A 72,089-nucleotide genomic window follows, 5' to 3' on the forward strand; every position below is an offset into this window, starting at 1 on the left:
TGATTTCTTGTAAGAAAGGATTAAAAAGAAAAAAAGGGAGGGGAAAAGTGGTTCAGCAAAAACTAAGCAATATATCAACCAGGTTTGATGGTCTATGGAAGGCCATAGGTGGGGAACCTGTGGCCTTGAGGCCACATTGGCTAGGTCCTTGGCTATGGCCTTTTGACTGAGTTCAAATTTTATAGAACAAATCCTTTTATTAAGGGGATTGGTTCTGTGAAGTTTGGATTCGGTCAAAGAGCCACACTTGAGGACCTAGAGGGCCACATGTGGCCTTAAGGGGTCAGGTTCCCCACATCCATAGTATCCCATTTCTACAAGAAGGGTAGGAGGTGCAGTTTCTCTTCTCTGGTCCAAATTTAATTGTTACTATTACACAGTGTTCAATTTCATTCATTTGTTGTTGTTCTTTCCATTTGCACCATTGTGTCAATTATGTTTACTGCCTTTCTGGTACTGCTCACTTCACTTTGCATCAGTTCATAGAAACCTTCCCATACTTCTTTGTATTTCTCATAGTCATTGCTTCTTATAGCATAATACTCCATTACTTTCACAGATCCTATTTTTTGGCCATTCTCCATTTGATGCCTCGTACATAATATTGACAATATATAAACGCTTGTTTCTATAAAGCAAATCTCTCACTCTACCTACTGTGAGGTGGCAGTTCTGGTGACACCATCCCCATCTTATAAGTGAGAAAACTGAGACTCAGAGAGATGAAATAACTCTTTCGTACAAGTCACATAGCTAGTAAGGATCAGAGCCAAGGTTCAGACTCATGAGTTTCATGATTCCAAATCTACTACCATGTGTGACCTGGGCAAGTTCCCTAACCTTTCTGAGCCTCAGTTTCCTTATAAAACGAGAGATTTGGACTAGATGGCTTATGGAGTTCATTTTTGCTTCAAATCTATGATCCTGTGACCAGTTGACCTACACCAGGCCTTGAGCTACTTCCTGATATTTCTAAACACCTCCCAGATAATTGCAGACATTTTCTCCTCTGCACACTTTTATAATGCTTATCCAGCCCTACAGCATCACAAACTTCTGATGTAAACAGTGGAGCACATTCCTATGTTCTCTCTGGTATCATTCACACTTGTTTTGTGAGTTTATTGCTGTTGTTTCCCCATCCAAGGCACTGTTTTGTGAGGTTGGAAAACTCAGTTAACTTCTCCAAGCTCCAGTTACATCATATGTAAAATGGGAGGAAATAGGCTAACTGCCTGAAAGCATAGAGTTGGACTAAAAAAACTCCTTCATTTATTGTTTTGTTGATTATCTGCACTTAAGAAAGTGATGCTGAGGTCAATAAATAGATTAAATTTAAAAGCACCATCATGTAAGTTTTTTTTTTCTCAGAGAACCAGTTGTTAACCTTTACCAGCATACCTTTGAAGACAACCATGATCCAGATCGTGCCATACAGGGATCGATCAAAGGATGAAGGGTGTTTAGCCTTGAGAAGAGAAGACATGGGAGGAGAAGGAGAACCCAATATTTATTTTCAAATATCAGAAGGGCTGATCTGTGGAAAAGATGTGGACTTGGAGCAGCAGGTAGAAGTTACAAAGGGGCAAATTTAAGTTTGTTGTAAAGAAACAACTTCCTTACAGCTAGAAATATCTAAAAATTCAAGAGGTTGCCTTGGGAGGTAGTGGATTCCTCCTCACTAGAGGTCTTCAAGCAAAGGATAGACATCAGGTATGCTGTAAGGGGAATTTTTGTTTAGGTGTGAGTCAGATTAGTTAGCTTCTGAGGCCCCATCCATCTCTGAAATTCTGTGATTCTCTGTTCTCTTAGTCCAATTCTACTTCTAAATCCTATGATCTAACCATCAGGAAAGCAAGTGACCACATAATATCATTCAGCTGGAATAACAGTCATGCATAAGACCCTTTCCTAGGTACCATGGAAGGGAAAACTGGCCTGACTATTCCTAGGCAGCTAGGTGGCACGGTGGGTAGAGCCCTGAAGTCAGGAAGACTCATCTTCCTGAATTCAAATCTGACCTTAGACACTTATTAGCTATATGACCCTGGGCAAGTCATTTCACCCTATTTGCCTCAGTTCTTCATTTTAAAAATAAGCTGGAAAAGGAAATGGCAAACCACTCCAGTATCTTTCCCCAAAAAAACCCAAATGGGGTTCAGACAAAGAGTCCAACTCAACTGAACAACAACAACAAAGTATACCCAAACCCTTTCAGGTGCTTCAGATTTCCAACAAAGGAAATTCCACTCTCTGGCTTCCTGTGAGTCACGCTTTTGCTGCATTCCAATGCCAAGTTCTTCTCTGAAGTTTTGGCAAAGAGTCTTTGCCACTTTTGAATGATCTCAGCTGGAAGGGAAATGGCGTATTTGGTGTTTGTGAGGAGTACTTTGTTTTGAGTCAGTTTTGTACTCAAATAACTCAAAAGCATCTTTGTGCTACCACTTAGAAGTTGGCAGAGCCCAGGCTGTCACAAGTGGTGTGGACCCTGGGGAACTTGTCAAAAGCGCTTAAGGTGGTCTTTGTTCTCACTCTCTTGAATTGTAGATTTCTCCAGGCAAGGGTCACACTCCTGATTATGAATAATAATGGTCAAGGCCAGAATGCATAGGATTGAGCTAGTCCTGTGATTCATTCATGCTTATATTCATCCGTTCATTCAAACATTGATTAAACATTTACTGAATGGAAAGCCCTATACCAAGTCCTAGTTAGAAGGTGAAGGTGGCTGAGAGAGGGGAGAGAGATACAAAGTTTAAATCAGGAACAGTTCTTGCCCTCATGGAGCTTATAGTTTAATAGGGGAATAAGGCCCAAATAAAGAAAACTATAATATACACTAATAGATTATAAAGTACAAATCATGTTGTGTGTGAGGTCCAAGAGGGAGAGAGCCATCAGGGAAGGCTTCCCAGGCACACACACTCCTTTAGATTGTAAGCTCTGGAGGGCAAGGACTATCTTTTTTTGCTTGATTCTCAACTCGGCATATGAACAAGCATGTAATAAATGCTTATTGACTTGATTTGACTACTCTTTACTGTGCTCTCCCTTCTTTCTGTCCTCCCCCATCCCCCAAATATTCCTTATGCTCCCAACTCAAACGCCTCTCTGTTTGCCTTGGCAACCAGAAGTTTTCAAAATGAAATTCTCAATGTGGGATCATAGATTTCTACCAGGGAGGATCATTGAGTCCAACCCTCTCATTTTCACAGATGAGAAAATATCCATAGAGTGGTTAAGTGTGTGAGACAATATTAATGGATTAGACCATAAAGGTAAGATATTATTCTCGGAAGGCCTGTAATAAAATGCACAACAATTACTTAGGAGCTGGAGAGAAGACTCCCTAGTCTCCCCCACATCCATACTAAAAACAAACGTCTGTTAACATTTTTAAAAAATGAAATTGGAATATCTTATAAGTCTCTGCTTAAGTATTCCAGAATCTGGAATATATCTGTTCCTTTTCCAATTGAGAACCTTTTTGTTTGTATTTATGTTTTGATTTTCGTTTTGTTGTTTCTTACAAAAGGATAGGAAAACAACAAAGGAAAAAAGTTCTAAGGGAATCAGACTTTATTGTTATCATATTCTTCTGGTTTTTAATCTTTTGATTTATATATTTTGTTTTTATATCACTTTCATTTTGGAATGTCTTTTCCCCTTCTTTATTCCCCTCCCAAATCCCTTGTTACAATGAATAAAAAAGAAAGAAAGGAAAAAAAGAGTTCAGCAAAACCAACCAACACACCAATCATGTCTGACAGTATATGCAATATTACACACCCATGGTCTCCTACCCCTATAAAGACAGTAAGGAGGTACATTTTTTCAATGCATTGGAGCCAAGTTTCATCATTATAATTATATAGTGACATAGACTATTGCATAATTATAATTAATAGCATCAATATATAATTTGTAACATCAATAATTATATTAATATAATTTCCCCCCCTTTATACATTCTTGTAGTTGTGTATATCATTTTTTCCTTTTTGAAAAAATCAATCTTTTAATTTTATTAGTTTATAAAAGATTGTTGATTTGTATTATGCTGATGTTTATTGTTCTTTTGGCATTGCTCACTTCAGGGTAAAGTGGATAGAATGCAGGGCCTATAGTCAGGAAGACCTGAGCTCAAATCTGTCCTCAGACACTTAGCTATGTGACTCTGGGCAAGTCATTTCACCCTGTTTGCCTCTGTTTCCTCATTTATAAAATGAACTGGAGAAGGAAATGGCAAACCGCTCCAGTATCTCTGCCAAGAAAACCCCCCCAAAAGGGGTCACAAAGAGTTGGACACAACTGAATAACTAAATAATAACAACATTGCCCACTTCACTGTGCCTCACTTCATACAAGACTTTCCATGTCTCTTTGAAATCATCTATTTCTTTGGGCACAATAGTATCTAATCACATTCACTCAATATCATTTCATCAATTTTATTGATATTGATTGATATATTGATATTGGTAACTTCTAATAAAGAAACTATAAGGATAAGTGAACTATATATATATATACATATACATATATATACATATACATATATATATACAGCTAAGAAGTATTGGAGGTGAGATTTGAACCCACATCTTTCTCACTCCCTGTCTAGCTCCTGCTATGATTTACTGTCTCCTTAAGACTCAGCCCCAGAGCTTTGTGTTTTCTCGTCTTATTGAGAGACAAACTGATACCTTGGGCTTTTTTAGGAATGGCTCAGGAAACCCCCTTGATACTCTGTCATTCTAGGAACTACAATGCCATTCTGTTATCCCTAGGGCATTGTCCTTCCTTCCTCAATGAATTTAGTGCTTACAATCTTAAGAAGTCGTCCTTTCTTCCTACATGATGATGTTCCTATAGTCATGGATCACAATTTGTTTGATCATTCCCCAATTGATGGGTACCTACTTCTTCCCCCTCTGGTTCTTTGCTAATGTGTAAAGTCCTGGCATTCTTCCTAGTACAATGATTCCCAAACTCTTAAATTATGAAGAACCTTTCTTAATGTCATAGTTTTTAAAGATCCTCACATAATGGTAGTTGTACTTAAAAAATGTTAATTCATTATAATAGTCTCTTTTGCTTCTAACTAGCTGGGCATTCTACAGCACCACTATTGGTGTCATCGATGGCCTCGAGGATGTCTGCCATCAGTGTTGCAACCCACAGACTGGGCTGTTTTAAGTACCTCTTTAATGGTTTCATCTGTCAAGCAATGTCGATAATCTCATCAAGACTGATGTTTCCACTGTTGTTAATATTTTTCTGCTCTTTCTGTCCTGAGGAGGTTCCTCTAGGTCTTTGATGATCAAGGCTGAGGCAGAAGGCAAAACCTCAATCTGGGCTAGTCTGTTTTGAATGGTAAGTTTCACTGTGATCCTTAGCCCTTTTCAGTCACCATTGCTTTGACAATGTCATCACCAATCTTTTGGAGAGACAAACCTAAGGGACTAATTTTAGGGGTCAGAGCTGATGTGGCACCAACTTCACCACTAGTGTACCTTAAAAACACAACTTAAATTAAAGTCATTAGAGTCAAACTTGGACGGCATGGGGGATGAAGGTGGAGGCTCAGCCTGGACCCTGAAGGATGGCTGCCAGTGTTGAATGACCAAAAGAAGTTGCACCTTCACCACCCCATGAGCTGGGAATCAGAAGGGCAGTTGTACTTTTGATTGAGAAAATATACCATGACAAAAAGCTCCCAGCAATCAGTAATACCTTTAAATGTATTTATATTTTATTACTCATAACAGCATCTACATACATTTGAAAACTAGCAATATATATATGTGAGAGACATTCAGTCTCCAGAGGACATCTTCACTTATTTATGGATTTTACTACGTATTTGTGGACACCTTGAAATAACCGTCCAGTCTCCCATCGGTCTACAGCCTGAGGTCTCAGGGGATCTTTCACTTAGAACTGAAGTGGCCTCTTTTCATGAATGAGGAAACTGTGATCCACAGAGGTTAAGTTACTAGTTCAAGGTCACACAGTAACAGCTCAGGGAACCACTGTTTTCTTACATGAACAGAGATTCTCTCAATTAATTAATGAAGATTTGACTGTCAGAATCAGAAGACCTGAATACAAATCTCTCTTTTCTTATTATTAGCTCTTATAAGCCATTTACCCACCCCAGGGCCACATAGACCCTACCCTGGGTTTGGGCACTTCTGTTAGAGAGAAATCAAAAACTATACCTGGAGGAAGGAGGCTTGGTCTGCAAAGTAACTGCCTTTTTACTAATTGATCTGGAACAGGTCATTTAAGTTCTCCAGGCCTCAGTTGTCTCATTTTAAAATAAGGAGATCAGAGAAATAAGGATATAAGAGAAATAAGAAATAAAATAAGGATCAGAGAAAGAACTGATGGAGTCTGAATGCAGATTGAAGCATAGTTTTTAAATTTTATTTTTTTTGCCTTCATTTCCTTTTGCAACATGGCTAATATGGAAATGTCTTGTATGACTGCACGTGTATAATCTGTATCAAGTTGCTTGCCTTCTTGAGGAGAAGAAAAGGGGCAGGGAGGGAGAGAATATGGAATTCAAAATTAAAAAAAAGAATGTTAAATTTTTTTGTTTACATGTAATTGAGAAAAACTAAGCTAAAATAAGAATGTGGATATCTTTCTTGCCAGAAACAAGGAGTTTAAGGTCCCTTTTTAGTCCTAAGGTCTGTGACCTTACTTCTAACTTTGCCCCATTGTCTGTGAAGTGTTCCTTTGAGAAGCTGAAAAGAGATTAACCTTCTCACTCCAGCCTGCAGATTCATGGCTCCCTCATCCATGAGCCTCCTCATTAAGGAAAAAAAAAAAGAAGACCAAGGAAGCGTTTGGCTCACTAATGCTTGGGGAGAGGGAAAGGAAGAAACTCATCTGACAGGAAAAAAAAGGGTTGGTTCTTGTTGTCTTGTCTGCAGAGGCATAACCAGCAGAGGGCAGCGTTGGCCTGGGGAAAAATGCCTGATTGTAAACCACAGGTGTTACAGTGGCGAAAGGGAAAGCTTTCCGTGGATCACCATGGTCTGGGGAAGTTGGGTCAATGGGCAAGCTGATCCTCTAGGCTTTAGTTCCCTCTTCTGCAAAATAAGGGTATTGAAATAGTTGCTCTCTAAGGCCCCTTCCAGAACTGACCTTTTAAGTGTCTTCATTTGGGGTTATCTGTGCTGCTGCTTCCCCAACTTTAGTGTAAATAAACCAAGAATTGGCTGTATTTGATTAAGACTCCTCATTTATAGTCTGTCACTTGTAATTAGGGATTAGAAGTCTTTCCCCAATTGATATAGAATCAAAGGACCCTCCTTGCACGCACTGCAATCAAATGGGCAGTTCTCAAGTGAAGAAATCTAAGCTAGCTAGAGCCATGTTAAAAATGCCCCAAATCACTAATAATAATCGCTAATAATTAGAGAAATGCAAATGAAAGCAACTCTGAGGCTCTAGCTTGTACCCATAAGATTAGTAAAGATGACGAAAAAGGAAAATAACAGTTGTGGGAGGGGCTTGCAGAAGACAAGTACACAAATGTGTGGTTGGTGAAGCTGTGAATTGGTCCAGTCATTCTGAAAAGAAATTTGAAACTGCCCCAAAGTTACTGAACTGTACTACTTACTAGGCCTAAAAGACCCAAAGAGGTCAAGGAGGGAGGAAAAGGACCCAAATGCACAAAAATATTTATAGCAGCTCTTTTTTTTCCCCCAGCGGGCAGAAACTAGCAATTGAGTGGGATGCCCATCAGTTCAGGATTTGACATACTAATGTAATGGAATATTATTGTGTAAGATATAATAAAGACATGGGAAGAATTGTGTGAATTGATACAGAGTGAAGAAGTAAGCAGAGCCAGTAATGACAGCACTATAAAGACAAACAACTTCAAAAGACCTAAGAACTCTAATCTTAATGACCAACCATGATTTTTTTTTAAGGCAATTGGGGTTAAGTGACTTACCTGGGGTCACACAGATAGTAAGTGTCAAGTGTTTGGTCTGAGGTCAGATTTGAACTCAGGTCCTCCTGACTTCAGGGCCGGTGCTCTATCCACAGTGTCACCTAACTGCCCCACCAACCAAGATTTTTGAGTACCAATGATGAAGCATATTGTTTACCTCCTGACAGGGAGGTGGTAGACTTAAGGTACAGAATGAGATGTGATTTTTTGGGATATGGGCAATGTGGGAATTTGTTTTGTTTAGCTTTGATTGTTATAAAGTAAGCGTGCATGTGTGCATGCGTGCGAGCGTGTGTGTGTCTGTGTGTGTGTGTATGTGTGTAAGGGGAAGGTAAGAAGGAGAGAAAATAAATTTTTCTTATTTGATAAAATATAGTGAAATAAAAAAATTAGAGATGGATGAAGCAAAGAGGAAATTCTTCTCGTCTCTGGGCCTCAGTTTCCTGACATAAAAGGAAAGAATAAATACAGTGATCTCTGAAGGCCCTCAGCTCTGACATTCTATAGTTCCAGGAATCAGAGGCAGCATATTAAGGTGGAAAGAGCATTGGCTTTGCAGTGAGAGGACCTGAATTCAAATCCTGCCTTAGTCATCACTTACATGACCTTGGACAAGTGACTTAATCTCTTTTTTTATGTTCCAAATGTGATTAATTTATTTTACTCTGATGCAAAACCAAAGCTTTCTCTGTAGCACAGAGACCAGTTTGATAAAAGATCATGAAAAAGTGGTGTAGGAAATACAGGATGTGATGGACAAACTGGAGGATCAGGTCATTTCCTTTATAACACGACCCTACACTGTTGTTGAAGAACAAATTTAGAATAACACTGAGAAACTGAACTGTGGCACCAACATTACAACTTTCATGCATGCCTCCAAGTTTCTCTCTCTTATAATAGACTCAAAAACCTCTAGACTTCATCATGGTGGTGCTACAACAATTCTTTGGAAGAAGAAAAAGTTCACATTGTTGAAATTTCACAGAAGAATATTAAGGCCAAAACAGAGTGGGTTCATGTCTTCATTTCCAGGGATAGATCTGATACTTTATTTAAAAACTATATTAAGCTTCCAATTCAAATTCCAACCCAACCTTGTGACCTCCTGCATTGAAGTTTTTTCCATCAATTAAAGCTGAAAGCATCAATTTTACACCTGCTTGGAGTGTCTGAGTACAACCAAGTCCAATAAGGCTGGCATTATTCACTTTACCAGGTAGAGAAGTTTTGGGATCCAGCTTGTACTTAGCAGCAATGCCAAAACGGGTGTTGTTGCTGCCAGATGTCCAAGTAAGATTTATTGATGGTTCAATGTTCTCATTAAACTTTGGGTAGATCAACCCTCCAAATTCAGTGCCATCATTCACATATGTGTGCACCCTTATAACTCAGGGCAAAAATTATTCTGAGACAGTTTGGATTTGGCCATGTCAAAACTCATTTGATAGCAATCCATCCTGCATAAGCCAAGATAGCCCAGCCATAGATCCTTGGTCCAGAGAAATCAATGTCAACATTTCCACCAAAACTGAAAGAGTCCCTGCTTATAGAAGGCCTTTAATTTCCCACTCTTCTTTCCTGTATTTGGTTCAAATATGGTGTCAAGAGTCACCTTCAAACCTTCAGCCAATTTATCCTCCATGCCAATTTCTGTCCATTGGGTATTGTCTGTATTCCATTTTTGAATGAAGGTAAGCTCATAGTCATGGATCTTGTACTTCATTTCCAAATTACCTGAAGCTTTACCTGTGTCAGTGTATGAATGACCAGATGTAGAAAATTCTACTCCACTGTAAACTTGGTTCTAAGATCTATTTTAACCATACCAAACCCATATCCTTTGCTGAAGACATCTTTAGCGGCCTTTCCTAGGTCACAGTAAGTTGGTGTGTCACACATTTCTACGTGTACTTATGCTCGGGAAAGGTCCCTGACACACAGAGTAACTGCAGGGCTAGGAGAGCGAGGGAATTGACTCTAGAAAAGTACGACCATCCCTGAATGTCGTGACTTAACCTCTTGGCCTCCATTTCCCCATCTATAAAATGAAGGGGTTGGACTAGATGACCTCTAAAGTCCATTCCAGGAGCAGCTAGGTGGCACAGTGGATAGAGCACTGGCCCTGAAGTCAGGAGGACCTGAGTTCAAATCCGGCCTCAGACCAAATACTTGACACTTACTAGCTGTGGGACCCTGGGCAAGTCACTTAACCCCAATTGCCTAAAAGCAAAAAAACCAAACAAACATAAAGTCCATTCCAACTTTAGATCTAGGGTTATATGAATCTATGATTGCCCTAACTCTGAGCTTTCAGGAGTTCTCAAGCTATTGGACTGGCCCAGAATGGGTAGATGCCAACTACTGCTAAAAATGAGCTGAGGCCTTTTCCTTTTCAGAGCTGCCTTGGTAACTTATGTCTTCTGAATTAAAATCTTAGTAAGGATTTGGAGAATGAACGGGGTGAGCAAAGAAGCACCAAAGATAGATTTTGCCTTATTTTCAATTTGCTTCACGCAAAATCCCTGTTTTAAAGTATAACACCCACCCCCAGGCTACTTCCTGCAACTTATACTCTTAAGTTTTTGATTCCCAACGGGTACTCTCAGGACTCTGGAAGTATTCTGGGGGTGGGGAAGGTATATTGCTAATATGATTGCCCATGAGCCCCTACTGGTGTACTTTTCACAAACTGTCATCCAACACAACTAACTTTTAGAAAAGTATTTCAACAAAGCCACTTAGGATGGTATAATAAAAACAATTATTATTATTATTTTTTGGTCTAGACAGCGGGGTTAAGTGACTTGCCCAGGGTCACACAGCTAGTAAGTGTTATGCGTCTGCGGCTGGATTTGAACTCAGGTCCTCCTGAATCCAGGGCTGGTGTTCTATACAGTGCGCCACCTACCAGCCGCAGTAAAAATAATTATTATAAAAACATTGTGCTTCCCCACCCCTCACGTCTAGGATGCACTCTCCCACTGATACACGTACCATCCAAGAGGAGAACGGGCCCAAATTTAGCATACAATATAGTGGGAATGTGTAGTGAACATTCTATAGCAAAAGAGTAACTCAGGATTCCTGTCAACAAAATCAGATGAGAAAACATAATGTATAATGGTCCTTTTAGGAGTGCTGGCCTTAAAACTCTAGGTCTCCTTGCTTTTTTCCATTACCTACAGGTCTCAGAAAGGTAGGCATCCTCATTAGGCTGTTGACAACAACCAATATCTTCCTGACCTCAAGGTTCAACCATCCTACCTCCCTGATAGTGACAGCGGTTGTCTTATGTCCTTAACCTGACTGGGGACAGACCCTGTGTTTGGTTTCTCTTTATATTCCCCACCCCCCCCACCCCCTGCCACATGGTGTTCAGTATGCTGTTGACACGCAATAGCTATTCGGTGCATACTTAGTGAAGTGAATTTGTCCCCTGAGTAGTTCCAGTCCTAGAAATTATATCTTTTTATTTTTATTAAACCTGATTCCTTTGGATCCTAGTGCTTATGATTTTGTACCATTGCTGGTAGATTAGATTGCCCCCAGTGTTCTTCTCTAATAAGTCTTCATGTTGTCAGGTCATAGACACTGTTCAGTGTGTACAAGATGGACTCTTGTCTATTATGGGGAGAGAAGCTGAGAGAAAATCTTGAATGTCTGTTTTTGATCTGAGTGTTATTGTCCCAGTGTGAGATTGTGTTTGTGCATTGACAGGAGTTCCTGATAGATAGCAGCATTAATGTGCACGGGCTAGGGCACAGCACACGTGATATGAGCACGTCTGTGTGTAGGAGAAGGGTACACATGGGTTGGGGGAAGGGACTGTAAGCTAAAGCCAAGAAAAGGTTTGTTGCACTGGTGGTTCACAGAATTCATCATAGACTGGTGGCAGCACATTAAAGCCTATAAAAAAATGTCTACCAGTGGTGGCTGATTGCTTTGGGAAGGGCTACCAAAGAAGCTTCTCCCTGGGGCCCCCAGCTGTTTTGTTGAGGGGCACAGTCAAGGCACTCTAGGTCATCAACTCAATCTTGGACAATCTTATTCAGCTTGGTTTTAATTAAGTCAGCCTCAGAATGCCGTCTAACTGCCTCCATCATTCCATCCTGCTCAGGCATGAGGTTTTATTCTTTGGAAAGGAATGCCTGTCTCTCAAGTATGGCTGCTTTCTTGTCTCTATATTTGTTTATAGGGAAGGGAGAAGGGGAGGGAAGAAGAGCTATAATATCAAAGACTTTTCTCTATGGTCCATCACCTATAGCTATTTTCTACATTACCTCATGGGTCAGGAATTTACATGCCTCTTCTCTTTCCAAACCCTCCCTCCCCCCTTCTCTCCACATGCACTTTGGGTATCATCTCCCAGCTATGAGAGAGGCAAAGTGAAGGTCTTCACAGCCGTGCAGGAGGAAAGAGAAGGTTAAGAATACAGCCAGGGCTAAATGGAGACTCTACAGGGAGAAAGATGAACTAAGTTAGTTTTGCAGTCAGTAAGTATGGCATGCTAAGGGAGAATGGCATAGAGGTGGAGAGCTGGTCTTGAAGTCAAAAAGACCTGGGTTGAGGAAGGTAGGTCGTTTAGTAGATAGAGCACTGGTCCTGGAGTCAGGAGGGCCCAAGTTCAAATCCAGCCTCAAATACATACTAACTGTGTGACCCTGGGCAAATCACCTAATCCTGATTGCCTCCAAAAAAGAAGAAAAAGAAGAAGACTTGGGTTCAAGTGCTGCCTCTGACACAAACTGGGCAAGTTATGTAACTTCTGTTTTCTCACATCATAAAACGAGGGGGTTAGACCAATTGGCCTCTAAATTCCCTTCCAGCTCTTAATCTACAATCCTAGGAAATTGCAGAGAATGCACCAGCCTTCATTGGTAGAGGAAGTCTCCTTACGTAGAGGTCTCTGTATCAATGAAATCACAAGTCCCTTAAAAAAAAGCATAATGGAAAAGTCCTTCAATGAATCTTTTGCAGACTTGTCTTAATCCCAACCTTTGCCACTAGAGATGTATTTGGACTATATAATCCCTTTTATCCTTTCCAGTTTAGACCTGCTATGATTCTGTTTCATCTGCTCCTAAATGCCCATCATAAACTGGTCTCTCCCTCCATTAGGTTCCTATCACACAGAGAAAAGGAGATTAAAAAAATTCAATTTTGTGCAAATGTATCATAGGATCATAAATCTAGAGCTTAAAGGGAACTCAAAGGCCATTTAGTCTAATCCCTTCAGTTTACATACGAGGAAACTGAGGCCCAAAGAGGTTGTGATTTGCCCGTGGTCATATAAGTAATAAGTGTCAGAGGGAGAATTTGAACCCCAGCCATCTGATTTCAAAACTAATGCTCTTTTCTTCTGAATTATGCTGAATAAATGAATACATAAAATTTCCTATAGGGCTACTTCCTCACCCCCCATTCAAACTGTAAGACTTTTGCCCCAAAGGGTGGCTAATTACCTCTTCTGTTAGGGTCTTAGGGTAACCCTGAGGATCTGGGCATTTTTTTCTAGTACTGTTGCATGGACCCTTAACAGAAGCCATGCGCAGTAAATTAATTTTTAGTTAAAAGTATTTATTAAGGTAAAGAGTAAGATAAATTAGTACAGTAAGAACAGCTGGTATAAAAGCATTCTCCCAATAGTTTGGGGCACACTCTTCCACAAATGTAGACATCCAAAGGAGAGTGGATTCAAACTTAGAAAGCATCTATGCTGAAGGGGTAATACAGCTTCTGGTTGCAGGGAAATCCTTTTCTCTATTTGTGGAGTCCTCACAAAGTTCCCAGAGAGGTGTAAATAAGTCCTTGGTGGGCCCTGAGGGTCAGGGCCATTGCAGAAGAAAGATGCTGGCTGTTCTTAGAGTGTCTAATTTATCCTCTGTTCTTGATGCAAAGGCTGCAGTTCTAGGGATGCTGCTAATACAGCTGATGGGAAGTCCAACTCTTCCAACCTTTTGAAGGTCACAAAGTTTTGCTCTGATCAAGTGGGTGGACAGAAGACAGATACTCTTTCCTCTACCCCCCCTCCCCCAATCAATTCCCTTTCAGAGTCTTGGCTAAATCTACTCCACCACTAGGCTGGCCTGATATTGAAACAGTGGTTTCCAAAATGTTTTTCTCTTTCATACAAGCTCTACAGGGCATGAATGGGTCTCTTTCAATCCTAATATACTTCCTGTGGAGTTTCATATAATTTTGTCCAATGATTCAAAGTTCAGTCCTTCCAAATTAATTAAGGACTCTTTCTCATCTAGTTTATGCTTTTGATTGATTTAATAAAAGTGAACAATTGTCCATATCTGTTTTAAACCTTTGATTGATTCTGTAACTCATTTTGTTAGTTAAATCAGGGTGGGTCAATTTTAAAAATAGACTTTTATTAATATCTTTTGTTTTTACATTACCTAGATTTCCTCCTGTATCTCTCCCCCCTCAGAGCCATCCCTTATAAGAAATAGTATTTTTTTATGAAAGAAAAATAGGAAGACAAGGGGGAAAATTAGTAAACCTGATTAACAAATAAAAAAAATCTGATGTTAAATTCAATTAACCCTGTGGACCCTGACTCCTGCAAAGAAATAAGAGGAGGCATCTTTTCATATCTCTTCTTTGGAACCAAGCTTAAATCTTATAATGTCCCAACGTTCAGTTTCGATTGCTTTGTGATTGTTCTTTCTATTTACATTATTGTAGAAATTTATTTTTTATGACTATACACATTTGTAATGTATTTTATTTTTCTTGCCTTCTCAATGGTTGGGAGAAGGTGGGGGGGGAGGAGAGAATTTGGAGCTGAAAATAAGATAAAATTTGAAAAAAAAAATCCAGAAACAAATTGATAACTGATGTGTAGGGGGAGTGAGAGCCTTTCGTCATAAGATCATAGGTTCATAGATTTAGTGTTGGAAGGAATTTTAGCAGAAATCTAATCAAACCCTGTCATTTTACAAACGAGGAAACAAATTCCAAGGGGTTAAGCAGTTTCTGTGAGGTTACATAGGAAATTATTGGTCGAAATTTGGATTTGGGGAAGGAGGACCCTCAGGGAAAAAGCTGTACTAGGGATGCCTCCTTGTTCCTTCCACAGAGGGGAGAGGCAAAGGAGAGTGTTTGAGAGACAGGATTTTGTTGTCTTCTCTTCAATTAGAGCTTCTGGTGTCCAGACACATCACTTATTAAAAGAACAGCAGGAGAGAGACTGCTGTGCTGCCAGGCTCATAAGCAAGTCAAAAGCCAATTAAAGCAGTCCCTTTGCTCTCCACCGTCAGCTGAGGCAGACAGACAGGGTCTTTGGCAGCTTCCCTTGAAACAGCAGAGAACCCAGTCAGGGGGTGGGACACCTGGCACAGCACTTTGTACTAGTTGTAATGGATACTCAATATATGTGGGTGGGTTGGATTGGGTTGAAGTGGTGGGATCCCATTACTAGAGCAATGCCAGAAAAAAGGACCATGAGCTATGGGAAGTATAGATGTTTGCTGTCATTGTTTCTAAATATTTTGTGGTTCAGTGACAGGATGAGAATTTTACTACTCTCACCAAAAAGATGGATCTTAGGTGAGTATCAAAACTTCCTTAGAACTGGTCTGGGGGACCTTTGCCGTTAGCTGTAGCACTTTTGCCTTCCACTGTTTTCTTAGCTTTCTTAGATTTTTGAACTCCAAGTCTAGGATGCCAAGAGGCTTCTGGGAATGAAAGTGAGTCAAGGGTTTTGGAACCAGAATAGCAGATGTGACACACCTAGGTGAACTAAGCCTGGTTTTGGGAAAAGACATCATTCTTAACAATCTAGAGGGAATGAGGTTAGGTCAGGCTATTGACTAAATCTAGATAGACTAGCCTAAAAATTATACCAGGTGGTTCAAATGCTTTTGTGCAATTTTAAGCCACTAAAGTATTTGGATCACCTTGCATACTACTAAAGCTATTTAAGCTGTTAAAATTTAAAACTTGTGATGAATGAGTAACCAATTTCTGGGTAATTAATAATCAATTTATTAATTAGGCTAGCATTAATAATCAATAAATTGATGGTCAGTGATTTCTCTTGGTAACCAAAGGCAGAAACATGGAGAAGCTGAAAGACTTAATATACTTTTAGAAAATCAAGTCTGATTGGTGAACATTTAAATGAGGACGTGGGCTTGAAGTCTTCAGCTCCTCCTGTTGAGGGTGTGGCTTGATCATGAGACTCAGCTGCCTCCAGCAATCTGGACTGGGGAGGATCCATCTCCACTCAGACCACTCTGGTTGGTTTTCTCTTTCATATTCTGGGTCACCCTAAACTCCAATGGAGAGGTGCAAGGACAGGGCTGTTCACCTTGGGGTGAGAATTTGCCTAGATCAGATTCTGTTTACACTCTAAACAGAAGTAAGGTGTTCTAGTTGGGTGGGGTCAGCCCAAGATGGAGGAGCATATTCCTGGAAGGTTAAGGGACATCTCATCAATCGGCCATGTCCTACAGAGACTGACTGACTGACCTACAGAGGCTGATACCTAAATGAGGAAGTAAAGGAGAAAAAACCTTAATCCTAATTTAATAATTGGTTGTTAATATAATAGCAAAATGGTAATTTCTCATAAACTGCACCAAGATTTTTGAAATACCCTATGTATCTTCCTAGACAGGGACAAGGAAGCTGGTTTTTCACCCACACACGCACTATTACTTATAATTATGTTACTCTGTTGTGTTCTTTCTGAATTTGTGTTTGCTCTTTTCCTGTGTAAATGAACTATAGGAACCATACTTTAGTGATCTGGAGTATGTAGTAGAGGGGGTAAGAATAGAAGATTCTTTGGAACAAAAGACACCAAGATATATTAGCAGGGGAAAAAGAAGGGAGATGGATAAGTAGAGATTAAGTGTGATATATTTCTGAACTCTAGGAACAAAACAGGCCTGGGAAGATCAGGTGACTCAGTACCATATGGAAAAATGTTCTGTTTTTTTTAAATGTATAACACAGAGCTGACCTGCCTGTTCACCATTTGTGACTCAACGCTGAAGGACTCAAGAACTGGAGGATCCGTCTCCTGATGGTACACTCTGGTAGAAATCTCAGACTCTCAGCTGCATTTTGTGTGGTTATGGCCTGACTCCCTATGTGTCATCTTCACTGTTTCTATGAGTATTACCATGACTTTGAACCCATGGAGCCTATAGGATGAAGCATCTGCCTCCGTATTAGTATCCCTGGCCAAAACTGCATGCTGAACTCAGAATTGGCTAGTGCCTCAATCCATCTCTGCCAGTCAATATGCAATTTAGCCACTGTCAAAACATGTCAGTGGAGTTTTGTCCATTCAGACTTGAAACTGAGCTCCATACACATCATCTAGAACTGTCAGTAATAGCCCACTTCAAAGCAGGGCATGCCAATTTGTGTGTGGTATAGAAAGTGTTGTCATTGAGCCTTCTACTGAGAAAATCCAGTGACCACTGTTCTCCTGGCATAAATCTACCCTACAACCTTCTAAGCTGACATCAAGGGGTAACACAAATGCCTTACTTGGATCTGCATAAGCCAGGATTAATGCATCTATGAGGCAATTCAATTCAAGAAATATATGAGTGCCCACTACAAGCCAAGCGATGTGTATATGGTAGGAATAGAGACAAAAATAATTTTTTTTCTTCGGTATTTTTTGGGTCTCCTTTAGCAAGCTGTTGACTTGTTGTTCATGATTTTTTTTGCATAATTCTCATTTCTCTTCCCAGTTTTTCCTCCACTTCTCTTACTTGCTTCTCAAAATCCTTTTTGAGCTCTTTCATGGCCTAGAACCAATTCATATTTTTCCTGGAGGCTTTGGATGTAGGAGTTTTGACTTTGTTGTCTTCTTCTGGTTGTATATTTTGATCTTCTTTTTCACCAAAGAAAGATTCTATGATCTGACTCTTTTTGTGAAGTTTGCTCATGATCCCAGACAATTCCTTGAGTTATAAACTCTTTGTTAAAGTAGGGGTCTGCTTCCAGTGTGGAGAATGTACTGTCCCAAGCTTCAGGGGTTTTGTGCAGCTGTTTTCAGAGATACTTCTAGGGACCTGTAAATTTTCAGTTCTTCCAAGGTAGTATGATCAAGGGTGAGGTGTTTACTCCTTTCCTGGCCTGTGCTCTGGTCTATGAGTGACTACAGGCACTCTTTTCTGCCTTGAAACTGTGAGGAGGATTTTCTCTGTACCACTACTACAAGCTCCACCACACTAGTGCTCCTCCTTACCCCAGGACCAACACCCAGGACTGTGACCCAGATCCAAGCAGGGGCAAAGCAAGAGAATCCTGCACCAGCAAAGAGATCCCTGCAATCCCCCTCTGATCAGCCACTGGATTCCCCCTTAGTCTGTGGGCCAGAAGCTCTGGAAGCAGCCACCACCCCGGGGACAAGCTTAGGGACTGGGGCTGGGACTGACTGTGCTTCTCTCTCACCACTGCAGACACAAACTTTTCCTACTGACCTTCTAAGTTGTCTTTGACATTCATGGGTTGAAAGGTCTGGAAACCACCACAGCTGCCCATGATTCAGTCCTCTGAGGCCTGCTCCAGGTTCGCTGTGGCCTGCGCTCCCACGCCACACTGTGCTCCTCTATTGGCCCCGGCGCAATATACTTTTCTGATCAACCATCCAGGTTGTCTTGAGCTAGAAATTTGTTTCACTCTGTCTTTTTGTGGGTTCTGCTGCTTTAGAATTTGTTTAGAGCCATTTTGTGTAGGTATTTGGAGGGGTTTGGGGGAGAGCTCAAGCAAGTCACTGCTTTCACTCTGCCATCTTGGCTCTGCCCTTTCCAAAAAAACAGAAAGGCAGTGTGGAACAGTGAAAACTGTGCTGGATTTGGGGTCGGAGAACCTGACTTCAAATCCCAGTTCTGCCATTTACTAGCTTGGACAAAGTCACTTAACCCCTTTGAGTCTTGGCTTCCTCATCTGAAAAGTGAAGGATTGGCTTGCTACAACGTCTTCTAGCTCTAAATCTGTGATCTGGAATGGATGGGCATCTGCTTTTGGCTATGCCCTATTTCCCTTTCTGTCCACTCTTCCCTTCCACTCCACCTATCCAGGGGCTGGGCAGGGAGGATGACCCATCTCCACCCTCCCACCGACTGCAGCCTTCCAGAAATCAGTGTCATTCAAGGCTGTGACAGTAGATATCTCCTTAGAGGAGTGGGGGCACTTGGCCCCTTCTCAGAAGGAGCTGTGCCAGGAGGGGATACTTAAGAACCACAAGAACCTCATTTGCTTAGGCCTTGCAATTTTCAAGCCAGTTGGAGAAGGGGAAGCCCCTCGGATGTCCCCCAGGGCAGCTATGTAGGTACAGATTGAGCTAGATGGCCACCAAAGTCCCAGAGAATTCTACAGTTCCGTGATTATATGAGACCCTAAAACACAAACTGCTGGAGAAGAATTCAGGATATGATAAGAATGGCTGGGCAAACTGAAAAGCATTATGGTGGGACCTTTGATTAGACCAGCAACTCATACCATAGGAGCTCCAATTGGAAGAAAGGAACCAAAATATAAAAAGGTCACATACAAAAACTTAGAGACAAGGAGGGAAAGCTACCAACCCTACACAATGTTGCTTATGAGGATATAACCAAACCAATAATAGAGGCTTATTAAAAATGAACCAGAAATGGAAAATTTCCATCATAAAAATCTGAAAAGCTTTTACATGAAACAAATCAGTGTAGCTAGAATGAAAAGAGAAATAATAGAATGAGGAAGAGTCTTTTCCTGAGACATTTGTGATCTTTCATTAAAATGTAATTAACAATATTCAATTTATATTGGAAACTATCAACTAAGAGCCATTCACAGCAGATAAATGGTTAAAAGACACTAGTAAAGCATTTTCAAAAGAATTGCAAAGGAGGGTGATGGTTGTAGGAGAGGTGGCCAATCCCATCTGTCCAGTTCCTGTCTGCCTCACCTGGTGGCAACCTAACAGGAGAATCTTCATCTACCCAATGAGACATCAGCAGTGGCATCCAGTTTCAGTTCCAGATCAAGTTTCGTGTCAAGTTAGAGAAGTGGATTGACCAGCAACAGTTTGAAGAAGTGGTTTATATTCTAAATAACCTTTTTGAAGAAGCAGAAAAGGTTGGGAGCCAATCTAATCATATCTTAAAGGCTGTTTGGAGGCAGGAGGACCTGAGTTCAAATCTGGTCTCAGACACTTATTAGCTATGTGACCCTGGCAAGTCACTTCACTATTTGCCTCAGTTTCCTCATCTGTAAAATGACCTGGAGAAGGGAATGGCAAACCACTCCAGTACGTTTGCCAAGAAAACCCCAAATGGGCTCACAAAGAGTTGGACATGAATGAAATGACTGAAAAACAACAACACTTTCTTTGGGCATGGAAACATATTATGAGGATGTTCTCCAGAAAAATCACCAAATGCCTTTTTAAGCTTGATTAACTTTAACAGCGAATAGCTTAACAATGCATTAGAACTTTTGGGACACCCTATAGAGTCAGAAACAGAATGAGAAGATAGCCATTCCCAAGGGCTTCCTTATGACAGACATAATTGAGAAAGCATCACCAACTATTGAAATGCTTATGTACAAAGACAGAGATGTAAGCAGTGGAATACAAACCAAGGTGTGCATTTCAGAATGACTCTTCTCTGTCCATTGGCCGACTGTTCAATGTCCCCTTCTTTGTCTTTACTGCCAGATCGATAGTGCTATTTTGCTCCAAGAGAAGATTTCCTAAAATTAGGAGTGACAAAGTTGAATGCATTTTGTGTTTTCAAATCTTGTAAATCTCCAGTCTTTTTGGTCATTTTGGAGAAAATATAATGAAGCATTTTTCCTGTTTTGTTCAGAACAATTTAATAAAGTGAGCTGTGTAAATCAGCCCAGTGAAAAATTCATATTTTAGCAAGTCATATCCAAGTTTGGTCTCATTTCCCCTTGATTAAAAAATTATTGTTTCAGTCATGTTCAACTCTTTGTGACCCCATTTTGGGGTTTTCTTGACAAAGATACTGGAGTAGTTTGACGTGTCCTACTCCAGTTCATTTTACAGATGAGGAAACTGAGGCAAACAGGGTTAAGTGACTAACCCAGAGTCACACAGCTGGTAAGTGTCTGAGGCTGGATTTGAACTCAGGAAGATGAGTCTTCCTGATTCCAGGTCCATGCTCTATTCACTATGGTACCACCTAACTCATCTTTAAGAACATGACAGGGCTTCCCCAAAATCTGATTCTTCTGTTGAGTTTCTTGTACCAAAGCTCATTGGAAAGGGAATGTGTAACGCTCTCTTCTCTCCCCCTTCCTCCACCCCTACCGCCCCCCCCATACTATTTCTAAAGGAGCCTGTGTTTTATAAGCTTTCCAGTTACTTTAATTTTCCTTGGAGAATTTTCTATCCTTAACATATATATATATATATATATATATATATATATATGTATATATATATATATATGTATATATATATGTATATATATATACACATATACAAATGAGGAGGATATAGTGTATGTTGCTTGTTTTATTAGAACTACATAAGCACAATAAAATGGGTCTTGAGCCTCTGATTGACCCTTGAGCATCCCTGCTTTGTTTCTTGGCTTATAATAAGCCAGTGGAATGCAGATTGCCTTATGGCTTTATTATAAATATAACTTATGGGGAAAATAATTGGATAGGAATAATACTGGGTGTGATCATTTTAAAATCTTTATTCTGCTGACAAAACTTATGAATCGTAAGCCTTCCTTGTGTGCGTTATTAAGGATGCACATAACTCTCATAATTACTTTAAGTAAAATAACCTGAAAATGTTTCTCAAAAATAAATAAATCTATGATCGATCCCTCAAAGAGTTTGTATTTACAGTTGCCCAAGTTACCCAAAGCCTTTTTCTTTATCCCATAGCAACAACCTACACATAGAATCAGAGGGTTCAAGCCCAATGACCACTTTTTGCTCTTCTATTTCAAGTACTCTTTGACCGTATAACCATCAGTGAGATCACCAGGAGCTTTCACAGGAATAGCCCTATTCTTTGCAAATTTCTGATAGTTGCCACTAGAACCTAGAGAAGTGTTTAGCGATTGAAAATATTTGGATATGGCCCAGCACAAATGCTTCTGTCTTGTCAGAGTCCCTGCGGAGGCTATTTGTGACCCATGGTTTTAACATATCCTCTAGAGAACTGGTTCTTGTCAATTGACTGTATCTGACTATCCTCTTCCATCTCGTCTAACATTCTAACAAACACTTTATTGGCTTTTCCTTGTGTCCTTCCAATGTCTTTCCAAATATGAGATCATAAGTTACACAATATGTCTTCAAGTAGTTCATGTCACTAATTATCTTCTGAATAAGTTGTTCTGGGACCCCAGAAATCCCTTTAAACAGTCAATTAACAAGTATTTCTTATATGTCTACTATGGACCAGGCTCTGTGGCTTAGCATGACTTTGTAAATAGCAATTCTTTTCTGTTCCAGCCAAAAACTCTGAGGGTCTCCCAGACTGATATAACAACCTTGACGGTCTTCCCCTTTCGGCTTAATTTCTTTTTCTTATTAAAGGGGCCATTCCTTGACTCACTTCTTTTTTTAAAATTTTATTTATTTGTTTGTTTTTAGTTTTCAACATTCACTTCTATAAGATTTTGAGTTCTAAATTTTCTCCCCTTCCCCAAGACAGCATGCAATCTGATATAGGCTATACATGAATAATCATATTAAACATATTTCCACATTAGCCATGTTGTAAGGAAGAATTAGAACCAAAGGGAAAAACCATGAGAAAGAAGAAACAAAGAAAGAGAGAAAATAGTATTCTTCTATTTGCATTCAGACTCCATAGTTCTTTCTCTGTCTGTGGATAGCATTTTCCATCAAGAGTCTTTTGGAATTCCTTGACTCACTTCTTAAACAGGCCTAAGCATTGAATGGGCATTGCCTCATTCAAAGGGAAAACTTGGAAGACCTTAGCTTAAAAAGGCCAAAGTGTCTCACTGCATCCTGGCCATCTCCAGTTGTCCTGACCTATATCTGGCCACTGGACCCAGATGGCTTTGGAGGAGAAAGTGAGGTTGGTGACTTTGAACTGTCCTCCATCACTTAAATCCAGTTCAATTGCAAGTCATGGCATCATCTTCCTGAAGTCATGGTCCTCTTCAAGAACAAAGGACACAAACTTTGTGATGGTAAATTAGGCTATCTTTTGTCTGAATTCTTACTTAGCCCTTAGTCATTGAGTGGTGTGGCCTCAGGCAAACTGAGAGCTGGGAAAGACCTTAATTTGGAAAGGCCGAGGTCATCCATTACACCCCCAAATGGGGTAGCGGAAGGGTCAGACACAACTGAAAAGTGACTCAACATCAACAAAAATGTTCCTTTCATTGTACTGAGCTCTGGGGATTCAAAGAAAGGTAAAAACAACAAAAACCCCCAAAAAGCAAAAAGAGAAAAACACAGGTTTGAATCCTGTTTCAGATACTTACTATCTGTGTGACCCTGGGCAAGTCACCTATCCTCACCGTACCTCATTTGTTTCATCTGCAAAATGGGGGGGAGTAGATTTCATGCCTCTAAAGTCCCTCCCAATCTGATTCTATGATCCTCTTCATTTTTGAATTCCTAAAAGTCAGGTAGCCCTTTTTCTAATAGCTGTAGTACTCTAATTTAGTGACTTGTGCAGGATATTAGGGAGAAAATTAAGAAACTTATTAATTAATCATTGTCTTATTTTACTCCCATCCCTAGTAGATCCCTACTGTGACATCCTCACAAAGAAAAGACACTCTCTGGAGGCTGATAAATGAAGATGTTCTCAGTGAGGAAGCGACAGTTTGGATAATCCTTCCCTGGGAGCGATAAGGAACATTCTTCTCTAAAGAGTTAGAGGCCCACCTGACCCTTTTTGTTGGACGGGATTTACTGTTTGGAGTTTGTTTGTGCCAATGAGCTGATTTGGGTTGGCTCAGTGAGAAGAAGAATGGACCAAAGGAAGTATTCGGCTAAGACTGTAGTTCCTGTGTCCTTTGTTCTGATCAGGTCCTCACTTAGGGGCAGGGGGTTGTCCTGGATGCAATCCAGTCATGTAGCCACATTTAAAGTAGGTCATTAAAAAGCTGGAAAAAACCATTGAGGATGATCAATCAATCTATTAATTAATCAACAAGAATTTGTTAAGTGTTTATCCTGTGCCAGGCATTAAGTACTGGAGATTCCAAGAAAGGTATATGTTGCCCTCTAGAAGCTCATTCTTAATGGAGGAAACAATGTGTATAAAAATAGGTACATGCGAGATACACATAGAGCAGATACTCTAAGGTTACATCAGAAGGGAAGATTCTAGAAGCTGGGGGTGGAGGTGGGGTAGGAGGGAAGGAACCAGGAAAAACCTGCTGCAGAAGGTAGCTCTTGAGTTGAATCTTGACAGAAGCTAGGGATTCTAAGAGGCAGAGTTGAGGAAAGAGAGCATTTCAGGAATGAGGGATAGCTAGTGAAAAGATATGAAGATGGGAGATCGATGGTTCTGTGTGAGGAACAGGCAGTAGGCTGATGATAAGGAAGGGGATTCAATACCTTCCACTGGATACCATGTAAGGATGTATTGGAAAGAAATGGGAATGTTTAGCTTGGAGAAGAGAATACTCAGGGGAAACATGAGAGCTGCTTTTAAATATTTAAATCACGTGGAAGAATAAGTAGATTTTTCTGGTTTTCCCCAGGGAATAGTCCTAGGAACAATGAAAGTGGATAAGATGGAATTATAGGGAGGTAAATTTCTGAGGGAGGTAAGGAAAACACTTCCTAGCAGTCAGAGTGCTCCAAAATATAAATGGGCTGCCTTGCGGGATAACGAGGTCTCTAGGCAAAGATTGGACAGCTACTTTTCCGGATTATTGTGAAGAAGAGAAATCTCAGCTGGGTCAAATTAAAAGAATATGAGAATATGTAAAAGAACATTGATAAATTGTCAAAAGATGTGAACTGGCAGTTTTCAGATGAAGCAATCATTGGCTTCTATAGTCATAAGAAAAAATGTTCTATATCACTATTGATTAGAGAAATGCAACTTAAAATAACTCTGAGGTATCACCTCACACCTATCAGATTGCCTAACATGACAGAAAAGGAAAATGATAAATGTTGGAGATTTGGGAAAATAGGAACATTAATGTACTGTTGGTGGACTTGTGAAATGGTCCAACCATTCTGGAGAATAATCTGCCCGAAGGCATACTGTGCATACTCTTTGACCAGCAGTACCACTACTAGTTCTATATCGCAAAAAGACCAAAGAAAAGGGGAAAAGACCTATTTTTACAAAAATATATATAGCAGCTCTTTTTGTGGTGGCAAAGAATTAGAAATTGAGGGGATGCCCATTAACTGGGGAATGGTTGAACGAGTTGTGGTATGTGATTGTGATGGAATATTATTGTGCTATAAGAAATGATGAGCAGGATGCTCTCAGAAAAACTGGAAAGACTTACACGAACTGATGCAAAGTGAAGTGAACAGAACCTGGAGAGCATTGTACACAGTAACAGCAGTATTGGAAGATGATCAACTGTGGATGACTTACCTATTTTCAGAAAACAAAGATTTAATTCTGAAGGACTTATGATGAAAAATGCTATCCACCTCCAGAGAAAATTGATGGTGTCTGAATGTAGATCAAAGCATGCGTTTTAAAAAACTTTTTTTCGTGGTTTTTTTTTTGTCTATGTTTTCTCTCACAACTTGGCTAATATGGAAATGTTTTGCATGACTGCATATGTATAACCTATATTAAATTGCTTGTCATCTTAGGGAAGGGAGAGCAAAAGAGAGGGAGGGAGAGAATTTGGAACTGAAAATTTTTTAAAAAGAATGCTAAAATTGTTTTTGCATGTAATTGGAAACAAAGTATCTTTTCAGGGTGTGAGGCAATCGGGGTTAAGTGGGAAACAAAATATTTTTTTAAAAAGAAGAGTAATCTCAAGTCTAGATTGGACTAGATTACCTCTGAGCTCCTTCTTGTCCAACTGGATTCTGGTACATGGCATGTATATAGTGTAGATGCCACTGTGACACAGGGAAACTTACCTCCTAAAAGGAATCCAGGAATTCATATATAAGGGCATTTGATAAAGCTTAATCTAAGTAAATAGCTGAGAAGATTCAGATGTGACTACGGATAAGGAGGGATTAGTAGGGGGCTTGAGTTGACCCCCACAGTCTTATTATAGGATAGTTGTGAGCCTTTGGTTAAATGGCTCTTTCTCTCTGGGTCTCAGTTCTCTTAAATAAACTTTAAGGGACTACAATAGATGGTCTCCAAGGTCCTTTCAAGCTCTAAAAATTCTAAGATTTGAAGAAAAGAGTGGTTTAGAATGGGTCCATTTGGTAGATGGGGAGACTGAGGTTCAGAGAAGATACCTACTGGGTGTTCTCAATAGGCAGTGCCAAGCTTGGGAGGGGATCCAAGAGGCTACCCTAGTCCCCATCTTGTGCTCCTAGCCTGAGAGGTCAGACTAGGGCTGTCAGAGACAGATAATAACACATTTGTTGGGTTCAGCAGCAAGGAATTCATGTATCAGCCAGGGCACAGGAGGAAATACCTGAAACTTGAAATTTAATTCGGTTTAGTTCATTTCTATTTAGCAGAGATTTACAGAGCATTTGCTATGGGACCAGTGCTGTTCTGGGGAATGTTAGACAATGATAATTCATTGCATCTGCACAGAACTTTATATCATTAAGGGCATTCACGTCCAGGATCTCATTCGATCTTCCTAGAAACTCCGTGAGGTGGGCAGGGCTGGGATTATTGTAAATTGTGTAGATGGGGAAAAGGAAGTCTGAGAAAGTAGAGTGACTTTGTCCAGTGCCAGCTCAGTACTCCTGCTCCTGTTGTTCTGTTTTGCCTTTCACCTGGGAAAGGAGCCAGAGCCTGGAGGTCTTTTCCCCCTGGCCTGTGGGGCCTGCTTAAGGAAGCAGGTAGGAAGTGGTAGTGATGGGATGTGGACCCAGAGGCTTTTTTCTATTTCTAGTTCTGCAGGAAGAGGGAAAATACCTTTCCCTCTTTCCTCAATTAATTGGGACCTTCCACTAGATGTGAATTGTCTTGTGATCTCAAACAAATCAGATTCCCTCTCTCTGACTCAGTTTCCTCATCTGTAAAATGAGATCTAAGGCTCCTTCCAGCTCCACCATTCTGTAATTCTGTTATTCCCTGAGCTCATGGGATCATAGATTTAGAGCTGGCAGGGAGCTTAAAGCCCTTCTGATCCAACCCCCCTTTTTTTATACTTCAGGAACTGAAGCCAGGGAGAAATGAAGTGACTTGCCCAAGGTCACATAAGTAGCAAAGGATTCAAACCCAAGCCATACACCAAAGGATCCAGAATCTGGAGTTGGAAAGGATCTTAGAGGCCATCTTAATCCAACTCCCTGGGTTTACAATGAAGAAACTGAGGTCCATAGAGGTTCGATGACTTGCTCAAGGTCACACAGGCAGGATCGGAGCCCAGGTACTCTGTCTCCAGAGCCAATGTGCTTTTTACTCTACTAAGATGAACTATCTGATGTTCATGCTGTCTTCTGGATCTGGGCCCCAGGTACCTGCTTCTGTTCAGGTGAGCATTTCCAGAGCCTCCTGGGGCCTCCCATGAGACAAAGACTTGAAGAAGGAGCTTAGCTGAGGAGCTTGCCTTAAGAAGAGTCAGACAGACAAATTGACAGACCATGTAGTACAATGGGAAGAGCAGGGAATCTGAAGTCCAATGAGTCCTGGGTGCACATCCTGACTGTGATACCACCTGTATAACTTTAGGTGAGATACTTGACTTCTCTGGGTGCAGTTTCTGCATCGAGGGGCCACATCCAGTGGCCTCTTCCTAGAAATCCCACAAATTTGCTCTAACTCCTATAAAGCTGAGTCCTTGACTTAAGCAGACATTACAGGTAAGCTCCAGCACTAGCCTCACCTCCCTCTCAGCCTCATATCTCCCCTGAACTACTCAGTATTGGAAACAGAAAGGTTTGCCTATGTTCCAAAGGATGAAATAAACACAGCTATCCCTTTCATCTCTTGCATTTTGGTTTATCTCTGAACCATTTTCTCTAATGCCCCTGGAACAGTAGCACCCAAGTGTCCTGAGCATTTTCAAGAATTCTAAAGTCTTAGGGTTGCAAGAGGCATCTGAGGGAAATCATTTTTCTATTATGTTAATAACCAATCATTAAATTGTGATTGTGGCTTTTTCTATTTCCTCATTCAGGGATCAGCCCCTGTAGGTCAGTCAGCTAGTCTCTGAAGGATGTGGCTGATAGACGAGACTGGCCCAAATCCTCTGGGTACTTGTTCATAGGCCTTGGGCTTGACCCCATACAACTAGGACACCTTTCTTCTGTTTAGAATGTAAATAGAATCTAATCTAGGTGAATTCCAGACCCAAAGCATTAAGCCCAAATGCTTGCAACACTCTTCCCTGCCTCCCCCCTTCACCCTGCATTGGATTTTAGGGTAAACCAGCTCATGAAGGAGAAAACCAACCGGAGTGGTCTTACTAGAGAGATGGATTCCTTTGTCCGGATTTCTGGAGGAGGCTGAGTCTCATGATCAAGCCATATTCTCACCAGGAGGAGCTGAAAACTTTTAGCCCACCTCCTCATTTGAAAGTTTACCCACTTGTTAATTGTCCACCAATCAGGGTTGATTTCTCCTGTCAGGGTCACTCCCTTTTCCAAAGGTATTTAAGCATTCAGTGATCTCCATGGTTTTGTCGTTGGATACCAAGAGAAACCAGTGACCATCAATTTATTGATTATCAGCTAGCCTAATTAATAAATTGATTATTAATTACCCAGAAACTCTGTCCCTCAGACTTTTCCTTTATTCATATCCTTTGTATCATATACATTTGGATAAATGTCTAATGTTCCCCACCAAACTGTAAGCCCTTGGAGGGCAGGGGAGCAAATCTTGTTCATCTTTGTATCCCTAGAGATTAGCACAGATGTTCAATGAATGCTGGTTGAATGAGTGAATGAATGAAAGAGAATTGGCAGGGAGAGGGCAGTGTTTACCCCCTGAGAATATTTACCTTGCTTTCCCCCCTCTAATGCTAATGGTTTTCCTATGAGATTGTCTCCAATTTACTCTATATACATCTTGTTTGTACATAGCTGTTTGCATGTTGTATTCCCCCATTAGAATGTGAGTCTGTGGAGGGCAGAGACCATTTTTACTTTTTTTTGTCTGGTATCGTCAGCCCTTAGGAATTGCCTCCCATATCATAAACACTTAATAGGTTCTTGGTGCCTAAGAAAAGGAATATTGAGGAGGCGGAGCCAAAATGGCAGGTAAAAGTAGTGACTTGCTTGAGCTCTCCCCCAAACCCCTCCAAATACCTGTAAAAAATGGCTCTAAAAAATTCTGAAGCAGCAGAACCCACAAAAAGACAGAGTGAAACAAATTTCCAGCCCAAGACAACCAGGATGGTTGATCAGAAAAGTATATCATGGTGGGATGGGAGAGGAATGCAGTTCGGTATGGGCGCATAGGCCTCAGAGAACCTGGAGTAGGCCTCAGAGGACTGAATCATGGGCAGCTGTGGTGGTTTCCAGACTTCTTAACCCATGAACACCAAAGACAACTTGGAAGGTCAGTAGGAAAAGTAGTGGTGAGAGAGAAGTGCAGTTGGTCCCAGCCCCAGTCCCTGAGCTCGGCCCCAGTGCGGTAGCTGCTTCCAGAGCTTCTGGCCCACAGACTGAGGGGGAATCCAGTGGCTGATCAGAAGGGGGTTGCAGGGATCTCTTTTCTGGTGCAGGATTCTCTTGCTTTGCCCCTGCTTGGATCTAGGTCACAGTTCTGGCTGGTGGTCCTGGAATGAGGAGGAGCACTGGTGTGGTGGAGTTTGTAGTGGTGGTACAGAGAAAATCCTCCTCACAGTTCCAAGGCAGAAAAAGTGCTTGTGGTCACTCATAGACCAGAGCACAGGCCAGGAAAGGAGTAAACACCTCACCTTTGATCATAGCACCTTGGAAGAACTGAAAATTTACAGGTCCCTATAAGTATCTCTGAAAACAGCTGCACAAACCCCCAAACCTTGGGACAGTAAATTCTCCACATTGGAATCAGACCCCTACCTTAACAAAGCATTTATAAGTCAAATAATTGGCTGAGATCATGAGCAAGCAGTGCAAAAAGAGTCAGATCATAGAATCTTACTTTGGTGACAAAGAAGATCAAAACATACAACCAAAAGAAGACAACAAAGCTCCTACATCCAAAGCCTCCAAGAAAAATGTGAATTGGTCCCAGGCCATAGAAGAACTCAAAAAGGATTTTGAGAAGCAAGTAAGAGAAGTAGAGGAAAAACTGAGAGTGATGCAAGAAAATCATGAAAAACAAGTCAACGGCTTGCTAAAGGAGACCCAAAATAATACTGAAGAAAATAACACCTTAAAAAATAGCCTAACCCAAATGGCAAAAGAGGTCCAAAAAGCCAATGAGGAGAAGAATGCCTAAAAAGCAAAATTGGCCAAATGGAAAAGGAAGTCCAAAAGCTTACTGAAGAAAATACTTCCTTAAAAATTAGAATGGAGCAATTGGAAGCTAGTGACTTTATGAGAAATCAAGATACTGTAAAACAAATCCAAAAGAATGAAAAAATGGAAAACAATGTGAAATATCTCATTGGAAAAACAACTGACCTGGAAAATAGATCCAGGAGAGGGAATTTAAAAATTATTGGACTATCTGAAAGCCATGATCAAAAAAAGAGCCTAGACATCATCTTTCAAGAAATTATCAAGGAAAACTGCCCTGATATTTTAGAACCAGAGGCAAAATAGAAATTGAAAGAATCCACAGATCTCCTCCTGAAAGAGATCCCCAAAGGAAAACTCCTAGGAATATTGTAGCCAAATTCCAGAGTTCCCAGGTCAAGGAGAAAATATTGCAAGCAGCCAGAAAGAAACAATTCAAGTATTGTGGAAACACAATCAGGATAACACAAGATTTAGCAGCTTCTACATTAAGGGACTGGAGGGCATGGAATATAATATTCCAGAGGGCAAAGGAGATAGGATTACAACCAAGAATCACCTACCCAGCAAAACTGAGTATAATCCTTCAGGGGAAAAATGGTCATTCAGTGAAATAGGGGACTTTCAAGCATTCTTGATGAAAAGACCAGAGCTGAATAGAAAATTTGACTTTCAAATACAAGACTCAAGTGAACATGAAGAGGTAAACAGGAAAGAGAAATCATAAGAGACTTATTAAGGTTGAACTGTTTACATTCCTGCATGGAAAGATGATATTTGTAACTCATGAGACCTTTGTCAGTATTAGGGTAGTTGGAGGGAAAAAATTATATATATGTAGATAGATAGATAGATAGATAGATAGATAGATAGATAGATAGATAGATAGATAGATGGGACAGGGTGAGTTGAAGATGAAGGGGTGATATCTGGAGAATAAAATTAAGGAGTGAGAGAGGATTATACTGGAGAAGGAGAAAGGGAGAGGTAGAATGGGGTAAATTATCTCACATAATACAGACGAGAAAAGGCTTTTACAGTGAAGGGGAAACAGGGGAAGTTGAGAGGGAATGAGTGAATCTTATTCTCATTGGATTTGGCTTAAGGAGGGAATAACATACACACTCAATTGGGTATGGAAATCTATTTTACCCTACAGGAAAATAGTGGGGAAAGGGGACAAGAGAGCAGAGAGATGATAGAGGAGAGGGCAGATTTGGGGAGGGCGTAATCAGAAGCAAACTTTTCTGAGGAGAGGCAGGGTCAAAAGAGAGAACAGAATAAATGGAGGTCAGGATAGGATGAAGGGAAATATACTTAGTTTTTCACAACGAGACTACTATGAGGTGTTTTGCATAACTACACTTGTATAACCTGTATTGAGTTGCTTGCCTTATCAATAAGGGTGGGTGGGGAGGGAGGAAGGGAAAAAATTTGGAACCCAAAGTTTTAAAAACACATGTTTAAAAAAATTGTTTTCACATGCAACTGGGAAATAAGAAATACAGGAAATGAGGTATAAAAATCTATCTTGCCCTACAGGAAAATAGAAGGGGAAGGGGATAAGAGAAGGGGAGGAGAGACAGAAGGGAGGGCAGATGAGGGGAAGGAGTATTCGGAATGCATGCCATCTTGGGATGGGGGGAGGGATGAGATGGGGAGAAAATTTGGAACTCAAAATCTTGTGGAAGTGAATGTTGCAAACTAAAAATAAATAACAAATAACAAATAAAAAGAAATGGATTATTGATGGAATTTAAGGCTCAATGTCAGGTAGGTAGGTTGCAAGAAAAAAATTTGGCTGGGGTGGGGGGAGATGGCCTCAGATTACATCAAATAACCAATTGCTAATGATCAAAATTGCTGCTGGTCCCTGTGCCCCTGGAAGCACTTCTTCCAGTCTCTCCCCAAGTGCTTTTGGCTGTTACCCAGCTGGGACGAGACTTCTGAAGGGGGCTTCTGCCAGTCTCTGAGAACAGCCTGTACTGACTAGCTGAATCCCCTTCCTCAGGCTGTAAGGACACTCAATCACATATTCTTAATGAAATGAAACTGGAGATAAGAGCTTCTTCTCCTTCCTTGCCAGAAAGCTCCTCCTTACCTATTCCATGGAGAATCTCAAGATATTCTTATCCAGTCCCACAGGTTAGCTGCCCATCTGCCAGTGGGAGCCCATTTCTTGCAGGAAGTTCTAGAATAGTTGTCCATAGCTACTCTATTTGAAAGGTGAGGCAATGCCTGTTTTAAATGTGGAGGGACCAAGAGGAACAATGTTTGTCAGCCAGAAGGCTTGGCAAGTCTGGGGACCACGGGGATGCTAACGGGGGGGGGAGGAAGAGAGTACAGCTGTCCTGGATATTGGGCTCATAGACACATACACGCCTGATATTTTCATCCCTTGGTAAACATAGGGGAAGGTAAGGGTGTTAGTCAAAGAATAATGCATGATAAATGAAATCAACCAACAGACCAGTAGCTGATACTTGTTTAGCTCTTATGTTTTCACTGTGAATGGTACAAAACCTTTGAAAGATGTCTAATTATTCATGTCATAGATACCATGTAGAAAATGGCAGAGGTGGTCTATTTGGGGGGGGGGACTCTAAGGGGATGGGGGATTTGGATTCCAGAACCATGTCTACTACTACTTGGCTGTGGTCAAGTCACTTTCCCCTTCAGAGATTTAGCCTCTCTGTCTCTTAAATGTAGATAATAGCAATCCTGTGACATTGTACCTCTCAAGGTTCAAATTGTATTATGCATGTGAGTGAGAGTATTGTTTTAAAAATATCCGTAGCAAGATTTTTTGTGGTTATAAAGAACTTGAAAGAAACCAAATGTCCATTGATTGGGAAAATATTGTGTAGTACTTGCATGTAATGAAATACTACTGCAACACAGGAAATTATGTATACGAAGAATTCAGAGATGAATGAGGAGTCAGATATGAACGCAAACAGAAGAAATAACACAGAACAAGGAAAGCAATATACACAATCACTGCAACAGCAGAAAAAGAACAACAAAAGTCCCTCGGCACCCTGAAACGAGATGGTTGTGTTATTATAACGATCCAGCTTGGCCCTGAAGAAGAGATAAAGGCATGTACCTTCCTCTCTCTGTCCCTCCCAGGAGTAGGGGACTAGAGTCTGTAACTTTGCATATGCTGTCAAATTTGGTTGATATGTTGTTTAGTTTTCTGAGCTCCTTTTTAAACTTTTTTTTTTCTTTTTTGCTGAAAGGGAAGTCTCAGTGAGTAGGGGAGGAAGGAACCATATCTTTACAAATGAAGGTATTGAGCCTGGCGTAGTGGAATATGCCTGTGATCCCTGCTCCTGGCAAGGCTGAGGCTGGCAGATCTCTTGAGCTTGGAAGTTCTGAACTGCAGAGGGCTAGCTATGCTGGTTAGATACCCAAAATGAGTTTAGCATTAACATGATGGGTCCCCTGGGAGTGGGAGGCTACCAGGTTGCCTAAGAAGAGACAAACCGGCCAAGGATGGAAACAGAGCAGGTCAAAACAACTGAGCTGATCAGGATGGGACTCAGTCTGTGAATGGTCCCTGTACTTCCAGCCCTTAAAAAAAAAAAGGAAAGAAAAAAGAGAGAAAGAAAGAAGAAAGAAAAAAGGAAGGAAGAAAAGAAGAAAGGAAGAGAAATTATGATATGAACACAAAAGATAACAATAAAAAACTGAAACTACGACACATACTAAAAATTTTGAAGATGAAGAGGTTGAGAGCAGTTCCAAGTTTGGTTCCTGGAGGCTCCTGGGAGATAAGATGACTGTAATCAAAGCCTGACCAAGGCATCAGTATGCCCTAGGCAAGGTTGGAGAATTGACTGTCCCTCCAAAATGTGAACACAGTTTTACATTTAGACACAGTTTTAAATCATAAGAGAAAAGTTTATTTTAGTTTTGAGCTGGAGCAGAAGGACAACCACAGAGTCACTTGTACAGAGGCAACACTGCGCATTTCCTGGTGATCCCATCAGTCATTCTTATTTCTTTGGCTGCAGAGCCATTGATTACAGCCTCAAGATCAATGCACTGTACTTAACTCAGGCATTCTGCAGTCAGTACTTGCTGTTCTCCATTGGACTCTGCAGTTCTTCATACTCCCCCCCACCCCCAACACTGATAAGTACATCACCACAAAGCATAATTTACAGAAGGATACAAAGGACAAAGAGAATTCTTGATAGTCCATTTTCCTTGACTGTTGTGTCTGGGAGCACGTATTTTTATCTGCCAGAGGCTTGGAGCCTTTGCTGTAATACATGAAACATGACTGATCACAAAGTAAATACTGCCTGCCATGGAGAGTAGGATTGTCTAGCATTATGCATATGTACAAGATTCAGCATGGTGTAGTTGATAGTGAAGCAGCCTAAAGAACTGGGTTCAAATCCTGCCTCTGACATATGGTGGCTGTATGATACTGGGCAAGTCGCTTAACCCCTCTGTGCCCCAGGCTAAGCTGTGGAGCAGGTGTTGATTCCCTATACAGATGAAATCACAGGTCAGATTCTTTTTCTTAAAATGTGCATTTAAAAAAAGGAATATGAAAAAAATATCCCTCATTGGCATCTGTAGCACTTAGCAGAGGTCTTCATTGCCTAACTCCTAGTCCCAACGCTGACTTCAGGAGAAACGTCTTCTTTGTATGCAGTCGGTGATTCAACCATTGGTCATTTCAGAAGGAAACCTTGGAATAGAGTGAGACACAATTCAGGGAAGGCATTGGAGAGTTTGGCCTTTGGGTTATAGGATCCTGGGATTCAGAGTTGTAAGGCAGCAACACCCTCCTTTAATAGATGAAGCGAAGATAGAACCAGAATTAGATCTCAGGTCCTCTGGCTCCAAAGCCAGATATCCTTCTTCTTTGGTTTTTTTGTTTTTTGTTTTTTTGCTTTTAGGCAATTGGGGTTAAGTGACTTGCCCAAGGTCACACAGCTAGTAAGTGTCAAGTGTTTGGTCTGAGGCCAGATTTGAACTCAGGTCCTCCTGACTTCAGGGCTGGTGCTCTATCCACTGCGCCACCTAGCTGCCCCCTATCCTTCTTCTTTGCCCTACTATGTATTGCTTTTAGGTTTTGATGGGACTTACTCTCCTTTGTTCATGGAAATTAGAGAAGGTTCTGTGCTCAGGTAAGCAGGCAGGACAAGAGGTGGGGTCTGTTCATTGATAATTCACATTCATCCCTTTAAAATGAGGAGCAGAGTAGTATAGTAGTATAGTGGAGGGCAGGGAAGGTAAGTGGCTGAGGCTTGATGTTAGTGTGTGTGTGTGTGTGTGTGATCAATTGATAGCCTTCAATAGTCAATCTGGAGGGCAGATATGTGGTGAAGTGGTTGGAGCACAGGGCCTGGAGTCAAATCTGCCCTCAGACTAGCTGTGTGACCTTAGGCAAGTCATTAAACCCTGTTGGCCTCAGTGTCTTCATCTGTAAAATGAGCTAGAGAAGGATATGGCAAACCACTCCAGTATCTTTGCCAAGAGAACCCCAAATGGGGTCTGACATGACTGAAAAAAATTACTGAATGGCCAATCTGGGGCTCATTCACAACTGCCCTTATCTCCCAGTATTCTACTTCTCTGCCCTCTCCGTCTTCTGTGCAAGTCCCACCCTCCCCATTCTGGGCTGGGCTGGCCCCTCAGGGCTATGCCAGCACCCACAGCAGCAGCTGCAAAGATGCCATTGGGAGTTGGACTCAGTGATTCCCTAATGTCCCTTCCATCTCTAAATCTATGATCCTATGATTTGGTGATGACTGAATTTGGAGGAAATTCTGTTTTGCTGGCTTGGAGCTCGGTGTTATCAGTGAAAATCCTTGGAAAGTCTGGATGACCTGGAGAAGAGACTAGGGTGCATGGCCAGTCTGTGCTGGGAAAGAAGGCTTGGAGTTCTCCGAAACATGTCTTTGCACTGACAACTATATCTACCTCATCACCCAGCTCCTGCCTCTGAAAACCAGACAACTGAAGGAGAAATAGTCTTTTTTTTTTAAATGTAGTTTTTCCAATCCAGGAAAAAGTGTGGCTGTGTCTAAGTCTGAATTGCAATTTGATCTCAAACAGTGTTTAACAAGTTACTTGGTTAAGTAACTCTGGACTTCAGTTTTCTCATCTGTAAAAGAAGGCAATTGGACAAGGTGGTCTAAGATAATAACCACCTAAGTGACTCTGGGTAAATCTCTTACTCTCAGGCTTTGGTAGCCTAACTCTAAAATATGCGTATGTTAAGAATGAAAGAGGACTAGAAGATAGAAGGCCCCTTTCATCCCTAAAAGTTCTATGCGACCAAGATGCAGAGCATGAATTTTCTTAAAAATCCTTCACCCTGGTTCCCAAAAGGGATTAGATGCCCTCCAGGGTCCCTTATAACTCTAAAACATGATCCCATCAAGTTTAGGTGAGGAATAAGAATTTCTATGTGGCTATGAGTGAGCCATTGTTCTTCTTTGGGCCTCAGTTTCCCATATCTGTAAAATGATGCCTATAATGCACAGCCACTTAATGGTGGTTAAGATGATGAAGATGGTGACTAGAGTGCCAATTTACTAGACCAGGTGACTACAAAAGCCTCTGACAGATATTCAAGTATTGGTTAAAATAATCCATGTTGACACAGTGCTTCATTCTTTTCAAAGCACTTTTGGAAACCATGGTACTGCTGTGACCTCAACTGCCTAAAGCCAGAGAGTTGATGACAGACTAGGACTCCAGGTCAGAATGAGAAAATACTTCTTGTTTTTGGGAATCAGAACAGCTGATGATGCGAAGAAAAGAACTGGGAACCATGATGTCTTTTATTTGGGAAGAGGACTGGGTTTGAAACCTGAGGACTTGGATCTCAGCTCTGTATTTATGGGCTATGTGAATATGGGTGAGTTACTTCCCCTAGTCTGGGCCTCAGTTTCCTTCTCTGGAAAATGAGAGGTCAGATTAGGTGATTTTTAAAATCAGTTTATTTTGATTTATTAACAATCACTTCCATATGCTTTTGAGTTTAAAATTTTTCTCCCCCATCTTCCCCACCACCCTCCCCAAGATGGCAGACAATCTGATATAGGCTATACATATACACATTTTTATTAAACATATTTTCACATTAGTGATGTAAGGAAGAATTAGAACCAATAGAAGGAACCACCAGAAAGAGGAAGCAAAACTCTACAGAAGAGAAAAAAAAAGCCTAGCAAATAGTATGCTTCAATCTGTATTCAAATTCCATAGTTCTTTCTTTGGATGTGGATAGCATTTTCCAACAGATTAGGTGATTTTTAATAATAATTGTTCTAACAACTCATATTTGTATAAGTGTTTGAGAAATGAGGCCTTTATCAGAGAAACTTGCTTCAAAATTGTTTTCATAGTTACTATTGCTAAATGTATTTCCCTTGGGGGCAGCTAGGTGGTGCAGCGTATAGAGCACCAGCCCTGAAGTCAGGAGGACCTGAGTTCAAATTTGACCTCAGACCAAACCCATGGCACTTACTAGCTGTGTGATCCTGGGCAAGTCATTTAACCCCAATTGCCTAAAAAAAAAAAAGCTGAGAAAGGAAGAGGGAGAGAGACTGGGAGAAAGATGTGGGAGAGAGTTGAGGAAAGAGAGAAGGAAGAAAAGAGGCAAGTAGGAAAAGAGATAAAGGAGAAGTATATAAGGAAAGATAAGATGATGAGGAGGGATAGATAGAACTAAAGAGGGAGAGAGAAAAGAAAAAAGAGAAGAGATAGGAGGCTAGGAGAAAAGAATGGAGAGGAGGGATACAGGTATGGAGGAAGAGAAAGAGGATTAACATAGGGCTTTATAAAAGGAGGAAAGGATGGAGAAACAGAAGGGAAAGAGAAAGAGAGAATAACTTCTAGTGGATGGGGAAGGAGGAGATTTCAGGGGACTAGAAAGAAGGATAGGCCAAGAAAGAAAGCCATGAAATCTATGAGTGTCGGAGGACAAAGAGAGTAGAGAGGCCTCTGAAGAGAACAGGGAACTCCAGTGAGATGTCAGCTGTCTCCTTGTGAGGGTTAGAATAGAGAAGCAGGAAGGAATAAAAGGTGGGCTAGGACTGGAGAGTCCCCTTTCTTCCTTTGTATTTCGCAGCAGCACATCTTTGAGGGGCAGGGGAGGAGGGATTCTGCTTCTCCTTCACTTCCTACCCCATATACACAAAAGGTGCCTGACTGAAGTACAATGCTTTTTCCACTATACCCTACACCCTGCCCTTGACTTTGTGAATCTTGTAACCATAGATGAGAAGTGGAAATGGGTTACAGAATGTAGAGCTAGAAGGGACCTTAGAGCTCACCTAGTACAACTACTTCATTTTATATCTAAGAAAGAAGACCCTGAGAAGGGAAGTCCAAGGTTTCACCCACAGGTTGGAACAAAGACAGGGGTCATGCAGGGAGAGCAGGGAGTAGGACTGGGAGTCACAGAGTCTGAGGCAAGGCAGGGGTGTGAAAGAGGGTTGAATTTGGAGTCTGGGGGCCAGGGCTCTGCCACCTACATGGGCTTGGGCAACCCATTACTTGGGTGACTTTGAAGGTCCTTCCATTTGTAAATCTATTCTCCAGTCCTTACTCTTCCACTCATTGCTTCTGTAATTTTTTAAGATTCAAAACAACTCATTTTTGAACCTCAAAGGAGCTGGACTAGATCTCTAAGGTCACTTTGGACCCAGATCCTGGGCTTACAAAGGCAGCACTCTCTTCACTTCTTCACTCCGTAGTATTTTGTTGCCCCAGTTTTGACACCGTCTTTCCAAAACCAGAGAGGGCCTGGGAAGCAACAGGAACAGGTGAGCAGACTCCAGACTTCAGATGATGGTGGTGGTGGTGTAGCCGAGGTGGTTGGGGAGGGTGTCTTGGGGAAGAATGTGATGGGCTGCTCCTCCCTGGCTCTGGAGACGCGAGAGCGTAGAGTCCTGTCTCCTTCCCTTTTCTTCTCCATCTCTCACCTCCACCCGGGACTACCCTGAAGCTCACAGCCAGCTAATGATTGTGGCTTGTTGATACCTGCTAGGAGCACTGCAGGATTGCAAGGAGGTTGTCCTGGAAACCATTAACTGCTCTCCCACCCGGCAGCTTCTCTCTTGAGGGGTGGAGGACTGATGACAATAATTACAGTTCACATTTATGCAACATTTTTAAGGTTTACAAAGCTTCTTTCTCACAACCGCCCAGTATTCTTAGCCCTGCTTTTTACAGATGAGGAGAGATATGCTGAGAAGCTAGGAGAGACTCATCTGAGTGTCAGGAGTCAGCTAGTAATGGAACCTTAACTCAGGTCTCTCTCTAAGACTCCAAGACTCTTTCCATTATACCCAGCTACATCCAAACAGGCTGAGGCCAGAGACGTCTCTAGTTGCATGAAGTGGGTACAAGATCATTGCTTAAGGGTTTTTATGGCCACTCCCACCCCCACCCCAGCCACACACACACCCAGTCCTCTTGCTTTCACTCTGCTAAAATCTTTTTTCCTCATAGGTGATGTAGTGGCCCGTTAGTAGGAGACATGGGGCTGGTGATAGGTACATGAAATGGGTACAAGATCATTGCTTGAAGGTTTTTACGTTCCCCTCCCCCCACCACCACCACACACACGCACACAAGCAGTCATCTTTGCCTTCCCTCAGGTAGTGTCTTTTCTCCTCATAGATGATGCGGTGGCCCGTTAGTAAGAGACATGGGGCTGGCGATGGGAATGGGACGGTGGAGGAGACAGGTTAATTCCCAGTGGGGAAGAGAAGTAGTTCTAATGCTAACCCCTCCGATCCCGTTCACGGTGAGACTCATGTCAGCTAAATGCTGACTGACACGTGAGCGCACAAACACACACCACTGAGCTGCTGTAATGAGGACAAAGGATGGGGCAGGGAGGTGGAAGGCGGAGAGAGGAAAAAAACGAGAAAATAACAACAGGGAGAAGCAATTTGCAGGGAATCACAGCGGTTGAAATCGCTGTAGGCAAATGAACTACTTTGGCAAGTTGGGGTGAGTGTCTCAGTGGTCAAGGACTCTCACGCTGGCACTTCCAGCCCAGCCTTCTCTCCTGTGGCCCACTGAGTCACTTGGCTGGATGGGCAGCCAGCTGCACAAAAGCAGTCCATGAAGCTTGCTAAGAAGCCTCCCCGAGTTAGGACGTTAACTGATGGTGCATTTGAAAGAGTGGGGACTCTTTCCCAATTCCTAGACTGAATGTGTGTGTGTGTGTGTGTGTGTGTGTGTGTGTGTGTGTCTGTATGCATAACAACTTTTGCATTGAAAGAGAAAGGGCAGGACCTGTGGAAGGAAACTATGTGTGTAAGACTTAAAAATGAGTTCTCCTTGCTTTGAGCCTTTACTGTTAACACCTACTCTTTAACTAATAGCAAAATAAATCTCTTTGTTATGCAGAAATAGCATTTTCTAGAGTGGGCATTCATAAAAAGTCAGTCAGAAGCATTCTTCATTGTTTCCCCCTACACGTTGTCCCCTAGGAATCTGCTTACTTTGCCAACTCCTGCTCTTGGTTCTGGATAAAGGACACTTTCTCTGAAGGAGATTTATTGATTTATCCATCCATAGTGGGTTTTTCCCCAGGTATATACTAGGAGATTTGCAAATAAACTTCACTGGTCAAAATGGTGATGGATGAAGAAGTATGAATATAACTCAGACCTCAGTGTCTCCCCTCTTGATAAGGGATCAGGATGGAGTGACCTCTTCATGTATGAAGAATGGTATATTACATTACAAGGGATTCCAACTAGTGGTTTTTTTTTTCCCTCGGAGACCAAGGGTTAAGAGTGTGGAAGCAGTCTGGCAAGATTTCCTAGGAGCAAGAGGGAAGGGGGAGGGAGAGGGGGAAGAGGAGGAGGTAGTGGTGGTAGAAGGAACAGGCAAAAAGTTGAAAGGAAAAAGGAAGAAAGAAAATAGCAGAGCCTTGAGTCTTTGTTCTAAAAGTGTGTGTACTTAGGTGAGCCCCAAATGCATTTGGCTATACATGAAAATGATGAATAGAGATTTTGTATCTGCTCTCTCCCTCCTCCTCCTCCTCCAGCTCCTAGCAAAGCCATTTAAAAAATACTTGTGGAATTGATTGAATTTGAAAGGCTGGTAGTATAATGGAAATAGCCCTGGATTAGAAATCAGGAGAACTGGACTCTAGCCTTACATATACCACTAACTAGCTGTGAGACCTTAGGTTCCTTACTCCTTCCTAGATCTCCATGTCCTCTGTAAAATGCAAAAATTTGAATAGATCAAGATATCTTAACCAAGGGTCTGTGAACTTAGATTGGGGAAAAAATTTACACCTTTATTTTTACTAACATCCAACTGAAGTCCAGCATTTCCTTCAATTATGTTTTTTTTTTTAATTCTGAGAAGGGGTCCATAGGCTTCACCAAATAACCAAAGGGGTCCATGACACAAAAAAATTAAGAACCTCTTGGCTAGATGATCTCTAAGGCCTTTTCCAGCACTAATATCCTGGGCTACTACTAATTATGATTCATGTTAATATGACAGCAGGGTTTTGCAATCAACCTGAAAGGTTCTTGGAGCTGCCATGAGACTTTTTACAACTTGACAATGATTTAGGGACTAGATTAACAGGCATCTTGCAAAGAACAGCCTGCCCATCTCAGACAGTTCCTAAAGGACAACTGACCCCTTGGGTTTTGTTCTTAATAATGTTGATTCATGTTTCCCTAGAGACTTTACAAAGCATTCTCCCTGCAACAACACTGTGAGGTAGGCATTCTAATTTTTACAAATGAAGAAACTAAGGCCCAGAGAGGTGATTTGTTTAGAGTTAAGTGTTAGTAAATAGAAGTGTAGGGGCTTCACACCAACTTTTCTGAGACCTTTCATTGTGTCCCCTGCCATTGCTCTGCCCACCTCAACACATACTCCTAGAGGATAAAAGTGACCACTCCTGTGAGGCTCAGTAGGGTTGTTAGCCTTTACTTTGCTAGGTTCAGTAGTTGAGCAGAGAAGAGTACCTGATCACAAAGGACCTTTTATCAATGACTGCACCTTTGTTCTGGGATCACTAGGTCTCCAGTCTGTTTGGTGGGTTGATTATAGGGGACATTTCCTCCCTGCCAGCTTTCCCAAACCCTCTGGCTGACAGCAGCTTCATAAGAGATTTCTACCACAAGGGGGGAGACCATAAAGAGCCTAAGATTACTCTCCCAACTTCAATGTCACACTTTTCCCTTTCTATGGGTCTTAACCTCTCTGGGAACTACCTGAATGTCCTGGGATCAGAGGACCAGTCAAGCTAGGAGTGGAAGTAACATGGATTGGGTGGGAAGAGGCTCCAACTCTGTCCAAAATGGAAGGATTATAGACAGCTTTCCCATATTTTCTCAATCCCAGGACCCATCAGGCCTCACCTTCAACCAAATGTCACAATCCCTTGAAGCTCTGGTTAGATAAGGAGGAAATGAGTATGGACCTGGACACAGACTTGATTTACCAGATGGAAATGTGGCTGAAGGAGAGGAACTGGCCGACACAGTAGGAGGTTGTGGAGAGGGCATAACCTTGAGAGCAGCTCTCCTCCCGTTCACCTCCAGGCAGAGAAGAGAACTCTCCAAAATCAGCAGTCTCACTCCCTCTTCTAGTCCAAGGATTTGCCAGGAAAGGGGAACAGATGAAAGGGAACTTTCTCCGCCCTTCAGTCAACAGCCTCTTGCTGGGAAACCCAGGGGGAGGGAGTCACATCCTTGCCTTCTGCCTCGGTGCCCCATTCTCTCAAGGGAGTTCCCTCGGAGATGGAGGGTCGGAACAGGTAGCTGAGCCTCTAGCGATAGCGGTGCTTCACCTGGCGGGCGGTTCGCGCCAGACTCCCCACGAAGCAATAACAGAGTGGATTGAGGCTGGAGTTGGTGAGGCCCAGCCACTGGGCGAAGGGCCTCAGTTGCAGAACCCAGGCTGCAGTAGGCTTCCTGGGGGACCAGTCTGGGGTGTGGAAGTCGGGGGACCAGTCCGTCATGTGGAAGTCGATCCAGATGTCCAGCAGGTAGACTGGCAGCCAGGTGACAGCGAACAGGGTGACCAGAGCAATTACCATGTGAGCCACTCGCCTCCTCACCTTCAGCCTCGAAGTGGGCAGAGCCGGCGGTGATGGCCAAGGCCCTGCACCCTCCCTGGGGCGTCGAGCCCAGGGTCCCGGTGGATCCTGGAGTCTCCTCACAGTCAGCCAGCCCAAGCCCAGGTTGAAGAACACTGGCAGGCAGTAGAGCAACCCGAAGAGGAGGCAACTATAGGCCTGCTTCAGCCGCGCCCCAGGCCACACTTCACGGCAAATAGGGAAGGCCAGCGGCAGCCCCTCCACCGGCCCGATCTCAGTCCGCCTGTGGGCAAAGGCCAAGGGCAGGCAGATAGCCGCCGACACTGCCCAGACCGAAAGGATTGTGGCGAGGGCGCGGCCGCGGGTACAAGACGCCCGAGAGCGCAGGGGCCGCCGGACTCCGTAGTAACGGTGCAGACTGATGGCAGTGAGGCTCAGGGTGCTAGCGGCTACCGTTAGCGCTTGCACGAAGGGTGCAGCACGGCACAGGAAGTCCCCGAAGACCCAGGCCTTGTAGAGCACGTTGCCCACGGTCAGGGGCATGCAGATGCACACCACCAATAGGTCACACACCGCCAGGTTGGCCAGCAGGCGGCGAGTGGGACTGGGACCGTCCCGAGCCGTCCCAGAGCGTCCAGCCCTGCGCTTCTCCCCAGACAGCAGAACCCATAAGGACGCAGTGTTGCCAGCTAGGCCCACGAAAAAGGAGAGCAGGTAGAGAGCTGTGAGGCTGATGGCCACAGGCTCCCTGGCGAAAAGGAAGAACAGGTCTTCCAGCTCCTCCCAGCTCAGGTTTCCCAAACTGTGGTTGCCTGCAGTCACCTGCAGGGTAGTGTTCTCCCCTTTGGCGGGGGAGATCAGGTAGGTGGTGTCCATAATAAACTCGGTGAATTTAGGAGATCCAGGGTGTCTTCCAGGGCCCAGTGAAGTTCGGTTTGAGCCTAGGAAAGGATGAGGATCAGGAATCTGGCACCCTGGGAAACAGACCCTCCAAACTCATTCTGAATAGATTTTCTCTGGATTTTCTCGTCCCCACAATCCCTCTCACCAGATATCCCTTCCCTTAGCTCTTCTCTCTACTTCTGTTTGTGCTGGGGATCACCTATGGATCTGGAGATGGGTTGGGGAGGGCAGATATCCCATTTTAGACTACGAGAGAGGGGTGCACGGGACAGTTTTGCGGGCTCCTGAGGTGTGCTGGAGGCCGTGACCTGTGGAGGAAAGAGCCTCTCGGAACCCTGACACACTTAGGGTATGTATGTCTTCTGCCTCTCGCTTTTTCCTTTCTACTATGGACCAGTGATGCCCAGCTCCTGAAGAGGACGTAGGGAAGAGTTAGGATTTTTTAAAAAGAAATCTCTTCTCCCCTCCCACCTCTCTATTCCCAGCGTGGTGTTTTCTTCTCTCGCCTCGAAGGGTTTATTTTCCCATCCCTCCTTTTCATTCCTCATCCCAAATGGAAGTATCACCGGCTCTTCCTTCCTTCCTCATCACACCAAAAGGGTGTGTCTCCAGAGCCTTCTTTTTCCGTACTCGGGATAAGGAGTATCGTCCATTTCCATCGCCTACTACTGTCCTCATACTGTCCTCACTATGATATTTCCTCTCCCGGACTGCTGCGTCTCCGCCAACGCCCTCTCAGGCGTTGTCTTTTCCCCAGTCCTCCCAGACTGCAACCCTCTCGCGGACCTCCTAGAACACAGAGTTATTCTTTTATCTACCCCCTCTCCACCCCAGGTTTATCTGCTCACCTATTCATTCCGGTAGCCCCTGAGTGGGGATAACGCTTTGCCTCGGAAGGTGAAGCCTGGACTCCCGGCTGAAGGCAGAGCTTCTGATGTCTTTACCTTCCTTCTGGGAGAGTGGTAGGGTGGGGACAACTTTTATTGCAATGGCCCTAAGCTTTTATGGGTGGAGCCGCGTCTGAAGACATACTCACTGCCCCTCCACCTGCCAAAAAGGGGAGAGCAGGGGCTGCTTCGGGGGCTCCTATAATGTCCGGGGTTGAGGATAGTTTCTGTGTCTCTTCTCTCTCCACTGCCCGACACCCTCCCCGCGGCCCCGGCCCCCTCCCTCGGCAAAATCCACCGGCTGGGGCGGGTGTCGAACAGGAACAGCTAGTACTGAAGGGACAGCTCCCTCTTCCTTCTACGAAGGTGAGCGCTCTCCAACTCTGTCCCAGCCACTGTCCCAATAACCTCTACCTCAAGGGAGGAGCCTCGTTCCCTTCTCTTGAGAGCGCTCTGAAGAACATTCTAAGCCGATTTCTAGATTCTCCTCTTGATTGCAGGAAAGGCACCTGAAGCAATCCCTACCTCTCTCCCTGCTGCTTCTGCAGATACCCACAGCTGTGGTTGGGTAACTCCCCTTGTGCCCACCACCTCCAACCACAGCGTCTCTTTCCCACAAAAGAGGAAGAGAGACAGGTTTGGGAGGGGGAGGAGGAGAGATTCAATTTTGGACATGGTGGATTTGAAGTTGCGGGAGGGATGAGACTATCTAAATAACGATATCCTGTAGGCAATTGTGGGATTGGAGTTAGGGAGATTTTAAAACTCAGTACATAGATTTGGGAAGCATTTGCATAGAGGTGATAATTGAAGCCGTAGAAGTGGATGCTATTTTCAAAAGAGAGAATGTGGAGAGGGATTAGAAGAGGAGTACGAACCATCAGAGACTGAAAAAATGGTTATATAGGTAGGAATGAGAGTGAGAGGAGTCACAGAATCTCTGAGTTGGAAGGAACTTCAGGGTTCATCTAGTCCAACCAGTACTTAAACAAAGATTTCTTCTACAACATAACCAACGAGTGCTCATTCAGTCTTTACTCAAAGATCTCCAAACAAGAGGAATCAATCAACAAGTGTTTATCAAGTTCCTACCACATGTCAGTCACTGTTAGATATTGAGAATACAAAAATAAAAATAAAACATCCCTGCTCTCAAGGAGCTTATATTCCATCAGGGGGTTCTGCATATACATGCATACATGTGTCAAAGTATCTATCTATAATATATGTATATGTGTATATACACATACATACCCCCCCCACATATGTGTGTGTGTGTGTGTAGTAGTTGTAGGGTAGTTGAGAGATCAGGAAAGGCTTCATGTAGGGTATGGTGATGGACTTTGCCCTGAAAGAAGTGAGGGATACTATGAGGTGGAGGTCAGTAGGCAGTGCATTCCAGGCATGGGGAATTTGAAGCCAGTGCATAGTCAATAAGGTGGGAAATGGAGTGTTATGAGTGAAGAACAGAGGGAACGCTAGTTTTTCTAGACTGAAGAGTTTCGGGAAAGTGGTAAAATATAATGAAGCTGGAAAGATAGGTTGAGGGTGAGTTGGCTTTAGCATCCAAACAAAGGAAATTATATCTTAACCTAGAAGCAATAGTGGGCCATTGGAATGTATTGAGTAAGGGAAGGTTACATCTGTGCTTAAGATAAATCACTTTGGCAGCTTTGTGAAGGATGTATTGGAGTGTGGAGAGACTAGACTGGGAGACCAATTAAGAGGCCATTGTAATAATCCAGGTGATTAGGGCCTAAGGTGGTGAGAATAGAGGAGTCATATGTGAGAGATGTGAAGGTAGGAACATTGAAATTTGACTACTGATTGGATATATGGGGAAACCAATATCTTCCAAAATAGCCCCTACCACTTTGGTTTGCTCTGGGTTTTCACTTATATCGAGTCTAAATTTGTCTCTTTGCAGTTTCTATCCATTTTTTGTACCTACTTCTACCTTCTAGGACCAAGCAGCACAAATTTGATCTCTCTTCTACATGACTTCCAAGTGGATAAACCTCTGGACTTGGAGTTAAGAAGACATTACTTGGTTATTGTTACCAGACCAAGAAGTATGTGTACAGGGTTATTATGACTGGGAGATGGCCAGAGTGCCTCCTTGTAGATCCTGAGTCACTGAATCTGCTTGTCTTAGTTTCCTTAACTACAAAATGGGGATAATGAATATCATCTACTGTTGTTGTGAGGATTAAATGAGATAATTATTGTAAAGCTCTTAGCATAGTGTTTGGTAATAGTAAGTTCTAAGTAAAAGTTGTTATTATTAATTACATCTCCTCCTAAGTCTTCTCATCTTCAGTCTAAACAACCTCAGTCCCTCCAACCACTTTTCATATGGGTTGATCTCAAGGCTCTTTACCATCCTCTTTGCCCTCCACTGGACATTGTTCAACCTATTAATATTCTTCCTAAAATGTCCCTAGAGTGAAAAGAAAACTTCAGCTGTTATCTGATCTGGGTAGAGTATAATGGAACCACCACATCTCTTCTACTGGCCACTTGGTAGAGTGCCTAACGTCCAAGGGAGGAGAGGCTCTTTAGGAAGAAGGGCTAGTCACCAGTATCAATAAGGATAAAGGAGGATGAGAACTGAGAAAAGAGCATTAGATCTGACAACTTAAAAGTTATTGGTGCCCTTAGAGAGAGCTATTTCAATAGAATAATGGGGTCAGAAGCCAGTTTACAAAGGGATGAGTTAGTAGTAAGAAAATGGAGGCAGCATGTGTAGATGACTTTCCAAAAGTTTGGCATGAGCAGAGGTGGTGGGGGAGGAGGCACAAAGGATTATCATATGATAATTTGAGGGGATAGCAGGGTAGGGAAGTTTGATTTTTTGTAAGGGTAAAGCAGACCTGAACATGTTTGTAGTGAACAGGGAAAGAAGCAGTAGATAGGGAGAAGTTGATGATGAGAGAGAAGCAATGACTAATGAAACACATTCCTAAAGGAGATGGGAAGGTTAGTGATGCTAAGTTAATTAACCCAAGCTATGAGCTTTGGATAACAGTAATGGCCTTCACCTCCAGGACTCCCCCATATTAGAAGGTCCTTAGCCCTCCTGGCCAATGAAAAAAAGTAGGGTGTGGAAATCCCCTTCTGAATTTCTAGCTTTGAAGTTTCAGTGGAGGAGTTCAAATAATTGAGGACTGGGGGATGGAAGTGGTTATGTTGGGAGGGTGTAGGAAAGGGGAGTGAGTTAAAACCACCCAAAACAAATCTACCACTTGTCCTCTACAACCATTGTGTAGAAAGAAAATGGGGCTAAAGAAGGACTTTCAGTATCTGGAGCATTTCCTGGTGTTGTGCTCTTGTATGATAGGTAGAGTGTAAAATCCTTCAGGGTAAGGACTGATTCATTTTTGCATTTGTATCCCCAGTGCTTAGCACGATTCCAGGCACATAGAAAGCATTTAGTGAATTCTTGCTGAATTGACTTGGGTCCTTGATGGTCTTCTGTCAGGCATACCCCAAGTCTCTTTTTTTTTGTGTGTAGACAGAGTGGGACCAAAGGGCTACTGCCTAGGCTGGGTATCACCAGCTCTGACTTGGGAAACAGGATCCAAGAAACATCATGGTATATTGAAAACTGGAGTCCTAAGTTTGAATCTCAGACTTGCTACTTACAAGTGACCTTGGTGCATCACTTAACCTTCTTTGGCCTCAGTTTACTCATCTTTAAAATGATGAAGTTAGACTAGGTGATCTATAAAGACCTTTCCAGCTCTAGGGAGAGGATTCTATGATTTTAGATGAAGAGGTCAGGTGGACAGTCGTACTAGGCGTGGAGGGACCTCAGTATTAGAGGAGGCATTAGAATTATAAAAATGGAAGAGTTAAGAGGAATCCTAAAGATAATATTTTTTGGCAACCTCCTCATGGTACAGAGGAGGAAGATAACACTGATAAAAGTTAATTAATTTTCCCCAGATTATACAGCTAATTAATGATAGGACTAGGTCTGGAATCTAGATCTTCTGAATTTTGGTCCAATCATCTTCCCATTACATGCTATTAGTATTAGTGTTACCATTACCTACTACTTCATGACATTTATTGTGTGTTACTATTAAAAACATTACATACTATTAGTATTATTATCCTCATTTTATCAATAAGGCAATTGAAGCAAATGATGAAGTTAATTAATGACAGGGCCATCTCTGTAACCCCAATCTTCTTTCCAGTGCTCTTTCCACCCCTTTCACTGCTCCTTAGGCCATTGTTATGGTCCTTAGAGATTGTCAAAGAAAGATGTTCTTTAATATCAGACATCACTAAAATACAGTATTTTCTCATTTCTCTCTAACCTTGGGGGGAGGTGGAATGTTTTTATTCTGTATCAATGGGGAAAATTCCCCTTCTTTTTCCACTAAGAGGAATGAATCTGTAGTTATGGAACATGGAACCAGGAATCTTCCACCATAAGGAGATAGAAATAGAGAGAGAGGCAAAACACTCCAGATGTGGTGAAGCTCCGATCTTTTGAGGCTGTCCGTTCTAAGGCGTTAGCTTAGATGCTGAGGGACTACATCTAAAGCCATAAATAGGGAGGGTTGGGTGACAGCTTTGATGGGTGGAAGGAAGGAAACAAACATTTGTTAACCACCTACTATGTGCCTCTTAACACTTAATATCTGTGCTAAGTGATGTGTAAATATTATCTCATTTAATTCTCCCAGCCTTGGTGGGTGCTATTATTATCCCCTTTTAACGGTTGAGGAAACTGAAAACAGACAAAGGTTAAGTGACTTGCCCAGGGTCACACAGCTGGAAGTATCTAAGGTCAAATTTGAACTCAAGTCTTCTTGACTCCAGGCTCAGCCCTCAGTATAGCCACTGAACCACCTAGGTGCCTCCATGTGATGCCACTCACATCTTGATCTAAAGAGGAAGCTCAGGTTGGCTCATCCCAATCACTTACCCCATTGTGTCTTTGTGATCCCATGGGGAAGACAGCAGGCAAAAGAATCCATGGTCTTCTGTCTCTTGTCAGTCACCAATTACTGTCTATCTCTTTAAGGAATTGCAGTGTCTTTGTGATTAATTAGGGGTTATGGAACAAATGTTTGTCACAATGTTTCTTCACCATCACCCCTCTTGGGTAAGGGAGGAGAGATTGATGGTGACTCAAAAAGACATTTCGTATTCAGAACAGACTTAGGTGGGGGAAGAAAAGAAGGACAAAGGAAGAAAGAAAGGAAGAGAGAAAGGAAGGGAGGAAGGAAGGAAGGAAGAAAGAAAGGAGTGAAAAAAGCATTTTTCCAGAACTTACAATGTGCCAGGGACTGTGCTAAGCTCTAGGAGTAGAAAAGCAAGATAGTCCCTGCCCTCATAGAGCTTACACTTTAGGGAGAAGATCATACATACAGGAGTGTGGTGGCCAAGGAGGGCTGTTTTTGTCAGGGAAATCACAGGGATGTTGAGTGGAGTATTGGATAGCTGACACATCCTTTCCAGGACTGGTACCATTGCTTGGTTATTGTTACCAGACCAAGAGGTATGTGTACAGGGTTATTATGACTGGGAGATGGCCAGAGTGCCTCCTGGTAGATCTAGGAGTGCCTAGAGGTATTGCACCAATCAGGGTCACAGGATCACATTGAAGAAGCTGAAATTCACATCAGAGGAGGAGGAGGAGGGCACAGAACAACAGAATATTAGGCATATCAATGAAGTGCTGCATGCTGAGTCCGGGTTCTCTTAGGTTAGGCAGGCACATTTATTAGTTTCTACTGACTGGTTGAGGTTTGGCATGGAGTTTCAAAGCTAGTTTATTTAATTCATTTTAAAATGTCGTGCATTTTGTTTGCTTTTGGGTAGTTAAATTACTCTAATTTTTGAAGTGATGGGAACATTGTACCTATTTTGGATTTACTTGGTTTTTCCTCTAGGGGGAATAATCTAGTTCACATACTAAGTGGTTGTTTATTAATGTGCGTGGGACAACCAGGCATGAAATAAAGTAGGTAAAATACTTCGCAAACTTAAAGTGCTTTATAAATAAAGCTATTATCATTTGCAATCCTAGGAGGCTTTCTGATTGCTTCTGTCCCCAGGAGGGTGAATCCCAAACATAATTTGCAGAATATGCGGGATGGAGAAACATCATTTGGATCTGGGACCAAAAGGGGATCTAGCAGTTCTGGCTTAAAAGTAATTAGAATTTCATTCAATTTAACTCAACATACATCTCTTTAGTATCTATTATACTACTGTATACAGCCTTACTTTGCAGGGCAGTTTTGAGGCTCAAATGAGATAGTATTTATAAAGTCACTTATCACTGTCAGTTCCCGTAACTTTGTAGGTGCTGTATAAATGCTTGTTCCATTCCCCTCCTTCCCTGTTCCCTCCCTTCACAAATTATGTGCCAGGCAACCTGCTATGTGCTGGGGATTCAGGGATGAGAAAGAATACATTCCTCTCCTCAAAGAGTTTATAATCTAATAGGGAGGAAAAGTTATCCACAGAAAAGTATGATACAAAGTAGGATATGATAATGGTAAAGGAGACAGCCTGACAAAATACTTTAAGAAAAAATTAAGGAGGGAAAAATTACTATGCACAGGATATGTGTGGCAGAATCATGGAAAACTTTATGGAAGAAATGGCAACCTGAGCTGGACCTTTAAGAAAGGGAATTTCCACACTTCAGATAAGGAAGAATATTCAATTTAGCTTAGAAAGCTTAGATACTACCTAATTTGAGGTGAGGCAGATTTTTCATTTATATTTCTAGTTGCCTCTCCTATTGTATTATTTCTTAATTAGCATACTTCTAGCAGAAGGCTGAGAAAGAGCAAGTCTTGGCAATGACTATTTATACCCAGGAGGGCACTTCATTTCACAAAGATTGTCAGGTAGCTAGGATGGAATAATAGATCAGCAGTTTTAATGCTGGTCATCCCACTTCTGCTCAAATCATTTTTCAGCTACTTGGAATCCTAGGTTCCCCTTTGTATTATTATTATTGTCATTGTTATCATTATTATTGATATCTGATTTTACTTTTTTTTTTCTATGTAAAGGAAGTGTGCTGTAGTGAATAAAGAACCAGCCTCAAAGCTGGGAAAATGTAGGTAAAATTCTTTCCTCTGATACATCCTGACTCTATGAACTTAGACAAGTCACAACTTCTTTGTGCTCTGTTCAACTTTTTTTTTTAAGGCAATTGGGGTTAAGTGACTTGCCCAGGCTCACACAGCTAATAAGTGTCAAGTGTTTGATCTGCATCCAGATTTGAACTCAGGTCCTCCTGACTTCAGGGCCAGTGCTCTACCCACGTGCCACCTAGCTGCCCCTCTGGTCAACTTTCTAAGGGAAACTAGGTGGCACAGTGGACAGATTACCTGGTCTGGAGTCAGGAAGACTCATCTTCCTGAGTTTGTGACTCAATTTGGGGTTTTCTTGGCAAAGATACTGGAAGTGGTTTGCTGTTTCCTTCTTCAGCTCATTTTTTTTTTAAACAGATGAAGAAACAAAGACAAACAAGGGTTAAGTGACTTGCCTTGGGTCAAGAAGCTAATAAATGTTTTGAGGATGGATTTGAACTTTTTATTTATTTTTATTTATGCTTATTTCAATTTAGCTGATTTTCTCATCTTCGTTTTCTTTAATACCATTTCTACCACAGAGGCACAAATGAGTCTATGATGCTAAGGCCCAAGTGTGGGTGTTTTCTTGTTCTTGATGGAGAAAGAAATTTTAATAATTTTTTTTCAAGGGAAGAAAAAGTTTATGTGGTAAGAGATACTTAGAATTTCAATGAGACATCCATAAATTTAGGAGACTTCTTAAATTTTGTAAGTCATATGACTGCTGTCAATTCTTTTCTTTATTTTATTAATTTATTTTGATTTATTCAACAATCACTTCCACATGCTTTTGAGTTTAAAATTTTTCTCCCCTTCCTCCCCACCATCCTCCGAAGACGGTGCACAATCTGATATATGTTATACATTTACATTCCTATTAAACATATTTTCACATTAGTGAAGTTGTAAGTACAAATTCTCACTAGTGTTTTGCTTTTGACCACCGCCTCCCTCAGTCCCTCCCTCCCTTTCCCTTTTTTCCCCTTTAGCCTTACTGCTTCTTCCCTCCCTTCTATTGCCCCCTCCCTTTTCTTTCCCCTTTTTCCTCCTACTGCCTATAGGGCAAGTTAAACTTCTATACCTAACTATTCAATTTATTCCCTTCTTGAGCCAAATCTGATGAGAGTAAGGTTCTAACAATGCTCACCCCCCCCTTCTTTCCCTCTGCTGTAATAGGATTTTCTGTCTTTTCCTGTAATGTAATTGACCCTTGTCTGCCTCCTGCTTTCTCAGTACATTTTCTAAGATCAGACTAATCCACTTACTTGGATCCATTTAACCCACTTGATTAAATTTTTTTTATCATTACATCAAAGTCAACTAATATCCACCCCTTTTATGTATACTCTTTTAACATGGTGTACTAACAATACAGTTCTCAAGAGATGCAAGTGTCATCTTCTCTTGTAGGGAGGTAAACAGTCCCTTAAAACATTTTGTATTTCTGTCCCATTTACCTTTTATGTCTTTCTTGAATCTTGTACTTGAAGATCAAATTTTGTTGAGCTCTGGTCTTTTTATCAGGAAGGCTTGGAAGTCCCCTATTTCATTGAATATTCATTTCCTCCCTTGAAAAATCATGCTCATTTTTGCAGGGTATTTGATCTTTGGCTGCAATCCAAGCTCCTTTGCCCTATGGAATATCATGTTCCACTCCCTGTGGTCTTTTAATGTAGAAGCTGCAAGGTCCTGTGTAACCCTTACTGTGGTTCCATGATGTTTAAATTGTTTCTTTCTGGCTGCTTGCACCTTCTCTTTTATCTGGTAATTTTGGAATTTTGCTATTATATTCCTTGGCGTTGTCAATTTGGGATCTCTTTGAGGTGGTGACCAATGTATTCTTTCTACGGTTATTTTACCTTCTGGTTCTAGGACTTCAGGGCAGTTTTCCTTTATGATTTCCTGAAAGATATTGTCCAGACTCTTTTTTTCCATCATGATTTTCAGGTAGTCCAATGATTTTTAAATTGTCTCTCCTGGATCGACTTTCCAGGTCAGTTGTTTTACTGATGAGGTATTTTACGTTTTCATCTATTTTTTCATTTTTTTGTTTCTGTTTGACTGATTCTTGCTCTCTTATAGAGTCATTAGTTTCCATTTATCTAATTCTAGTTTTTAACAGATTGTTTTCTTCTGTTAGTTTTTGTACTTCCTTCTCCAATTGGCCAATTGTATTTTTAAGGGATTTGTTTTCTTCAGTGTACTTTTTTTTCCAGTTTGCCAATTGTGCTTTTTAGGGACTTGTTTTCTTCAGTGTACTTTTTTTCCAATTGGTAAATTGTATATTTTAAGGACTCTTCTACCTCTCTCATTAGACTTTTAAAATCCTTCTTGAACTCTTCTAAGGAGGCTTTTTGGGCTTCAGACCAGTTCATATTCCCTTTTGATGCTGCAGATGTGGGTTTGTTGACAATGTTGTCCTCTTCAGAATTTCTGTCTTGATCTTCACTCTTCTCATAATACGAATCTATGGTACGTTTCTTTTTACTCATGGTGTTTCTTTATTCCCTGGCCTTTAAAGAGATCGAGCTCTCCTGCTGGGGAACAGAGAGCTCTGACCCAAGCTTCTTGTGTTGGGAGCCTAAGTCTTGGTCATTGGCTTTGTGTGCTGGGGCCTCTTATGTTGGCAACTGGAGGCTGTAGAGTTCTGGCAGCTTACCTCATGTTGGACTGGAATCAGCAAGGCTGGGACTTTCAGGCAATTCTAGGTTGCCTGCTTTTCCTTTCCTTTAGCTTTCTTCAGCTCCTTTTAGATGGGTGCTGCAGGGCATTTATCTGTCTGGGCCCCCTTGCAATATTGTCTCCCTCCTTTCTGCTAATGCACTGGGAGATTCCTTTGTGGTAGAGTGCAGAGGCACCTGGTGGTTTTCTGAGCTGGTTTCTATTGGTTGCCCCACCCTCACTGAGGCACTTGGAGGTCCAGGTGTTGGTGTTTGCCTGCTCTACCACCTGGGCTTCAGGATCTCTTCCTGGTTGACAGTTGGAGGTTCTGACAGCTTACCTGGTGTTGGGCTGGAATCAGTAAGGCTCAGACTTTAGGAAGACTTTAGGTTTCTTTCTTCAGCTCCTTTCAGATGAATGCTGCAGGGTGCTTATCTGCCTGGGGGCTTTTTGTAGTGCTGCTTTGCTTATTTTTGCTGAGGCACTGGGAGACCCATTTGCTGGGCTGCTGCACTGCTGCTCCCCATCTTTCTTCTAGTTCAGCTATACCAGGGTTTTGTTTTGTTTTTTTCTGGGGTGATATTTTCTGGATTTTCAAAGGTTAATGGGGAGGGTGAGAGCGACTACCTTTTTACTCTGCCATCTTGGCTCCTGGCAATTTTTATAATTTTTACAAATCTTTTCCATCTCCTTCTGTTTTGTCATCCTCTTTTTCATTCTCAGCCTTAAATGCACTTGGGATGATTTTGCTTAGTGGGATATCAGGTTTACATTATTTTTTAAAATAAAATTTTATTGATATCTGTCGTTCTTGCAGCACCTACATTTCCCAAAATATCCTTCACCTTCCCTTCAGTAGAGAATCCATTATAACAAAGAAGGGGGGGGAAAAAAGAGGAAAAACAATCCAGTTAACCAACACATCAAAAATGTAATATTTATGTAATATGTAATTTATGTAATATTTCATGCCCATGAACTACAGTCTCCTCCCCTCTAAAAAGAAGGAAAGAAGATGTCTTCTTATGTCTCTTCTTTGTTGGGAGTTGAGAGAAATTTTCTATTAATAATCCATTATTAATTGGGATCTAGGCTTTTTGTCTCCTCAATCAAGGAGCAGCCCCTGTAGATTAGTCAGCTAGTCTCTGAAGGACACAGCTGCCCTCATTCTTGGGGAACAAGCCCCTCAGTCTTGGGCCAGACCCCACCCAACTAGGAGACCTCAATTCTGTTTAGAGTATAAACACAATCTAATCTAGGTGAATTCTTGCCCCAAAGTAACGAGCCCATGTCCTTGCACCCCTCCATTAGAGTTTAGGGTGACCCAGCTAATGAAGGAGAAAATCAACCCGAATGGTCTGTGTAGAGATGGATTCCACTGCCCAGATTGCTAGAGGCTGCTAAGTCTCATGATCAAGTCATGTTCTTAGCAGGAGGAGCAGAAGACTTTTAGTCCACCTCCTCATTAAATGTCCACCAATCAGGGTTGATTTATCCTGTCAGGGGCATTCCCTTTCAAAAAATAAGGCATTCAGGGTCTCCATTAGGTCTTTAGTTACCAAGAGAAACTACTGATCATCAATTTATTGATTATTAGCTAAACTAATTAATAAATTGATTATTAATTGCCTGGAAACTCTGTTTCTCTGGTTTTTCATTCAACAGAGTGGAAACAGTAGGCCAGCTAGGTGGCACAGAGGATAGAGCATAAATTCAGATCCACCCTTAGACACTTCCTAGCTATGTGACCCTGGGCAAATCACTTAACCTGGTTGCCTCAGTTGCCTCATCTGGAAAAAGAAGTGCCAAACCTCTTCAGTAGCTTTGCTAAGAAAACTCCAGATGGGGTCACAAAGAGTTGGACCCAACTCAACAATAACAGTGGAGACAGACTGGATTGCTGTAATTTTGCAGTATCTAGTTTTGATTGTTTAATATTTGCATTTACATTGTTTGAGTCACTCTGCATATTTTCCCCTCATTCTGCTTACTTCAGCCAAGCTTTCTTTAAACTAGTTTTATTTATCCTTTACTGATTTTCTCATAATCATCCATCATTGTTTTCCTTAAGATTTTACAAACAAGTTTATAGTCTAATTCAGTGTTCCCTTTGGCAGCCATATCTTTTCATATTTGCTGACCAAGGCACCTTTTGGGCTCCTTTCCTTGTTGTGGCAATTAATTTACATTTATTAAGCTTCTAGTTAAAGTTATCCTGATCACTCTGTTTGCCTCAGTTTCTTCATCTGTAAAATAAGCTGAAGAAGGAAAGAACAAATTACTCTAGTATCTTTGGCAAGAAAACCCCAAATAGGATCATGAAGAGTCAAATAGGACTGAAAAATGACATTGTGTTAGGAGACGAGATACACACACATATGTATATACACATTTATACATACATATACACACATATATACATGCACACATATATGTATATGAAATCTAGACTATAGCCTATAATCTTATAAAGACAAAATTCACATTACATGTAATTCGTGATTTTTTGAAGTAAAATAGGAACTCCTTCCCCTCTCTCCCTCCACCAAAGCATCTAAGATCATCCCAAAATATTTTCAATTAGGCTCTGGCATGCATATGCATAATACATTGACCCTGTCCTCCTCCCTCTCACCCCAGTAGATTTGCTCTTCTAATTTGTTGGTTTAGAGGTAGATTTTGACCACCCAACACCCACATCTGACCCCCTGACTTATTTTAAGGACTCCTGGACCTTCCCATTTGTTCCTCCACTGAACCTTTGAGGCCACATGCAGCCTTGAGGGAGGTTCCCACCCCTGCTTTAGGGTTTCCAGACCTTTCTATCCATCCTGATGGAAAACTCTGCTTTCTTTCTGTGTGCTCTCCCCTAATTAGAACATAGGCTCCTTAAAGGCAGAGACTATCCCAGTTTTTCTGAGTGTGTCCTCTGTGCTTAGCACAGTGCTTGACACAACTAGCTTTTTCATTCACTTATTTGCCTTCACTACCTCAGTACATGGATGCTAAGGGGGCCCAGAACCATATATGTATGGGGCAGAAGGACTGTACATTGGGATAGTAAATTTTTCAGGGATAAACCAGAAAGTTGGTAAGTCATCTATAGAAATTGAGATAGGATAGTGATTATAAGAGGTCTTCTCAGGGTGTCCTAGGGATTTCCCAGAATATAATGGGACATGGGTTCAAATCCTGCCTTTTGTGATTTGGGGGCAAATCACTTAACTTCCCTAGACCTCAGTTTCCTCATTTGTAAAACAAGAAGATTTCTTCTAGTTCTGTTGATCAGTCAACAAGCATTTATTAAGCATTTATCAAGTGCCCACTTTGTACCAGTACAGTGCTAAGCACTGGGGATACAAAGAAAGGCAAAAATAATCTATGATCTAGCTTTGGGATCCATGATAAAAGGTCTTCAGCTTATGAACCGTGGAGCCATGGTAGACCATAGAATTAGTACAAGTGATGACCAATTTCACATGCTTACTAGCTATTTTATCAAATAACTCCACACAATAAGTAAGCAGAAGCAATATCACGTTGGTCATGAATAGTGAGCTGGCCTTGAAGTCAAGAAGACCTGGGCTTAAGTTCTGCCTCTGACACATACTGGCTATGTGACCCTGGACTTAATATCTCATTAGTATTAATGTCTTAGTAATGTCTTAAATGTCTCCTGGAGATGGGCTAAACCAGGTTGAAGGTTTCAAACCCATCTGTGAGTTAGGGGGGTGTCTACCAAGCATGTGAAAACTTCCCCAGCTGAATGGATGGATGAGAACATTTTGCTCCAGTGGCCATGAAGGAGGCTGAAGTAGGTGCTGTGAACAAGCTTAGAGCTTGTTCAGACATTGAAGACACCAAGGTCATCCACTGCATCCTAAGCCATCACCAATCATCTCGACTTTTGGACTTGATTTTTCAAATTTAAATGGACTTTTGGACTTCAATGATTCAGGAAGAGAGCGTGAGGCTGATGACTTAATGCAATTCTGCCTCACTAATTTGAACTTAGGTCTTCCTACTGCCAGGCCCAGTGCTCTATACACTGTACCACCTACCTTCTTGAATTGACTGCTGTTCAGATATTTGAAGATAGCTGTCATGTCTGAAATGCCTGATCCCAGGAGGGACAGTCTCCACAAAGGAAAGCACACAGATCTCCAAGCAGGTTCTGGGGTAGAGTGTCCAGGGGCTGAAGGCCACTGCTCTTCTTTCCTTAACCTGGAAGAGACCAGAGAGTGCAGGGTTCCCTTTGCCCACCCCTCACCCTCACCCAACCAATGGGAAGATGTTCTTTCTTTAATTCCCCTCTACCTCCTTCAACACAATCTGTTCTTGATGAAACAAAAGATGCCCCCCATACCTTAATACGAATTGAAATCAATACTAGTTTGCTCTCCCTGGTGATTTTCCTTTCAAAGCTTATCCCTGAGATTAGAAAGAAAGAATTTATCTCTTTTAAAAAGCATTTCAGGCACCAGTGAATGAGGAAAACAGGCAAGGGAGATTTCTATGTATTCCTGAGATAATACATTGTTGATGGCTGCCTGGTTGAAAGACAGCACAGTGTTCTGGAGAGGACACTGAATGTGGAGTTAGGAGAGCTGGGTTCTTGTTACTTATTAGCTATATGGCTGTGATAAGATCACTTCACTTCTCTGCCTCAGTTTCCCCAACCTTTAAAACGGGGATAATAATATTTTAAGGGTGTTATATAACTGTTAGTTGACTGACTGTAGTATCTATCTCACCTAATTGTTGTGGTAAGTTGTAAAGGGCTAGCTATGCACATCCTTTTATTATTATGAATATAGAGACAGCCTTGTGAATGGGAAAACAAATAGCTGGCTCCTGACTCAAATCCCTTTCTCTTTCCAAAGTGAGCCTCTAAAATAATCCTTGGAACTTTCATTTTTTGGGAGTTGGAAGTGATTCTGGACTCTGAGATTTTCTCTTAGAAAAAAGGTACCAAATCTACATGAGGACATCCCTGATCTCCCCAGCTGTTTTGCCCTTCAAAATTACCTTATATTTATTTTGTATGTAAACGCACAAGAACATGAACACACATACACAGTGTCCCCCCAATAGAAGAGGAACTGTTTCATTTTGATTTTGTCCTCCCAGTGCCTCGAGCTAGACCCGGAGACACTTGTTAACTATATATTCCTGGGCAACTCATTTAACCAATGTCTATCTCAGTTTCCCCATCTATAAAATGGGGATAATAATAGCACCTACCTCCCAAGGTTGTTGTGAGGATAAATTGAGTTAATACTTATAAAGCCCTTTGCAATCTTTAAAGCACTATATAAATGTTTGCTATCATTATTATTGTTGGGGGTGGTGGTAGTGGTGGTGATGATGGTGATGATGGTGATGCCGCTGCTGCCGCATTTGATTTAAAAACAAACCTCAACAGCCAGGTTGTTGGAGGAAAATTCAGAAAGCTGTGTTTGGTGTGCCCTCTGCTGGTCTTGCTACTCTCTGCAGGCTATGGGAAATTAGAGAAGAAATTCCTTGGCAGTGATTCAGAGGAGAGACAAGAAGCCAATCCCCCTAGAGATTTATGAGCCATAAGCTAGCTCTCTGAGACAAAGCCAGACGGAGACTACAAGAGCATGGTACCCACAGGAGAGGATGGGCATAAACAAGAGAAAGCGTGATGTCTTGGAAAGACCACCGATTCTGGAGTCAAAGCAACTGGGTTCGAGTCCCAGGTTTGACCCATCTGAATTTAAGCAAATAAACTCACCTTTCTGGGCCTCAGTTTTCTCTTCTGTGAGCTGAGAGGGTTAGCAAGCTTGGATGTAGAAAGCGTTGAGAAGATGTACCTCCCTCCTTCTTTTGCAGAGGTAGGGGACCATGGCTGTGGAAGATAACATTGAAAATATTGTCAGATGTATGTGGTAGATGGGTTGGGTTAGCCAAGCTGCTTTTTCTTTCTTTCTTTCTTTCTTTCTTTCTTTCTTTCTTTCTTTCTTTCTTTCTTTCTTTCTTTCTTTCTTTCTTTCTTTCTTTCTTTCTTTCTTTCTTTCTTTCTTTCTTTCTTTCTTTCTTTCTTTCTTTCTTCCTTTTTTTTTTTTTGCTAGGCAATGGGGTTAAGTGACCTGCCCAGGGTCACACAGCTAGTAAGTGTTATGTATCTGAGGTTGAATTTGAACTCAGGTCCTCCTGAATCCAAGGCCGGTGCTCTATCCATTGCGCCACCTAGCTGCCCCCCTTTCTATTTTTTTTTAAATTAATTTTTGCATGTGATACCTTGCTGGGCAAGGGAGGAGGGAAAGATATGTTCAGGAGTAGGAAAAGATATATGAGGCAGCTAGATAGTACAATGGAGAGGAGATTGGCTGGACTCAGGGCCAAGAAGACCTCAGTTCAGATGGCTCACGTACTTTCCTAAGCAAGCCATTTAACTTTTCTTAGTCTGTTTCCTCATCTGTGAAATGGGAATAATTAGAGTACTTACCCTATAGGATTATTGGGAGAATCAAATGAGATGACATATGTAAAGTGCTTTGCAAACCTTAAATTGCTATCCATATAAATATGTAGCTATTTAGAAATAAAGATGATATAAAAATAAGTATTTTATGCCAATAAGTATTTTTTTTAAATGGGAGGTTAGATTCGATGACCTCTGAGGTCCCTTTCTATTCTGAAACTTCTATTCTTATAAAGGTTTTAAGTACTTTGGGTAAAATCAACAAATCAGGGTATGAGAACACCAAGCCCTTACTGAACCCTTGGCAGAGTCAAAGTGATTATGACTTAATCCTTCCAATTACAGGTAGAACCATTCAGAAGCAGAGGCAGGCTTGCCAAACCACTAAGGCTGCTCTTTCTCAGAAAAGAGCAACCCAATGTGCTGAGTGTCTGCAGACTCCATGGGCTTGCTAGGATGGCATTTCCACATGGAGGATGCTTCTGAGAGAGCCATGGTGATGATGTAAGAAAGGAGAGAGAGACAGATAGACAGACAGACAAAGACAGAGAGAGACAGAGACAGAGAAACAGAAATGCTGTGGAGCATGCCTAGACATTCAGTAACTGGTTTGGGTCAGCCTTAAAGCGGAAGCTCTTTGATTGGCCACAGGAACATTCTGAAAGTTCTATCAGCTTCACTTAAGGTCTTTTGCTCTTGGGAGGGGGAGCCCATGACCTTGGGAGTTTGAAAGGTCCAGCAGGTTCCTTGGTATCCTGTTTAGAGTTCTGGGTTTTACAGTCAGCAGAGCATCGCGATCCCAAGGGAATGGAACCTCCATTGGAAAGTTGCCCTTCTTGAGTTAAACCCAATATGTTCAAAAGGGTACTCATTATCTTTCTCCCTAAACTCTTTCCCACTCCCCACCTCCGTCCTACTTCCTTATTACTGTAGAGAACAGCATCATCCCCATCCCCCTTGTTCCTCTGGATCCAAACCTAGGAGTCATCCTCGATTCCTCACTGTCTCTCCCCTCCCCCCCAATATCCAAGCTGTTGCCAAGGTCTGCCCATTTCACCTTTGCAGCTTCTCTCAAACATGCCTCCTTCTTTCCTTTGACATTGCCACCCCTCTGATGCAGGCCCTCATTACTTCACACCCGGATTATTGCAATAACCTGCTAGTGGGTCTGCCTGCCTCAAGTCAGAGAGATTCAGTGACTCGCCCACAGTCTTACATCTTGTTGTATTAGAGGAGAAATATAAGCAGCCATCTGCCAGAACACTAATCACTGTACCACTTGATTTCTCCGGACCTCAGTTTTCTTATATGTAAAATATCTAGACCTTTTTATTGATATTTGGTTTTGCTTGTAACTTCAAGGTTATTGGGGGGGGCTCAAAAAAAGAGTGGATTTTGAAGAATACAAAGAGATAATGTATAAAGAAGGCATGAGTGGTTATTTCCCTCTATTCAGAACTACAAGAGAGGGGAGAATTTGGTTCCTGAAAATGGCAGAATGAAAGAGTATAAAATCCTCCAGCTCAGAGCTGGGAAAGGCTAAATGGACTCTAGAAGGTTCTGGGTATTCTCTGGCTTTTGCTGAGCTGGTTAACCTCTGTGTCTGTGTATAAACCATCAGCAAAATGGAACCAGACCCTGGACAGCTGGAGTCAGCTCTTCTGTCAACACTCATCACAGAAAGCAAAGGCCAATCTGTTGGCCAGAGAGGAGCAGGCTAAAGCTCATAGCCATGGCTGGCACAGTGCATTAATTCAATTTGATTCCACAAATAGTAAGCAACAACTCTCTGCGTGCTCTCTCTCTCTCTCTCTCTCTCTCTCTCTCTCTCTCTCTCTCTCTCTCTCTCTCTGTCTCCCTCTCTCTTTCCCTCTTTTTCTCTCCCTCTTTCTCCAAGTCTCTCTTTTTGGATCTCCCAGTCTCTCTGTCTCTCTCTCTCTCTGTCTCTCTCTCTCTCCCATCTCTCCATCACTCTCTCTATCTGTCTCTCCCTCTGTTTCTCAGTCTCTTTCTCTGTCTTCCTGTCTCTCTCTCAAGTTTGATGTAATGGCTTCCCTCATAGACCTTTCTAATTAAGTTAGCAAAGAATACACAAATGGCCTTACAGTATTTAGAACTGGAAGGGATATTAGATTCAATTCAACAAGTGTTTATTAAGCACTTAGTAGGAGCAAGATGTGAAGAAAAGGATGACCTCCAAGACAGGAAGATGAGAGTTGAAGTCTAGCCTCTGACATATACTCACCGGTTGAGTGTCCCAGTCACTTCAGTATATGCCTCCATCCCACTACCACCTAATGAGAAAATAAACCTTTCATTATAACAAAGAAAAACAGGCAAAAGCAATCACCCCAAATACCTCATCAGACAGGGTATGCGGTGTTCAGTACCCATAGTCTTCCACTCCTACCCCTACTGGAGAAGGAAATGGCAAACCACTCCAGCATCTTTGCCAAGAAGCCCTAATGGGGTCACAAAGATTCGGACAGTACTAAAATAATTGAACAATAACAACAACAGCAACAAAACGGTAATAATAATAACACCTACTTCCCAGGGTTGTTATAAGGATCAAATGAGATAATATTTGTAAAGTGCGTGGCAGACCCCAAAGTGCTTTTTTACTACTTTGTGTGACTTTGAATAAGGCAAATTTTTAACCTCTCTGGACCTCAGTTTTCTCATCTGTAAAATGGATAAGGCAATGTTTGTGCTAATTGCCTCAGAGGGTTCTTGTTAAGAAAATACTTTATAAGCCTTGGAGCCCCATAAAAATGTGAGCTATAACAATGATTATCATTTTCCCACTGTATGAAATCTCTATCTATCCTTCAAGCCCCATTTCAAATGAAAATATGTGGTATCCAGATATATTGCTGTTAGGCCTATTCCCCAAAGAGATCAAAGAAAGAAGAAAGGGACCCATGTGTACAAATACACTTAGAGAAGCACTTTTTCTTGTGGCAAAAAACAAACAAACAAACAAACCAAAACCAACAACTGGAGTCTAAGGAGTTGCTCATTAATTGAAAAATGGCTCAACAAATTATCTTATGTGAATGTAGTAGAATATTATTTTGACATAAGAAATGATGAAATGGACAGAGAAACCTGTGAAGACTTGTATAAACGGATACAGAATAGAGTGAGCAGAACCAGAAGAATGATTTATATAATAATAATAATATTATAAAGACAAAAAACCTTAAAAAAAACCCTTAAGAACCCTTATCAATGCAATAACCAATCCAATTCTGTAGGATCAATGATGAAACATGTTACTTGTGATGAAACAGGCTGATCCTGCCAGGGGTAACATGATATAGAATGAGATACAGTTTTGCACATGGACAATGTGGCAATTTATTTTGCTTGACTGTGCATATTTGTTACAAGAGTTTTGTTTTTCTTTTTTTTTAATTTTGGGGAGGGAGGTAGGAGAAAGACAAACTATATTTTTGTTCATTCCAAAAAAAAAGAAGGAAGGAAGAAAAGAAAAAAGAAAAAGAAAAAGTGGTGTACTAGATGGAGCAGTGACTGGAGTCAGAGAGCCTGGGTTTAAATTCCACCTCCGATGCTTACTGCCTGTGTGATCTGGAGCAACTCGCTTAGGTTCCTTGGCCCTATTTTCACCTCTATAAAATGAGAGAATTGGGCAAAATTGCCTCTGACATCCTTTCCAGCTCTAGACCTATGTTGCCTCTATGAAGCCTGGCCTGACTACTCCATTCACTCTAGACTCTCACTAGATAGAGTGATCCTCAGAGATCTGGGAAACTGAGGCTAGAGAAAGTGATTCACACAGTGATTAAACGTCACAACCAGAGCAGGATCTAGTTCTTCTGACTCTAAACCTTTAGCTCCGCTCATCATTATTGGATTGGGAAGTGAGGGGTGGGGTGAGAAGGAGAATACTAGTTTTCTTCCAAGCTGGTTGAATTTTTTAAAAAATACAGTAACTGATATTTATAGAGCCCTTTAAGGCTTGCCATGAACTCTCCAAATATTATCTCATTTTAACCTTATAAAAACCCTGTAAGACTATGTGATTATTCCTATTTTATAGATAAAGGCTTTTAGAGGTTAAATGACTTGCCTATAGTTGCAAAACCAAGCTGCTCAAATAATATCTATTAGTATTATTGTTCTAGTGTAGACCTCAAATTTAGAAATGTCTACCATATATCCTAACCCAGAATGGCTCCTCAGAGACCTAGCTACTAGGTAGCTAGTGTTAGTTCCTTTTCAGAGGGGAAACTTTCTTCAATCCCATGGCCTTGCTGGCCTCTGTTCTCTCTCTCCTTTTCTGTATGGACTCTGACTATTTTAGATTGACTAGGACAGGCCATGACTACCCAGGCCATACTTCAGCCCCCTGGCAGCTGCTGGGACACTTGTTCAAGCCAATTAGCTTCAGCTGGCTCTAAGTCTTGGGGAAGATGGGGAAGAGGGATCACTCATTAGGCACAAAGAATCTACTCTGACTCTGGAGCTAAGGATAGGGAGGGAATCAAGCACATTTCATTTCTATGGACAACATTGGAGAAATAGGATATCTCTACTCTGAAAGGAAGTAGATAATTTACATCAGGGATGGGTGCTACCATGGGAGCCTGAGCACATTTGCCAGAACTCAACGAGCCTAGACTTTCAGGCCTAGGATTAATGTATCAGAGAAGAGGCAGCACAATGGTGAAATGTGCTCTCACTAGCTATTTTCTGGGCTATTGACTCAGTCTTTTTATCCTGAAAATATTTATCCTCTATTCATTCAGTTCCTGTTGATCCCTATGTAGGGAGTAAAACAATAAACAGAAAGGACAATCCTTGCAGGAAGCCTTCCTTGACAAGGCAAAACCCAACTCAGCTAATGTACCCTTTCCCCATAAGCTAGCTATGTAGGAATTTACACCTTTGTGTACATAGATACAGATGCATATGTAGCAGGGTTTTGGCATCATCTTCAGTGTATGCTACAGGTGGTGGTTACCTCTCAACCTGCTACCATATTAATTCCCATCATCTCAAGTTCTAAAATAAACCAAAGTTGTGTTTGGATATTTACGTATTATTATTGCAATATTTTTCTCTTTAATTGATAAGTTAACTCAGAGCTCCCACTCCAGTTTATTAAATATTTACTCCTTTCCCCATAAGCAATTGCTCATCTCTCTTTCTTTGTGATTTTTTAAAATAACAGTAACTGACGTTTGTAGAGTCCTTTCAATCTTGCTTCAGGTGTGCTGAGGCCTGGTCTTTGCCTGTGCACTCACGCTGAACTGCACTCCTCTCCCAGCCTGGCCCAACAGACCTTTCCAATCAACCATCCAGCTTGTCTTGGGCTGGAAATTTATTTCACTACGTCTTTTTGTGGATTCTGCTGCTCTAGAATTTGTTTAGAGCCATTTTTTACAAGTATTTGGAAGGGTTTGGGGGAGAGCTCAAGCAAGTCACTGCTTTTATTCCACCATCTTGGCTCTGATGAGTCCTTTAAATCTTGACGTGAGCTCTGCATACATCATCTCATTATAACCTCATAATAACATGGTGAGACTATGTGATTATTCTCATTTTACAGATGAAGAAAATGTGTATATATACACATACATACACACATATGTATATACATATATGCGTATAGGTATATCTATTTATCTATTCTATCTATCTATATCTATCTATCTATCTATCTATCTATCTACCTACCTACCTCTATATCTCAAAACCCCTAATCTCCAAGACTTAAAACATCAAAGTTCTTACTATGTGATTTATTAGCAATGCAATAAACACTAACACAAAGAGGCAGTTAGAAGGTGATTGGATAGAGTAACTAGGATATCCCTAGATAGGGAAGATTCTAGGAAGGATTAATGACTGAGCCAGAGGCAAGGAGCTCTCAGTAGATAGAGGCTTTGATATGGATCAGGAACTGATGTACTAGGTAGATAGAGAAATGGGGTATGTGAGTGTAGATGGAATAGCTGGAGAGGCCCTGCCTATGGGGTGAACTGAGGGAAGGCACAGGGTTGATTGTATTGGGTGGCAACAGACTGGGACTATGCTAGTTTTCAGCCAAACATCTGGGCACTGAGGGGGAGCAGTATGTGTGACCCAGGCAGAACTAAATTGTGGGATGAGTGGGGGAAATCCCTAACCCAAACTGACTGGAGGAACCAAAATGGCTTTATTTGGGATTTTGCAAGGTGAGGATTTGGTTATGAATGTATTAAAGGCAAAAATAACTGGGATGGGGCACACCAACTACTTGTGATTAACAACAACAGTAACAGCAGAAGACAAAATAAAAATGCAAAGAAAAAATAACACCACCACCAAAAGCAAAGCAGAGAGAGCAGATTGTGAAGAGTCTCAGAGAATCACTGGAATTTAGTTTTGAAGTAACTTCAGTGGCCCCCCAGTGCAACCTATCCAGGACCTGAAGGGAATCCTCTCTATAACATATTCATCAAGTGAGATTTGTTTCCACTCAAGGACTTTGAATGAGGGGAAACCCACCACCTCTGGAGGTAGCCTAGTACAATTTAGGGCTAGATAAGGAGTTATTTCTTGACATCAAATCTAACTTTTCCCCTTTTCAATTTCAATTCATTGCTTTTGGCTTGTCCTCTGTGACAAACAGAATAAGACTCATCTCTCTTACTCATGATTGTCCTTCAAACACACACATGGGCGTGTGTGTGTGTATATATATATATAGGTATATACATACACACACACACACACATACACTCAAATAAACACACACACATAAAACAACCACATAAAGAGCTACCAAATCTTATAGAAGTGATAAGAGGACATCGTGCAAGAAAATTATTATTTTGAATGTTTTTTAATGTATGTATTTTTTCTTTAAAAATACATATATACATACGTATGTATGTATATGAGCACAGTTCATGTCAGTGGGGTTTTGTTGGTTTTAGCATTTGCTGTGGTTATTAAGTTTGTGATACATATTTGTTTACAAAAAGAAGCCATCGATAGGGCAGCTTTGTTCAGGATTTGCCCAGGGAGATGAGGAGATGGCCAGTCTGACAGGTAAGGACAGCAGGAGTGGGGAACTGATAGGAGAGGTTTGGAAAGTGGAAGCTAAAAAAAAAGGCAATAATTACTCTTTCCCATGGAATAGATTCCTCTGTTCTCATGGCTTTGAAAAGGAGGCACCCTCATCTCTTCTGTCATGCCTGGAAGCCCAAGTGCTGAAGCACCTGGCAGAAGGGAATGACAACCTGAGCATCTATCATTCCTTCCAAGGCCCAACAGACATATTTTTCATGTCCAAGAAAGAAAAGCTTCACAAAAGGCTCTGCCTTCAAATTAACTTTTTTTTTAAAGGAGAAATTAAGTTGGGAGAGGGGGTTGAAAAACCCAGGACATAGCAAAACTATTCCACAGAACAGGGAAGAGATGAACTCACCTGGGATGAAGTAGCCAGAATGAGGAAGATGACCATTTGGCCACTTCTTGTTTTAACTAATTATTCTTGCTAACTATATGTCAAGCTCAGCTGTCTCTACTTGCTGCAGAAATGTAAATACTGTCAGCACACTTTAAATATCCAGACCCTGGGGCAAAGTCCAGATCATCCTGTCCTGGTTATGGCTCTGCAACGGTGAAGGATCTTGATATCTGTGTCCAAGAGAAATGCTGGTTGCAGGTCCCAATCTAATCCAATAAATATTTATTAAGTACCTGCTACATACAAAGCACCTCACTAAGTTCTAGGGATTTGTTCTGTTGTTTTAGTCTTATCCAACCCTTCATGACCCCATTTGGGGTTTTCTTGCCAAAGATACTGGAGTGGTTTGCCATTTACATTTTACAGATGAAGAAACTGAGGCAGAGTTAAGTGACTTGCCCAGGGTCACACAGCTAGTAAGTGTCTAAAGCCACATTTGAAATCAGGAAGATGAGTCTTTCTGATTCCAAGCCCAGTGCTTTAGCCACTGTGCAACCTAGCTGCCTCTAGGCATACAAAGACTACAAAAAACAATTCCTCCTCTCAAGGAGTTATGTTGTCCTAAGGGTATAAAACTTGAGGGGAAAAAAAAAGAACATACACGATAACCTGAGGAAGGTGAAAACACTAACAAGGAAGTGATCAGGAAAGGCATCGTGTAGAAAATAATAGTAACTAATATTTATTTTGGACTTTAAGGTTTTCAAAGCAACTGACATTTTATTTCATTTGATCCTTGTAAAGTAGATGCTATGATTATTCCTGTCTTACAGATGAGGAAACTGAGGCTGAGAGAAGTCAAATGACTTGCCCAGGGTTCCACTGTAAGGTAAATTTTCAAGGTGGGATTTGAACCCAGGCTTGTTTGACTCAATCCAGCCCTTAATTTACATGAACTGAGCTTTCAAGGAAGCTAACAATTTTAACGGTTGGAAGTAAGAGGGAGTGTATTCCAGACATGGAAGATACCTGAGCAAAAATACACAGATGAGAGGAGTGCTACATTCCAGGAGCATACTGGGATTGCCAGGTGCCCTGACTTTTGTCCTGCCACTGAGCTTTGATGACTCAGAAAGAGAGAGTGAAGCTGATAACTTTGTGCAACTCTGCCTCACTTAAATCTAATTCATGAACAAGTCAAGACATCACCAGTGATGTCATTGGTCCTCTTCGAAAATGAAGATGAACAACAACTTTGTAAGGTGTTCCAGAAACTGAGAGTAGGACGCTTTTTGCTGGAAAATAGAGTGCTTAGAAGGGAATAATGTCCAGGAAGCCTAAGAAGGTGGACTAGAAGCCATACAATGAGGGACTTTAAATGCCAAGCTGAGGAGTTTCTGTTTTACCCTGAAGATAAAGAAGATAGGGGATGTCTACCTTGCCTTTCCCACTCCCACCTGCCTTCTACCTAGCTAGCTTTTACCCATCCTTGAGGTCCAGCTCAAGTGCCATCTTTCCTGTGAAGTTTTCCCTAATCTCCTCATCTGAGTACTGGAAGCATTTACTGTCTCTTCCATTTATCTGGCATTTAACACATATGGTCTCTGATTTCTCTTGTAATATTTAGCATTATTTATCAGTGCTGTCCACTGTGCCACACTGTCTTCTCTTTTCCAAAATTTCATTGCACTCAGTCGGACATCTGGGGCTTCAGGGGACAACCCCCCAAATTTTTTGGTGAGGGGAGAGATATGAAGACAAGGTCATAACATGTCACCTGCTGAAACTAAAGCTATTAGGGACCAATATAAAAAGAATGAGATATGATGAAATATGCTGTCCATGTCCAGAGAAAGAACTGATGGAGTCTGACTGCAGATCAAAGCATGCTATTTTCACTTTATTTTTTTTTCATGTTTTTTTCCTCTCTGGTCTGTTACTTCTTTTACAACATGACTAATATGGAAATACATTTTACATGATTGCACAAATATTACCTATATCAAATTGCTTACTGGGGGGGGGAGAAAATTTGTAACTCAAATTTTTTTTAAAATGTTAAAATTTGTCTTTACATGTAATTGGAAAAAAATAAAAAACTATTTAAAAAAGAGTGAGATAAGCCACCTGTGGTAACCTTTGTAGGAATTAAACCTCCCACCAACAGGGTTTAAATGTGTTTCATAAAAGACCAGGCTATCTGTCAAGTCCCTGTTGAGGAGACCAGTGTGGGAATTTGAAATGATTTTGGAGTCAGAAGCCTTGAGTTGGAATCATGACCCTGGCACTTACCAACCTTACTACTTGAGGGACCCACCTTTTTCTAAATCTTATGTGGAATAGTAGACAGAGTGCTCAACTTGGGGGTCGGGAAAACCTGGGTTTGCATTCTGCCTCATTAACTTATTAGCTGTGTGACCCATGGCATCTCTCTGCACCTCAGTTTCCTCATCTGTAAGATGAGAATGCTGGTCTTGATGGTGTCCAGAGTTTCTTTCAGCTCTAAATCTATTTTCCTATGTAGTAGTGGCCTGGGTCAACAGGGATAAAACACGTTTTGTACTATGTATTTACTTCATGTAGTGAATAGTTACACAGGATTTGGAGTCAGCTCTGGCTATTTGGGACCCTCACCAAGTCACTTTACCTTCATGAGATTCGATTTCCCATCTGTAAGATGGGTATAATAGTACTTGTTCTATGTACCTCACAGTGTTGGTATTAGGCTCAAATAATAAAACCACATATGTAGAGTATTTGTGAATGTTAAAACACTCTGTGAGGTTCATCTCTTCCAAATTTTTAGAAGTTCAGCAGTGGAGTCCTTCTGCCGGGTGAGGGGTCCATAAATGTTTGAGTGATGAGCTAGACAGATCTTTTCCCAGGAGACCAGGTGACTAGGCAGTGTTTCCCAGGGCTCAGAATGGTGCTGCTCCCCTTCCATCCCCCAAGGCAGAGTTAAAAAAAAAAGGCAGAAGCTGTGTTCTAAGGGGGTGAGGATCAAAGACTCCAAGGAGTGGAATTCCTCACCCAGCTGACCATCCCCATCCTTCCTCTGCCCTCCCTCACCCCATAACAGCTCAC

General features: G+C 41.7%; 3 protein-coding genes across 3 annotated transcripts in view; all 3 read right to left on the reverse strand.

The window, feature by feature from the left end:
• Positions 1-9,003: 9,003 nt before the first annotated feature.
• Positions 9,004-9,877, reverse strand: LOC110200121 (non-selective voltage-gated ion channel VDAC3-like). Its single transcript, XM_078151925.1, is given in 3 exon segments — positions 9,004-9,343; positions 9,556-9,775; positions 9,778-9,877. Coding segments are annotated over 3 exon segments (621 nt in total). The 3' UTR covers positions 9,004-9,042.
• Positions 9,878-43,169: 33,292 nt separating this feature from the next.
• On the reverse strand, positions 43,170-44,441 carry LOC110200126 (QRFP-like peptide receptor). The gene is given in 1 exon segment (XM_020975280.1): positions 43,170-44,441. A coding segment is annotated over 1 exon segment (1,272 nt).
• A 26,443-nt stretch (positions 44,442-70,884) lies between these two features.
• Positions 70,885-72,089, reverse strand: part of GRIFIN (galectin-related inter-fiber protein) — a 7,896-nt gene continuing 6,691 nt past the window's right edge. Inside the window, exon 6 of the mRNA XM_078151738.1 lies at positions 70,885-72,089. This exon is cut by the window's right edge and continues 223 nt beyond it. The gene's annotated coding sequence lies outside the window, so the exon portion shown is untranslated.

Source organism: Phascolarctos cinereus, unplaced genomic scaffold (genome assembly GCF_003287225.1).
Source record: "Phascolarctos cinereus isolate Bilbo 61053 unplaced genomic scaffold, phaCin_HiC Scaffold_4;HRSCAF=312, whole genome shotgun sequence".
Taxonomy (NCBI): Eukaryota; Metazoa; Chordata; class Mammalia; order Diprotodontia; family Phascolarctidae; genus Phascolarctos; species Phascolarctos cinereus.